Source organism: Argiope bruennichi, chromosome 8 (assembly GCF_947563725.1).
Source record: "Argiope bruennichi chromosome 8, qqArgBrue1.1, whole genome shotgun sequence".
Classification (NCBI taxonomy): domain Eukaryota; kingdom Metazoa; phylum Arthropoda; class Arachnida; order Araneae; family Araneidae; genus Argiope; species Argiope bruennichi.
In genome coordinates, this window is record NC_079158.1 from 133,018,925 (window position 1) to 133,087,041 (window position 68,117).

The 68,117-nt window shown below is 28.6% G+C and overlaps 1 long non-coding RNA gene and 1 other non-coding gene across 2 annotated transcripts; both read left to right on the forward strand.

Annotated features, from left to right (window-relative positions):
• Positions 1–20,524: 20,524 nt before the first annotated feature.
• LOC129981779 (uncharacterized) lies at positions 20,525–36,005 on the forward strand. The gene is made up of 4 exons (XR_008785357.1): positions 20,525–20,833; positions 24,354–24,501; positions 26,803–26,891; positions 35,724–36,005. It is a non-coding gene; the product is annotated as an uncharacterized LOC129981779 (long non-coding RNA).
• Positions 36,006–62,733: 26,728 nt separating this feature from the next.
• Positions 62,734–62,926, forward strand: LOC129981998 (U2 spliceosomal RNA). The gene has a single exon (XR_008785406.1). It is a non-coding gene; the product is annotated as a U2 spliceosomal RNA (small nuclear RNA).
• Positions 62,927–68,117: the final 5,191 nt, after the last annotated feature.

Below are 68,117 nucleotides of genomic sequence, written 5' to 3' on the forward strand. Positions count from 1 at the left end.
AAAGAATGGGTTCAATCATTTCTCTCAATAGTTTTAGTACTTACAGATAATTCTAATAAAATGTCCCTAGATTTTATTTAATTTTTTATAAGTAAATTATTTATTTAAAAAAATATTAAATAAGCTTAAATGAGGAAGGAAACGAATAAAATTAAGGTGATTTTTTCAATTTATGAGACGTATTTGATATGACCTGGTGTTTCTGTGCAGCTGGGATGTTCCTAATTTCTGCCTGATTTTCGCAAAAAAGAGAATATCCTAAATTTTAATTAAATGACTCATTTGTACCATATTAAAAAGAAAAAATAAATATAGTTATTTTGAAAATAATGCTAGGATAAATTCTATTAATTAGCTTTTCTAAAAGTGGAATATAACCAACTTAATATGATAATGTGCATAAATTGGAAGAAAAAAATAAATTGTAAAATGCATATATTAGATTAAGTTTCTCCTGGTTTTCGAAATTTTTTAAACCATTAATTGAACGATTTCTTTCTTTTCTTTTGCTTTGTTTTATTTATTTATTGGATTTTGCCAATATCAACCATTCATCCGCTTAGCCAGGATTTCGTATCAGAATTCTGAAATGTTTCAATCTGAAAATTCATCTTCTCCTTGTAATAATTTTTACTTATATATATAAAAAAATAATATGAAAATAAAAAAAAGGGTTACAATTTTTTTTAAAAAAATTAAATCTAATTTCTATAGAATTCTTTTCTTAATATTTCACAATATGTATAATATGGTCACCTGTATTTAACAAAGAAAAGAGTAAAGCGACCGCAAACATTTCTCTAACATCCGGAATAAGTCAAAACTGTTTCGCATTCCTGAAGGTTATCAGCCATTTTTTTTTTATTTGTAAGTAACTAAAATTTTAAAAAAATGTTTAGCGAGATTCAATTAAAAAACTTGGTAGAAATGTTGTTTCGTTCAAAATAGAAATTATGATTACTTATATATAACCATGAATTGGAAGAAAAACAGTTGTAAAATATATTGCAACACAGATGCCAATAAACATTAAAAAACATTATTTCTTTGTCATATAAGAAAAAGTTTTTATGAAAGTAGTGATCAACTTAGTTTAAGATAATTTTTATAATCCAGATTTATGATTGATAAACTCATAAAACTCATAAAGTGTATATTGAACTTCAAATTCGACAGACATGCAACATTTACTACTAGTTTAAAAAACTTATACTGTTCCACATTTTGTGCAAGGCATCTTTCTAATTTTCAATAATCTCAACTAAAATGGGAACTTGAAAAACGAAAGTATTTAAAGTTCAACCAATGCAAAAATTTTCTCATTCAGCATTGTTTATGAGCATTACATATAATATTCTTATCTAATATTAATTAATTTCACTAACATTGATCCTTATACATCCAATAACTTATTACATTAAGGACATTTCCTTGTTCCATTAAACAATTATTTTCTCATTATCCAAATATAAGCAATGTAGATACATGAATAGGAGGAAAGATCGATAGTAAAATATATTGGTACAGAAATACTAATATAGATTAAAAAAAACAACAACATTACTTTGTTGTCATGTTGCTGTTGAAATTTTAATTTAATGATAACGATGCGTGAAAATTTCTCTGAAAGCTTTATTTAAGATTTCTAAAATAGCTCCCAAACCACTAATATAATTAGGAGTACTTGCATAGCTCGTAACTTGATAAATATTAGCAAAATCAGAACCAGAAACATAAAATAAAGCTATTAAATTATATTAATCGGTAACAAGAAAAAAAAAACAGTTTTACACGTTTATTTTTTTTTATTATTATTTTTTTTTATAAAGATATTGCTTAGTGAACAAATGTAATATACATACATACACATACATTTCCTTCTATGAGAAAAGATTATAGCGATTTTGATGAAAACGTATTCAGAAATATGAGAATATTCAAATATTAGTAAATACAAGAGGATATAGATTTTCTTATATCTTACCACCCTTTAAATGAATTTAATTATTGTAATTATTTTTCTGATGAAATCAATATTACTTTTCCATTTAGAATAAAATTTACTATCATTTATTACAAAATATATAAAACATTGATAAAAAAAACGCAGGCAAAATAGCAACGAATTATATACAAAAAAGTACAGTTATAAAAGTGACCAGAGAACAAAAAGCTTCAAAAACATTCTTATTGTGCTTTCTCCTTTTTTTTTCTTTTGGACCTCTATAATAGCAGAAGATCCCGAATTTTCATTGATCTCGGATACCTGGGATCAACAAGTTCTGGCAACAAACAGTCAAAATAAAAGTAGGTCAATTTTTTCTCAATTTTTTTGATGCCAAAATATTGGATCACGAATTATTTTCTCTGTTTTTTTACCCTTCTCTGTCCACATTGCAAATAAACAAAAGCATCTTTGTGTAATATGCAGCTGGCTCTGCACTTGAAAATAATACTTATGGTTTTTATTTACAATTGTTGTTCCATCTTTGTTTAATTTCCAGAATGGGAATTTTTTTGCTTTTATTGCCTCATCTGGAGAAATATTTTTGCAGGATGCTAAGTTTTGTCCCATTCGCTTTTTCCAATTTGCCGACGAGAACAATCTTGTCTTTTTACCTCTTCGATAATACATATTCAGTTAATTTCCCCTCAATATTTCAAACATGTGAGTAAGAAAAATAAACGATTTGCAAATTTACAGATAGATATAATCATATACTTGAAAATAGTCAACTAAATTTGTTTACAAGGATGCAGTAGCATTCGCAGAAACAAGTATGGGTTGTGAAGACCACAGCTGTGATGGTAAACAAAATAAAAAGAAAGAAAGAAAGGAGGAAAGAAGAGAATGCTGAGGAGGAGATTTTAAGACCTAGTGAAGACCAGATAATAAATCAGATTGTAAAGGGTGGGTTTATAGTGTATTCCTCCGCGAATGGGAGGGGTTAAAGGAGCATTGGAGGGGAGTGCAAATTATTTTTCCAATTTTAGGACTAAAATACTGCTTTTACACATTTTTTTTTTTAAATTAAATATGCATCGGAAAGAAGATACCAATAGTGATGTTGCTATTATGCTATTTTTATTTTATTTACGATAGAATTTTGTATAGAATTATTTAAATGTCCGAAATTGAAGTTTTGAGACTTTTAATAAATATTTAAAAATACTTTGAGAAGTCCGAGAAAAAATTCGTTTGGCTGAAACCTGTATTTTTATTCTTTCTACTGATTGCAGTTGACTTCATAAGAAAGAAACCGCAATAGCAAACTTAATAGTCTAAAAATATTTCTCCATAGGATAACATTACGTTTGAAAATTGTAGGTGGCGTGTATACGGCACCCTTAACAAGCAGCTGGCCCACCTCGTTTATTACATTTAAGGAGGAAAGCACTGATGACTTTCTATGGGTGGCGTGGCTACAGCGGACACATAAGATTTCGTGCGGAGCGGACTAGGGATTGCAATACCGGACCAAAATTTCAATACCGGTATTCGGTATTTTTTAAATCTTAATACCGGCATTAGAAATTTTAGAAAAAGAAAGAAAACATAGGTGTTTCTTTGTTTTATTTGCCAGTTTTGTTAGAGAGTGTAAACATCACAAAAAAAAGTTTGTAACTTATAAATTATAACAGTATATAATCACAAAAAAGTAAAGAAACATCTTATTTAAATCACAAAAAAAAAGTGTAAATATCACTATTCAGTCTGTGGTACTATTACAAATTTTTGAAATGTGATCTTAAAAAACATAATGCATCCATTGGACTGTCATTAAGCCTGAAAAGTAATTTTGTGTAAAAATGACCAGCTGTCGGAAACGCTCATTCGGCATCTTCGCTAGTTGGTGATACTGTTAGCAATGCGCGATATACTTTTTCAAATATTTACCTCTAAATCCCTCATCTTCAAATAAATCGATTTCTCGTCGAATGGTTTTGGATACAGCTGATTTCTGTATTGTATTTTGATTCGTTGAAATTTTTTTATTTATCACTAATTCTAATTTTTATTCAAGAGACAATTTCTTTTCACTATCGACAGTTGTGACATCATAATCTTCAATAATTGAACAGGATTCTTTTGAATGTGGATAAAAAATTTTAAGAAAATTTACTCTACACTTAATCAGATTTGAATTGGTTATTTTCTTTTCTTCTTTTTCATTTTTAAAATCATTATAATTATGTAAATACCATAAGACATTTTCTATTTCGGTATCTTCTTCAACAATTACATTGTCATTATCTTCATTGTCACTCTCACTCTCACTCTTACTCTTTTCAAAGTTGGAATCCGAAATTTCTATATCCACAGTATTTGGATTCTTCTGTTCTTTATTTTTTTGGCATAATACATCTATTACTCCTAATAGAATTCCATGTGCATAGCACAACTGCTGATTTGCACCAATCAACTTTCCAACTTTTCATAATTGTTGCTCCATCAGTTGCTATGGATACAATATTTTCTTTCAGGGATAATCCATGTTTCGCTAATTTAGATTTAAGCAATTAATGAAGCCATTAATTAGCTAATTAATTTCGCCCGTTTGGGAGACAAAAACAAAAACGTATACTATTGTGCTATGATCGCGATCCCTGAGCATATAGTGGAGACAATTTTAAAAATTTCTAGTAAATACCAAAAAACCGGTATTTAAACTTGTCAATACCGGTATTACAAAATTGTACAAATGGCTCAAATACCGGTATTCGGTATCCCGGTATTGCAATCCCTAGAGCGGACACTCCGAAACTCATCGTGGTTGGAGCGGACACATTTTCCCCCTATTATGAACAGATAAAGGGTGCAGATAAAGGATCAGAGCGGACAGTGGCTACAGCGGACACGTGAGAGGAGCTGGGTGGGCAGAGCGGACATTCTTACACATATTGTGTTGTTTCCCTAATCAGTCGGGAGTGCGAGAAATGCATACGAACATTTGCGTACAGGTCATAAAAGGCCAATAAATCTCGCGTAGCTCTTTGAAAAAAAGGGGGTAGGGAGTGATTCGTCTAGGTTTGTTAAAACATATGTTATCTGTTGGCAAGAGTATTTGGCGAGAAAATAATCTTAAAATATTGAAAAAGTCTTAACAAAGAGTGATAAGTTAAAAAAAGCAAAAAAGAAAAATACCCTCAGCTTTTGATAATTTTTAGAATAGAAAGGTATTTAGTTTTATACTTTCAGTTAATGACAGAGGACCCTGCAGTCAAATTTATTCAAGTCATAATCAAGTATTGATTAAATTAATTTTGCAACTTCATTCTAGTAATATTCCTAATTACCATTTACAAGTTATTCGTTATGCTATTTTATAATTCTAAAAAATTTGGAGCTTTACAGTTTAAAAAAAATATATTCCCTCCTTTTACAATATTGTTTAGAGTGTTATAGAAAGTTGTCTTTTGTTTTCGATATTTTGCTTAAAAATAATTTTACGTTTTGACTGTGCACTTTTTTTATTTGTACAACATTGAAATGGACTTTTTAGAAAGGGACTTGCGATTTCAGTTTTCAAAATTTACTATTAAAATTGCTGAAAAAAATTAAATTAAAATCAATAAAAAAAAATTTGGATAGAAAATGGGGTTTTGAGATTTGCAATATCTCAGAGCTCCTGGTAAGTTTAAAATGGCCATGAATTTTTCTGAAATTAGAAATAATTACATTGTTTAAAATATGGAAAAAACGCATAGCTAATCAGTAAACATTTCAATAAAGGTGTAGATGTATATTGTTGAAGAGTGTATTACCAGAACTTCATTCAACACTATTCTTAATGATTTATTATACATATAAGAACGATCTTCATTAAATTAAAGTTCCTGAAGAACATATATTGATGTAAAAATCATTTTTCTTAATTCTATTTTATTTTTTAACAGTAGATTTGGATTTTGGTTTAATAAAAGAGTCACAGGACAAATAATTCTGTTGAAGGGTGGAATTCCAAATGAAATGCAATCACTGGCGGAAATCAGCTTAATGTCCACTTATTAGTTAAAATATTAAAAGAAGAAACACAAAAAGTGTCTTTTAATTTGAAATCCAGAGAATTAGGCGACCCTGGAATAAAAAGGAAAAAAGCATATGTAAAATTGGATGAAAGAATTGAAAACATCCTAAAAGAATTCGAAACATCAAACAATTTAGAAAAATGTCTAAAATCTTTAAGTTTTGTAACTAGGTTGGACTAAATCCAATGGTAAAAGATATTTATGCCTTTATAATAAAGGTTAGTTAGTATTTATTTAATTGTATTTTTTTTTTTTTACTTGTATCTGTTTTATATATTTTACTTCTAGTATTTATTTTTACTTACATTATTGAAACTAATTAATTTTATGGCAATTGCACCTGTTCTAATATTTATTTGACTCTAAATTACAGTTTTCCACAAAATCCCTGAAATTCGTTCATACCCTTCATTATACAGTTACTTACTATTAATTTTTAATGTTTAAAATGCATTCGCACTATAATATAATATAAATAATGAAATTTGATTGGCAAAAACGTATTTATCCTTGTAATTTGATAATCGAGTGCAAAAAGCGAAAATTTGGGTAAAAAAAAAACCGTTATCCCACGTGAAAGAGATTTGCCACTTAAAATACTGTTTTAAATTATATTTGTGATTTTTAAAAGTATTTATTTACTTAATTATCTGCACCCTTTATTTGTTCTAAGATGTGGGGAAAATGTGTCCGCTCTAACCAGGATGAATTTCGGAGTGTCCGCTCTGACCACGAAATCTTATGTGTCCGCTCTGGCCACGCAACCTTTCTATGTCGCAGCCGGGTTTAAAGCAATTTACGGAGAGCAACTTCCTAAGTTCCAGAGGGTTTAAAGCAGTTTTCGAAAAGCAACTTCCCACGTTCCAGCCGGTTTTCGAGAGATTCGTTACAGCGACTTTCTACTTTCCAGCCAATTGAAGATAAGACAGAATATAAGTGACACAAATTCAATATTTCATAACAATAGTTTACATACTCACCAACTTATCATAATAAAGTCAAATACAAATATCTTCGCAATTGCATTTAAATTCCAAATCTCAATATAGGTTCGTAAAAAAAAATAATGAAATTAACAATACTATTCAAATTAATCATTCATCAATTTCGAGGTTGTATAACAATTGAACAGGCCTTTTAATGACAGATGTATTCGTTTTAACTTGACAAGATTTAACTTTACCATCTCTGTCAGGAAATACAGCTACTACTTTTCTTAATTTCCAAAAATGCCTAGGAAGTTTATCATCATTAATTAATATTATATCATCAACTTTAAATTCTCTAACTTTGCCCGTTGGTTTCACATGATGAGTAGATCTTAACATTAAAAGATATTCTTTAAGTAGTTTTTTCCAAAAAGGATTAGTTAACCTTTCACGAAAATTAAGCCTTTTAATTACCATTTTCCTTTTACTTAATCAATAGTAAGCCTGACAAGGGGTAACTATTATCTCTTCTTCCCAATAACAAATGAGCTGGCGTAAGAGGTACAGGTTCCTGAAAATCAGAAAACACATAAGTCAAAAGACGAGAACCAAGCACACCTTTAATTTCAATAATTAAAGCCTCTAATTCTTCTCGAGACAAAGTGCTTTTGCATAAAGTTTTTCGAAGGGCAAGTTTCACAGATACTTTACTGTCTTCATCTTTCTGTCTCAAATGACCCAGCTTGCCTTCATCAACTTCAGAATAAGATGTATCATCACTATGCTTATCTTTTTTTTGTCATCTTTAACTTCATTCCTTTCTTTTTGCCGATCAAATCGTGGCCCTCTTTCAACTTTAGATCGTCTATATTCTCTTTTACCACGATAAGCACTAACACCACTAGAAAGAGCAGCACCGGACTGTACATGAGAAAGTCCACATCCGTATGCTCCAGATCTATTGCCATCACCACGACCTCTAGAACTTGCATTACGTGCACTGCCTCCACTTATAACAGCAGGTTGGTCAATATTATTAACAAAGGAGTTTCCTCCTCTTGATCGTGAATTGACACCTCTTTCTCTTCTATCCCGCCTGCGTTCTCTATTCTGTTCACTTCGTGTGGAATGTTCATGTTTTTCATGTTCACTACGCTGTTTGTCTTTATCATCTATTACAGAAAATCTGTCCTTTTTAGGAACCTTTGAAGAATCTAGTTCACTTTTTTTAGAACTTTCTTTACTAAATGATTTTGGTTTTTCAAAATGAATCTGTTTATATTTTCCAGGTGTCTTTCAATATCTTTAGCAGCACTTTCACTCCTTAGTTTTTCATTCTTTCCTTCTTTTACATCTTTTTCTATTTTCAAACTAGAATCCAATTCGGCCTTTTTACTGGAAGCATCTTCTTTAACAGATTCCAACAGATTTTGTAGGAAGGTGTAGAAGACGAGGTAACAGCAGCATTAAATCGCCTCAAAGGTGTGAGATTTTTCTTTGGGGGCCTGACACTTTCAAACTGCTTAGGAGTTATAGATGGTGGGCGATGATACCATTCACGTCTTTTAGGTTCTACAGGAATGCAGTCTCTCCCGGATCCTGGACTTTTCTTTCTTTTCTTCTCTAGAATTAAGGCCTTTTCTATCACGTTCTGGTTGAGAACTAATTTCCGTTCTGTCCATAGTGTGCCTGTCATCCTTAGTGGATTCTCTACTTGCTCTTTAATCCCAGCTATCTGGCCGTGGAGGTTTATCCTTTTCCCACTTTTCTTTCACCCATCTTGTCTTTCATATCGACCATTCCTATCCTTTCCAGATTTTTCTCTAGGAGTTTCATGGGGCTCATCAATAAGATCTGATGGCATTCTATCTTCATAATCTCGAGAATTAGACCATGAACTTCATTCTGTCTATATTGTTGCTCTTGTCTTTTAAAATTCACGACTATGACATTTAATGGTTGCAGCAAACACAAATGAACCAGATGTTGCACGGAATGGTACGCGTGTCATTCTCAGAATTTTACGAGACATCCACCTGGTCATCTGGGAAATGGAAATTTTCAAATAATTTCTATGCTCCTTAGCTATTCCATTTGTTAAAAATGCTCCTTGTATATCACTACAAAATGCATACTCAAATTCGCGAAATCTCAATAGCACATCAAGGATTCTAGGATTCAAAGGCGGACCAGGTGTAAGACAATCATTTAAAGATTTATAAGACTTTATCTTTCGAAGTCAAAAACCATTCTAACTTTCGTCGTTTCTTTGTCGAATTTTACAACTGAGGAATGATGCATATAATATGTGTTTTCTTCATTTTTCGAATAGCATTCCTCAACAATATTCAGATTTAATTGATCTGCAATAATATTCTTATATTCATTTAAAAGCCAATTATTTTCTTTCATTCCCATACATAAATTTTCAAATCTGCGCTTAGCTATCTCAAAGTTATTATGCAAGTCGTCGGGATGTTTATCCCAAAAAAGCTTAGTTTATTATCTTCCATTTTTGAATTTTAAGTTGTTTTCAAGGTGAGCAATTGAATCCTCGTCGCTATCAGAGATTTTTTTTTTTTCCCCTATCTATTATTCCCATCGAATCCAATTCCCAAAACATTTTTAAATTTTCATTTAAAGCTGAGCAACATTCTATTTTTAAAATAGAAACGTTCTTGTCGCAATTTAAATCTACTGGTGAGATTCGACCTTGCACAACTTTACCGAAAATTGTATTCATTACAAATAATGTTTTAGTTAAATGCTCCCTTTTGCCTGAATGAATTTCCCAAAAGTATTGCGCTCCAATTAAGAGAGAAAATTCCAAAGACTCACAAGCATTTGAAAGCTGTATATTTTTTTTTACTAAGCATCTTTTCTAGTTTATTAGACTATACTTTAAAAGGAGAACTAGAAATGACATTGCAAAGTAAGGCTTCCATTTCAATACTTTTCTCAGGGGCACGAGAATTGCAAAGAGTAAACTTTAATTCATATGTTTTTATGTTATATGTTCATATGTTTTTTTATATCGGCTCCCTCGAACCAAATGTATAAACTAACAGTTTTTAGGTTTTCAATATAGGCAATTTTAACGCGTCGGCTATTTCTTTTTTCAAAAAGCATCGCTGAGAAGCGTTGTCTAGCTGAATATTTACCATTTTTCCTTTTTTTCTCAACTTCAATAAAGCCGAACAAGTCTCTGAAAGGGTAGTGGGACAGATGCGTACAGGCATTTGCGTACGGATCATAAAAGACCAATAAATCATGCGTAGCTCTTTGAAAAAAGGGGGTACGGAGTGATGAGTCTAGGTTTTCTAAAATACAGTACACTCCCGATTATCCGCGGAATTGGGTGGCGCGGCCGCCGCGGATAACAAAAATCGCGGATAATCCGAAAAAAAGCTAAAAATGGGTATAGCAAAAAAGAAAACAGTCATTCCAACTTTCAAAAATCGTTTTATGTACAATAAAACGTAAAATAAACAGCAGGAAATGTTTAACTAACGCTTAATATTTTAGTATATCACTCAAAACGAACCTAAAATGCATTTTATTAATGAAAACAGAAAAGTGCTTTGTATTTACGAGAGGCGTCAATGATACAAAGAAAAATTAATACATATGTATTGTTTTAATACTGTAATGTATTATGCAATTACAAAAGCATAACTGTAAAACTGCACCTTTTTGAAAAAATCAGTCAAAAAAAAAAAAAAAAAAAAAAACTTAGTGTGGCAGGCGCGGATAATCCGCACCGCGGATAACCCGCCAGCGGATAATCGGGAGTCTACTGTATATGCTTTCTGTTGACAAGAGTATTTGGCGAGAAAATGTATTGGTATTTTAACCTCTAGCTTACGGCTGGTGCAACAGTTGTACCAGATTTTTTTTTACCTTTCCTTACGGCGCGGTACAACAGTTGTACCAGTAATGAGTTTGAATTTCGTTCCCCCTCTTGAACTTTCCAGCTGAACCCTAATTGCCTCGTAAAATCGCTTCCCTTTTGTGTCGCACCCCTTAGGGTCAGGAGATTTCGTCCAGCTATTGTTATTATCATTTGTTGGCGCTAATGAGTCTTGTGAATCCTGCTTTGGCAGCATTTTTTTAAAGTAACATTCCTAAAGCCGCGGTCCAACGGCCAGATGATCTTCACAGATGTGGTCATAAAACTGTCACCCTTCCTTCGTGGTTCCACCCCCACCTGTGGCAGCGGACCCACGACCAGAGAAATCTTCAGACGGCACGCGTTCCCCTTTCGACCGCTCAAAACCCTCAGTTTCTTTGACTCCCCCCCCCCATAGCCCAAACAAATTTTCCGGTTCTTTGATGTTTATCCATCTACCGACATTTTGCGGGAAACTACAGGCGTACCACGGGCGACGGGGGAGTGTGGTCCCCCAGTGGGTTGGATGTCAGATTTATGACCAAATCCGTGAGGTGGCAGGTAGTTGGACCGCCGCTTAAGAGGTATGGAATGAGTTTGCATAATTTCATTTGTGGGAAATACTCGTTGAAAACTTTCGTCTTTTCCCCTGTTTCTTAATTTTTTAACTTTATAAATTCCTTAATATTTTAACTTAATATAATTTTGTAACTTTATAATGATATATGGTTATAGTCGGCACATCTATTTGTCTAAATATTTGAACCAAGAATTTACGTGAAAGAATTCACTAATCATTTGAACAAAAAGAATTTCTGACGGAATAGTATTATAAAGGTAATCGGCACCCTAGACAAATTGTTACTTCTTGCTCCCATTCGTCACAAATGATGCAGAAAATCTAAATGGAACCTCTGTGTGTGTGTGTGTGTGTTTTCACTCTGTTATTATATTTTACATTGAAAAGTGACAAAACACTTTGTTTTGTCTTCATGCTTACCCCTTCCCTTTTTACTGGAGGTAATGGGCATATATACTTCCCAGTCACTATGTATTGGTCTAACACAGTATTATTTATTAGTAAATTTTTCTGCAGAAAAATAATTTTTTGTTATAATTCAGGTATTTATTGTCTGCAAAATTGAGCATAGTTTTCAAAAATACTACACTGTAATGAGTAATTGAAATTAGGAAAAAAAAAAAAAATCACTATAAATTGTAAGAATCAACAATAGAATAGGCAAACGTTACTAGTAATTATATTAAAAACCATTCAAAAGAATAAAAATTATGCATGGAAAATATGTTAGGAATAAAAATTATATTCGATTTCTATGGGAGCAATATAATATTATAAAATCCTTTAAAGCTTTTAATTTACAATACAGCAGATAATTGTTATCTGTGTGACGCACGAAGAGATGTGAATACTTTTAAAAAGAAGATATAAACAATTAGGATCTTTAACACATTATATATAAATCGTTACATTTTATTAAAATTGATGAGTTAAAATTATAAAAATAAAATAAAATTCACAATGCTGTGTTCAAGAGTTGTCAGCTAAATTCACAGCTTCAGTAATGCTTGAGAAATTGATTCAATTTTAAATATAATTGAAAAATTTTAAAATTATTGTTTAATGTACTAAACTATTCCGCAGATATCGTATTTGCAATTTATTTACTATTGCAATTTCTCCTACAAAATTGCTGGAATAATTTTCAGGGAAAAAAATAGAATAAAACTGAGATTAAAAGTCTTCTCTAGGGTTCGGACTAGAAGAACCACAAAAAAAAAAAAAAAAAAAAGCAATCCACTTACTACGGAAGGGACAGATGACCCATTAACTCTACGGGGGGGGGGGGTTGAAATCGAAGAGGTTATTTTCAACAAACGCCTTTAAAAGAAGGGGAAAGCATCTTCTAGTTTCTCTCACTGAATGCCCGCATTCAAAGTAACATTTTCGAGTTGGGGTTGCCGATGCTTAAACATAAGGAAAAAAACTTTTGTCTCTATGTGTATATGCTGGTTCTGTAAACACCAGTCCGTTTGCCTATCAAATTTGGCAAATACATACTTTAGTGGGTATGAAAGTGATTTTTTGAATTTTTAATTAGAATTTTAATTAATCAAAAATTAAGAGAAATATTGACTTTTTTCCGTGAGAACTTTCTAAAAATTTACAGTAAAAAATAGTTTTTATTTGCAAATCATATCAATTCTCTGCATTATTCATTGTCAAAGTATGCTAAATATAGTTCTCAAATGAAAATCATAATAGCAGTCAAGTCAATATCTGTGAAATTTAAAGTATATGCTTCCGTGTTAAAAGTCAATTTTCCCATCCCCCCCCTCTCTCCTTTGTGTGTGTGTGTGCGTATGTTATCAGGTAGTTTGTTATTTAAGTTCCTAAAACAGTCCTTATTTTATTTTATGAATTAAAAATAAAATTCGGGATATTTTAATGGAACATGACAACTGAAAATGGAAGGCATTTTCCGAAACATCTTTTACTATTTTTTAAATTTATCCCGCATTTACTATTTATTTGATTTTTATAATATTGCAATGTATTTAATATTATTTTAAAATATTCTCAGTGTGATTTTTTTTTGTCTTTTGTGACATTGTTACAAATTTAGGTAATTTTGAAAAGCTGTATTCTCTTATTTTTCTATTGATGATGTAAATTTTGAAACTAGAATACATAAGAAGCTTATAAAGAATACATATGATAAATATTAATCGCAAAATGCATATGCAGGTAAGTTAAGCTAATATTCTAGTTGGATGAAGAAGTATTTAAATATGACGAGTCTGATTAAATGACAAATCTTAACAAAGAGTGATAAGTTAAAAAAAGCAAAAAAGAAAAATACCCGCAGCTCTTGATAATTTTTAGAATAGAAAGACATTTAGTTTTATACATTCAGTTAATGACAGAGGGCCCTGCAGTCAAATTTATTCAAGTCATAATTAAGTATTGATTAAATTAATTTTGGAACTTTACTCTAGTAATATTCCTAATTACCATTTACAAGTTATTCGGTTTTTTGGGTTCGGTTATATATATATATATATATATATATATATATATATATATATATATATATATATATATATATATATATATATATATATATATATATATATATATATATGTGTGTGTGTGTGTGTGTGTGTGTGTGTGTAATGATATTTTAAACTCTAATTTAAATTTAATTAATTTCCAATATTTTATCTTAATTTAGCCCATAGTAACTTCATTCTAAAAATATTCTCTTATTTCGTGATCCAATTCCACTTTCTCTACTTAATTAATTCAAGAGAAGCTGTATAAAATTGCTTAATCAGCTAAACGCCAACACTTTCACGCGCTCGGCGTGAAGGGGTAAAAAAAATGTCCAGTAAGCACATTCTTTCTTAAAAGATCCCTGAGTTTCCCTTACATGTGATTGACATGCGTCAGAAATCCCTATCAAAATCTAAGATTATAAAAGGCGAGGGATAATTTATTTCGGCCCTTCTTCCCCACTTCGGCTTTTGTACTGCGCTGTGGCGGACGTCTTGTCCGCGTCTCTGCTTGTAAATAATTATGCTTTCCCGATGGATATTAAAAAGAATTTTAAAAAAAGTCTCTTCAACGTCTTCAAACTGCATTCTGCTTCATAACAAATAATGTTACATATTAAAGAGCCGACAGGATTCGAATATATATATATATATATATATATATATATATATAATTCTAAAAAATTTGGAGCTTTACAGTTTAAAATATATATTCCCTTCTTTTATAATATTATTTAGAGTGTTATAGAAAGTTGTCTTTTGTTTTCGACATTTTGCTTAAAAATAATTTTACGTTTTGACTGTGCACTTTTTTTATTTGTACAATATTGAAATGGACTTTTTAGAAAGGGACTTGCGACTTTAGTTTTCAAAATTTACTACTTAAATTTGCTGAATAAAAATTAAATTAAAATCAGTAAAAAATTTGGAGAGAAAAAGGGGCTTTGAGATTTAAATTAGCTCAGAGCCCCTGGAAGGTTTAAAACGGCCATGAATTCTTTTGAAATTAGAAATAAGTACATTGTTTAAAATATGGAAAAAACGCATAGCTAATCAGTAAACATTTCAATAAAGGTGTAGATGTATATTGTTGAAGAGTGTATTACCAGAACTTCATTCAACACTGTTCTTAATGATTTATTATACATATAAGAACGATCTTCATTAAATTAATGTTTCTGAAGAACATATACTACATATATTAATGTAAAAATCCTTTTTCTTAATTCTGTTTTATTTTTTTTTACAATAGATTTGGATTATGGTTTAATAAATAGTGGAACTACAAGGAAATTAAATTTGAATTCAGCTAATATCTCCTACAAATTTTCGCAGATACAAATAATCAGTTAGCAAAATATTAATATACTTCTGATTTAGTAAGCTGCTTATTTTATGCACCGTGTACTTACAATATTTCATATACAAAATGCAAAGTTATATAATGAACAAATAATTTATCTTATCAGAGTACAGATTTTAAAAAAAATGAACTACATTTAAATTAAATCTACGACGATAAACAGAAAAGTTTAAATTTGTAATAGCGTTCTACTCTGGAAACTGATTTTTTTTTTTTTTTTAAAGTGATATAGCATGGAAACTTAACATCCGTAGTTGGAAGCTTTTCTTGCTACTTACGGCATTTCAAGAATTGCTTTTGCAACTTTTCCCTCCTTACAAATAATCATTTCAACACCACTAACCTCATTTAGTTGTACTTTAAATTTAAGAAATAACTTTTTTTAAGTGCCTATATTTAAATAACATATATTTTAATGTTCGAACTTATTGAATTAAATAAACGAATCAAGAAGAAATAAAGCAAAAACCAATGAAACGTAAACTCTTTCCGTTTAATGCAAAACGTTATATTTATGTAAAGTAATGCATTTATATCTATAATCTAGAAGAAATGGTTATTATTTCGAAGTGGATACACTATTTATATGAGAAGAAATATCATTCCTCAATAATTTTTATCACACATTTTCGAATAAATACATTGAAAAGCAATTTATCTTTCATAAAAAGCGAAGTGGAAATTATTCATGTAGTATTAAAACGCATGAAATTGTATTAATGAACGTATCGTTAAGTATTCGGAATTGTGTCAAGCATCATGCTAATTCTTGTCAAATATGACACTTTTAGATAACGTTTAAAATGTTGTTACCTCTTCTAGAACTGACCCTTATCAATAAAACGGCGTTCCTACAACCTATCCAGACGGCCGGCGGGCCATGCGTCCCCCCTTAAGCCCCTCTTGCGGTTTTCTGGGGTGCTTTGACGCCTGTCTAGTTTACCGACAAATTGTCGGTAAACTGGACAAACTTTGCAGAAATTTAAAATCTCTGAGTCAAGTTTCTTTAGTTGATCATCTTTGTCTAATAATTTCGCTAACAGTTCGTCGATTATGTCTAAAGATCTTTCATCCGTTTTATTTATTTCCTGTTCTAGCTGTTTAAAATGTTCTGCTGCCGCCTTTTTGACAAGGGTTCTAACCTTTTTTAAACATTCCAGATCCATTTTAGTTTCGCATCTAAAGGTATCTCAGGTCGAATTGGGCGTTTCCCGGGTTTCGGCACCAAAAATGATTAGACTTCAATTCGAATTCAGGTTCAATTTGATTAGCCAATAGAATAATTCAAAAAGTTCTTACCTGTCAGAAAGGAACTGAAAGCAACTAGTGGATTTTTCACATTTTATTCAGACACTTTTAGCATATTTACAGGAAAGCGTACAAAGACAAAGCAACACAACTAGACATCACAACGTACACAACAAGACTGACCCAATATAAACAAACCCATAGGGGGACACAGCACCCTTGGGCGGAAAACCTTGGAGCTCAAGAGGTGTAAATAAAGTTTTAACAGCATTCTTGCCAGCAGTTTATATGTCTTTAGCAAACCTAGACTAATCACTCCCTAGTTCCTTTGTTCAATGAACTAAGAATGATTTATTGGACGTTTGACCTGTACGGAAATGTCTGATCCCAATACTCTTCCCTTGCCATCCCTCTTTTTCCCACTAAATAGACAAAGTAGTTTTAAATTTTATGTTACAAACACACAACACCTTCCGTAAAAAGACTACTAGGATTCTTTTATGTTTGTTAAGGTCCATGGCAAGGCGGAAGGAAAATTAACCCTTTATGCAGGGAATATGAAAGAGACCTCATGAGTGTCGCCCTATTAGGAAGCAATCGACTAAAGATTGATCCTGCTTAATTCCTGGTCTTATACTCAAGAATGTGTTTGATATTATCGATATTAAACACCATTTTTATTTACTCTATCGTTGTTGTATTTAAGAGAAAAGAATAATATAAAGATAGATAAAAACGAAATCTCAAATTTTATTAAACTACGATATTTCGAATTAAACATTCGAATCATCTTAGTATTTATTTTTTGTATAATTTCTGTGATAAATTTGAAAAGAGTATATAAGTAGTCTATAGAAAATATAAGGATCTCTTTGATCTGCCGCCAAAAACATTTTGTTTCCTAATCTGTTTTCCCCTAGCAGATAACAAGTGGTCAAAACCAATTACATGGTGTCATTGATACCAGAGAAGGTTAATGGATTAATCATTGGAAGGAGTAATAGGATTTGATTGAACGAAATTAAAACACAATGCCTGAGAATTTGCCATTATAGGGTATCCCTTTCCGAAAACTAAAAGAACTGCTTTACTTCGGGCTCCTTCGTGTGTTTATTCTGTCACTTTTCCTGATAGGTTTTCTAATATCCTTCTAATGACGGCGCCTGAAACAGTTGTAACAATAGTTTTTGATGCAAATTGTATTGAATTTTTTATTTCTTATCGAAGACGAATTGGAAGAATTTACAAATTTTTGATAAAATTATTTATTGTAAATCACCCTATGGATTTGAACGAATTTATACATTCCAGCTTATTTTCATCAAATATCTAACAGCAAGCTCATTACATATTCATAGAACAAATGTAGATTATTCAAAGAATAGTAGTTGATTAGGAAAGATATGTAGAAATTTATAGAACAATTAACGGTCTATACTACACATTCAACATAAATATAACAATATAGATGCATACCCGGAAGCTGAACATAAATGCTAATTAGAGAATCAGTCAATAAATATTAATTTTGGATTTTAAGCAGAGTCGGAGCATAATTAAGCAGGTACTCCATATATGACATGGCTAGAGCCCAAGAAGGAACACGGGCTCTAATGTCAGTGAAAACTATTTAATATATTAACATTGCGTTCCCTACTAAAATATTCTGTTTTACTTCACATTGAAAACATATTTACGTTATAAGGATGATTATCGTTAGACGTATACTTTGAAAATGAAGTCGAAATAATTAGGGATGTACCAGCCGCTTTCGGTGACCAGTTGATCTGTCCTTCATACATTTAGTATTACTTTAATTATGTCAATTAATTATAAAGTATTTACAATAAATTAAATTTTTGTTAAATTAATGCATGAATTGCAAGAAAAGAACAGAATATATATAGTAAATTATTATGAGAAATACTATTTAGTTTTTTATGAGAATTACTGTTTAAGCAAACTAAATATATAAATAATGAACATAAACTTCGAAAAGAATTATCTTGCAGTTGTTGGAAGAATTATTTAATGATTGAGCTTAGAAGATAATTTATTAAAAGTAATAAAAAGTTAGTTTTAAAAATTAATTTTTATTCAATGCTTAAAAAAAGCCATAAAAAACTGGTAAAATAAAGGAAATCAACTGTATATTATTGGGGAGGAAATGATGCTCCAGTTATGTTTAATACCTAATTTTTAATTTTATGTTAAAATAAAATAAAGAAAATAAAATAAATAATAGAACTGAAATAATAAAGTAGATTTGAATCTTCATCCAAAACTTTAGAGGAATAAAATGTTGCAGATTTAATTGTTTAGTTTTATATTATCTTTACAAAATTAAAATAACAATAATATTACATAAAAATGAATATAATAGCACTGAAATGTGCTCATATAGAAGTATAGTTTTCTAAACCAATCGAAAAATATTATATATATATTATATAAATTATATAAATATTTGAACAATATTCTTAAAAGCATTTTTAAAAATATTAAGATCAAAGAAGAAAAAATGGAATTAAAAACGATATCACTGAAAAATTATTTTTTTTAAATTTAAAATGGTGCAAACTTGTTTTTCTTCAGTGATATGATTCGAAGTTATTAAAGAAAATGTTGGAATTTTGTTAATTTTTTATTAAAATTTTAATTTAATTTTTGAAACACCATTTCTTAACATTGTTATCCAAGAAATAGCGAACTGTCAGCCAAATTTGGAAGCTCTAAGTCCAACAACAAAACGCAATTCATCAAAAGCATGCCAATCTATAAATTTTATTATATTAAAAGTATGAATAATTTATTTCATATCTTTTAACAAGAGAAAATCGTTCGGCTTTGAATGAACAATGAAAATTACTTGTCTTTCATTAAAACGATATTGCTGATAAGTAATATTTGAAAATTTGTTAAAATGAAGAAGGAATATCATGAATAAGATTTTATAATTAAAAAGATATAATACATAAATATACTTTTATTTTAAAGATGAATTAAAATCTTTTTAATAAGGAAACATTTTTGGAAGTAATTTCAGAAAAATGTCAAACTTTTTCGCTATTTTTAAGTAATAAAAATTTAAAAATTGTACTACCAAATTGTACACTTTCCCACCCTCGAAAGCATATTTATTCTCCTCTGCAGACACACACACACTTTTTCTTTTATTAGAAAAGAATTTGTATATAGTAAAAAATTTCTACATATATTTTATGGAGAGTCATTGCAGCCAAATGTTATTTCAAATCTCAACAGAATAAAAATATTTATTTATTCAAATTTTGCATCAAAATATATTTATTATTTTCAACGGTTGGAGACGTTTTCATTCAAATAAAAAATAATTATACAATAATAAAATATATAAAAAAATAATAAATAAATAAATTTATATTTTTAATAAATTATTTAATAAATAATAATTTTTAGCAAATGACTTAAAAAAATTTTAATAAATAAATACATTTTTATAATAATAAAAAATTTATTTACATCAAATTAAATTTCAAATAAAAAAAATTATCAGATGAATTTCTGAAAGAGTGTAAAAGAAGCAAGTAATAAAAGAAACGAGTAAAGTTTCAGAAAGAGTAAAAGAAACAAACAGTTTGATGATTCAAAGTTTTAGCGATATAAAATGAAAAACAACGTAGCGTAATAGGAAATGAAAAAGATTGGAATAATTCGCCACAAATATACTTATTTACCAAATCTTATAACCTCTATTATAGCTAGTCCTGAAATTGGGATAGTTCTTGTTAGCGCCTATAGACGGTTGCAGACTGTTAGCGCTGTCTACAGGCACTAATTGGAACCTGGCTTGATCCTCCAATGCGTCCTTCGGTTAACGCTACCGGCAATCACATGCACGACCTTCGTAAAACAGGTCGTGAAGTAAAACAGGTCGTGCACGAGTACATTACGCATATACGTAGCGGGAACTTGCACGAGCTGGGATTGGTCAATCAGAAGATGCTTTCCTCTAAACTTTTTCATTCTATCTTCGACAGAGCGCAAGCTTTACGAAAGTTACAATTGAAAATATAATGTGAAAACATAGTCTGTGGTATCCTTAATAAGCTCGGGTTTCCAAATTCCTTCTGATAATTCTAATAATTATTTTACATTATATTCAATATATTTTCTTCGAGCAAAATTCATCATAAATTTTGAACATTGTACTTGATTTTCGCATTGCGAAAGAGATGGCAACAGTGAGAAAGCCTTCCCGAGTTGTAAAAATAATATAAGCGACTCTGTTTTTATTGTTTGTAAGCTATCTGAATATAGGTAAGATACCTTTGCAATTAAAAGTCCGAAACACGAGTTATTTGTAATCCATTAATAGTATGGTAATAATTTAGAGAATAATCGTCTGTTTCGCTCTATATCCCATAATTCGATCATTCAACTCAAAATAGGTATATCATTTTCAGTAAAAAAATGCAATTTTCAATTGCCATCACCATAAACTCTGTTTTCAGAAGTTTTAATGCTTATGAATAATAATGCTTCAGTGGGGCAGAATTATTTAAATATACCTTTAAGAAGTGTAATTTATTCGGTTTTTGGTTGTTGTTTTAAATATTAAATGGTGATTCTGTAAGCTATATGAAATTTGGTTTTTATTTAATAGCTAAAATTTTCAGCCAATTTTATGAAATAATTGTCAAACTTTGGCATTTACAAACAATTCATGCTTCATTTAAAAATTAAGGTATTTAAATTTTCCATTTGTTGCTAAATAAAAACAGCAAAAATTATCTGATAATGTGAACTATTTGCAATGTAATTAAATCCTGTCTACAGTAAACCTTCAAATTAATGATCTCTGAATTTATCTGACAGAGAATTACTAGTATATGAATATTTGTAAGGGAAAAGAAATTATTTAAGTTATATTGAAATCATTTCATCCATTTAATAAATGGTTGTAAGGGACTTTTTGCTATTGATATGATGTGTGCAATAAATATTTCATGTATACAATATGCAGTGTAACTGTAAGTATCATATTCTACTTTAATTTAAATTTAGAAATTTATTTTGCAAATTTCCATTTTGATTATTACTATTCATCTCAATTTAACCAATAAATGACAAGTTTAATGCATTTATTTTACTGCTAAGCAATTCCATTATATATGAATGACTTCTTGCTTTGCAAATAATTAATTTTGAATAATACTTCCTTTAAAATTTTCTCCTTGCTGAATAGTCTCTTTGATAGTCTTTAAAGACGTACTGTAGCCTTTTGTTTCTTATGTTGAAATATTTAAATCAAACATTCCCATTCAGCCACATCTCTATCTCTTCAAATAATAAATTTTCTTCTATGTGTGTCTGGCATCCTGCAGACAAACTGCTAAATCTAGGGTTATCAAATATTTGGCACAGATATTCTTTGGAAGATGGGAATATTCATCTCAAAGGCTTAGTTTCATAAATAAGTGTTGAGGAAATTTTTTTACAGTGTGTATTTTAAAACTTTATCTCTAATGTAGTAATGATTGGATGTTTAAAAATATATCATTGTTATTATTGCTTGAAAATTACTTTCTTATTGAAGTGCCCTTAATTTTATATTGATTTGGGAAAAAATTTTAGTGAACAATGTGCTGAATTAGTTCATAAATTATAAAAAATATACTGTAACAATCATCAGTTGAATGATTCTTCTGACTGTTTTTTGTATTTTATATAAAATTTCAGTTTCACAAAAAGGTTTTTATATTAGTAGATGTTTAACTACTTTCATTTTTTAAAAATTGAAATTCACATTTGAAGAACAGAACAGTGTGAAGCTTTTAAAATAGTACTTGTTATATGTCTCACCAGATTTGAAGTTTGAAAATATTTTGCTGAGAAGCTATTATGAGGAAACTACATGAAATATTTAATTGAAAATTTTTACAACTGTTTATCTCAGAGAACCATTGGCAAGCTAGTTTTGAATTAACTCCCACATTTTGCTATTATATAAGCAATAATAAATGTTTTAACAATGAATGTTTTCACTGATGATATGTAATTATCAGTGATAGGAAACTTTGTTCTGAAAGAATTGTTTTTTCTTTCAGCATTTACACCCAACAATTCCTTTTCTCATACTGATTGATTATTCCTGGATCTATTATTTTCCAAAATCACATATTTTGTTTATTGCATACTCATTAATTAACTGGGAGGAGGTTCATCTTCTTAAAAGAACTGTAAAAAGGAAATCTCAATTATTGCTTCAGGGTAGAATAGCTTCAATTTCGACACTTTTTTTTAATATGAAAATCAACATCTTTTGTTCTGTGCAATGGGTTTGAAAGCTGGAATCACTTTTGACTTGATGTTGGAAACTCTTCATTAACATTGGCATATAAATTGAATCTTACCCTGAGAACCTTCCTGAATGCTCTTCCTTAGCTCATAACAGCTATTCAGACTTTCTAATGATTGAAGAGGAACATAAATTGTGTATTGTTTATTTAGATTAGGTCGTGATTACTTGACCTCAAAATGATGAATTTAAGCTCTGGACAATTATTAATTTTGTTCAAAAAATAAGGTTATTTTTATTTTATTTATTAGTAGAGCTCAGCAATGATCATTTCATGTCTGATAGCCACAATTAACTAGCTTTAGCTACAGATAGTATTTGGGAGAGTGACCATCTGGAAACTTTGTTTGCTTATGGTATTTTTTTTAGTTAGATTACTTATACTAGATCTAAGAAATTAATTAAAACATTTATTATACTGACAAATAAAATTTTATTTTTGTTAAAGAATAATAATAAAGTTGCCATGGTTTCTTTTTGCTTATTTCAATAATTTTTTAAAGAGTCTATTGTAGTGTTCTTTATTGTTATGCTTAAATACAAAGTTTTCCTATTGTTTTTGCAGGCATTTAATGGTTTTTAATAAATGCATTAATCATATGCATTTGACAAACATATCTTGCAAATTAAATTATTTGTCTGGGAATTATCACTCAAAACAATATTTTTTTTAAAAAAAAGGCATCTTATTTTGTGGCAAAAATGCCTGTAGAAAAAAAGGAAATTACTTTAAAAAATGGGTCATTTAAAATATCCTATAGCAAATAATAATTTAGTTAAAACACATGCTTTTAGAAATGAAGGAAATTGTTTTAAAAAATGAAACATGTTTAGAATATCCTATAACAAATAAAAATTTAGAACAAAATGTTGTAATTTGTTACAAATATTTTGTTAACAGCTACCAGCAATTGGAAACATAAAAAAGTGGAAAGGTTAAGGCAAGTAGAATACAATTAATGGGGAATGTTATAACAATGCAATCCTGAATTAATTAGTAATGGCAAGTAAGATTCAAAATTCTGTGATTTCTCTGAATCACTTTTTTTTTTTGATGCAAAGAAAGCTAAAAAAAAAAGTTAAATCTACCAAAATTAGATTTTAGACATGTTAATAGTAACATCAAGGGTTGTCCACCATTTTGGGACCAATACTTGGTGAGGAAATGTAGACATTGGGCTTAAAATAATGTCATTGTCTTGTTCTAGAAACTGTAAGTGGATCCAGAGCTCAAGAACTTTTAGAAGATTTTCTGTTAAAGACTGAATTGTTTAAAAACATGATGTGAGAAAAATGAAGTTTTTATAAAAGTATATGTTAGGGAGATTAAAATTGATAATCTCTGTTCAAAAACACAGAAAAAGTTACAATGATATGCCTTTAAGTTATAAAATCATATCTAAAAGCATTGGAGATACTGAGAATGACTACTGACAAATGTGCTTCAATATTTTATTGTATGGTTGATTCTTGTTTCAGAAATAATAAGCTGAAAGCATAGAATCAAAGTAAATCCTCGACAGTCTCAGTTCATACTAAAGAACAATTGGGGAATCTGAAAGAGAAGAAAAAATGAGTCTTGTCATGTCCAAGTTTGGATTGGATTCAAAGGAAAACTGTCCATCTTGTAAGAAAAAAAAGGGAAGATTTTTTTTTTTTTTTTTTTTTTTTTACAAGAAAAGTATCTTTAATTGCCAATTTATTAACTACAGTTTCAAAGGTTGTAAGGAAAATATGTGTTTTCTGTCCAGTTATATTTACTAAAATATTCTTGAAACATTAATGTTTTAAATAAAAAGAAAGATCTATTCTTTTCCAACTAACACTGAATACATTATGAAAGTTTAAGTAGTGTGATTTTTTTATTCCACTGTATTGATAGTCTGAAAAAATATGCATTGCCCAGTGCCCAGAATTCACCCAAGGCCAAATTATAGAATTGATTATCCTAAAGTATTGATATTTAAAATTTCATAATTCAGTCAAATTTGGTCATAGAAGCTAAATCATTTCTTTATTTTAAAATTTGCAGTATCAAGAATATTTCAATGAATAACATCCCTTATGACTAGATTATTTCAGTTCAAACTATATAATTTTTTCAGAAATACATTTATTGATTAAAACACAATAAAATATTATTATTTATGTTTAAATCATTTTGAAAGTAAAACTAAAAATTGAATGTACGATGGATCAGGGAAATTTCTATGGAGTAAATCTTTAAAATATTACTATATATATATTATGTTTAAATCATTTTGAATGTAAAACTAAAAATTGAATGTATGATGAATCAGGGAAATTTTTATGGAGTAAATCTTTAAAATATTACTATATATATATATATATAACATACACTAAAATGAATGTTTGGTTTCAATAAAAAAGTTTTCATTTTAATTGAAGGTTAAAGTTCATATTTTATGGGAGCTGAAAAATAATTAAGAGAAATATAAAATTTTAAAATGCCTATTAGGCTTCTATAATAGTATTAATGACTATCAGAATTTAATACTAAAAATCTTGTCAAGCAGCTGGTTGCAAAAGTGCTAGTTAAAAATATAATGAAAAATCTTTTTTTTTTTTTTTTTTTTTTTTTTCGGAATGAAATGAGTGCCATTTTATTGCATTAGTAACTCAAAATTGATATTTGTATTTTAGAGCAATATAAAAACAGACTTTTATTAATGTCTACTAATCAAAGGCATTAAAATTTAAAGCATGTAAAGTAGCAAAAATATTGTAATCTTTATATACAATAAGAATCGTGTGTGGCGGGGGCCACTTTATAATCCAGAGCATTTGATCTAAAAATACAAAATATGGCACATATATATTTTGGAGGATAAAAATATTCATCTTGGGAAGATAACTAAGAATTTTTTTTTTTTTTTTTTTTTTTTTTCTTCAAATTGTAATTAAAAAAATTAATAACATTTTAGCTTTTTTCCTAAATAACTTCTAAAAAATATTACAACACAAAATTGATTTTTACATCTTTTACAGTTCAAAAGATCATCTTTTCAATTATATCATTTTTTTAAATAAATATTTTTAAAAAATTTATGCATATTTTCCAACAAAAATCATAAGAATTCTAAGCAAATATTAAATGTAAAAAAAAAAAAAAAAAAAAAATGACAACATTTTTTATTAAAGTTTTTTTTTTTTTTTTTTTTTTTTTTTTCTGTTTTGGAATTCCAATTACTTACTATCCTGAATTATTAATGGCAAAGAAAAGATCAGAAAATGAAGCAATATGTTTACTTAATTCTGAGAAGAATCTGTAAAAAAATTATAATTTTCATTTATTATTTACATGAAGAAAAATGTCAACTTTTATATTGTTTTACATTAACAATTGCATTATTAAAAGACTAAAAACATCCATATCCATTTATTGTGAATTTTCAAAATTTCAATAGAACAGAAAGAAAAGGCAGAATAAAATGAGAATGGCAAAAGGCTTCCTAGATAGTGAATTATATCCTTTTGAAAATTTATTTTACTGAAGAAATCTTTAAAACCTAGTTACAGGAAGTATTTAATTTAAAAAATTTATGATTATTAGTCTTGGTAAACTTGCTGGTTGCCTGAAATGACTAATTAAAAAAATAATTAGTGTTTTTTCTGATAAATTTTTAGTGTTTTTTCATGGAAATGAAAAATTATGATGCCATAATTTTGTAGAATTTGTTTAGAAGTGAATTATATTCTATAATTTTTTTCTGATATTAGTTAGTGAAGAATCAGTTACTTTTTTTTCTATATTTTTTATATAAAATCATTTATTTGTATATTTTACCTGTTTGATTCTGATGTTTCTTTTTTATTATTTTGTTTTAAGGTTTTGTAAATTTTTTTATATGTGTGTTTTTAGTTTGTGCGTTCTACCCTTTTTAATTTTGCATTTTGTGTGTTTCAGAGCTGACATTCCTTACTACATTATAACAATTGTTTATCCATGGTTGAAGCACATTATACTATACTTTACCTAATCTTACAATATATCAGGTATATATATATGCATTTTTATTGGTGGTGGTAATTTTTCTTTTAAAATATTTTAATCATTATTTTATTTCCATTTATTTGTTAAATGATATTTTTTGTTTTTTAAAGCATTTAGAATTAGTTTTATTCTATTGCTTTTATAGTAATTTTTTTTTCATTATATTTATGTATATTTAATTGTAACACATTATATGATAAATGTTACATAATAAATGATGATTTATAAATGAATTATTGTATTATACCAATATATATTTAGATATTACCTGTCCAATAATTTCTCAACTTCAAAATAACGCTTTGAGTTGTTGCATTTTATATAATGCTGGTAGAATCTGCAAAGTATTGCCCATGGCATAATGAATGTGAAACTAATCAATACTACAATAAGTTCTTTCTTTTTTCTGTTTTCTCAGTATTTGTGTAACATCTTTTATCTTATGGAATAGAGTAATAAATCTCCCATTCAACCCAGTTTTCCCATGAAATTGACTGATATCTATTATTATTTGTAAAGAATAAAATAAACTAAATCCCTTGTGATTCAAAACTGAATAACAGGAAAAAGGAAGCATTTTTTTTTTTATGAGTACTACTCACAATTGAAATTATACTTACTCTTTATGATACTTCTGATAATTTTTAAACATTCACCGCACAGGATTCATATTTCATTTATTCTTTAAATTTTAAAATCAAATAACTTAATATAAATACTGTGCACAAAAAAGTAAATATATTTTAATGCATGACATGTAAGTGATATAAACATAAGTAGCATTTTTTATTATGTTGATAATGTTATTTATTTTGAATGTTTTTTGTTCATTAAAAAATTTGAATTGTTTATGGACAAGCTTGTGACGTTATGGATATTAGAAAATTCAAAATCACAACATGAAATAAAATTGTAAAAACACTGTAAAAAAATTATTGATTATTCATGTTTTTTCTTTCTGGCAATGATATCATACATTGATAAAATTAAAAGAATGATTGTCATTGAAGATATGTTTAAAATTTTACAGTGCTGATAATTTCCAAATCAAGATTTACTATCTTAAGATGAATCATTCATAATATGAAGGCTGAGTCTTATAATAATTTCCTATTGCATTTGAGTTTTGTGCCTACTGAATCTATCAGTATCATGATTCATATTGTATGCTTTTAAAACTAGATGCTTACCCAACAAAATCAAATGGATCTTGTGTGTGTGTGTGTGTGTGTGCACGTGTGTGACAGAAATTAGTATGCATTTTTCCGTTGGATTCCTCATTTGGCTTCTTGCCAAATTATTGTGTGAAGGTATTTTGATCAATTTTGTTTTAAATTTGACAGAAATATTTAAATAATGATCTCAAAAAATATGTGGAAAATAAGGAGATTTTGATATCAGAGACTTGAAAATTAGAATTAGAAATGTGATATTAATTTTTAATTAATTTCACATTCAATTTTAATTAATTTTGTAAATTTCGGTAAAAATATAAAACAAATTTCTTTAGAATAAAAGTTATTTACTCTTTTCAGTAATGCACAAAATTTTTAATAGATTCATTATAATCATTACACATGTAAATGCATACAAAAAAATGTCATCCCCTCTAAAAAAACATTGAATAAAATTTTTTTCTACATTAAATGCATACAAAAAAATGGCATGCCCCCCCCTAAAAAAACATTGAATAAAATTTTTTTCTACATTAAATGCATACAAAAAAATGGCATGCCCCCCCCCCTAAAAAAACATTGAATAAAATTTTTTCTACATTAAATTTTAAAATTCAGTGTTCAAATTACATTGATTCACTGTCAAGATTACCTTTTCAAATTTCATAGCTGGAATTGTGAGAGATTTGCAGGGATGTCATGGATTTATACATAAAATAGATTAATTTATTGGATGTAATCTATTATGTAATGAACTGGAGTTGGTTTGATTTGAATAGTATCTTAAATGTGCTCACATATAATTTAATTTTGAGTACAAAATTTTGGTTGGTACATTATTACATAATTAGAGTCATTTTGCTTGATTTATTTTTGTTTACTTTTATATCAAAAGCAAGAAACTCCATTCTAGTGATTTAGTGCTCCAAAACTTTTATATATGCCTTTCAACATATACAGCAGTTATTATGTTAGTATTGCTAATATATCACATAATCTTCTTAATGGCTTATTTTATTAAATATTTTTACATAGATCTTTTAGCATAGATATGTGAAATAGCGAATCTCAATTTTGTATTAAATATTATATGGTTGATTTGTAAAAATGTTTTTGTAAACATTTTTTTTTTTTTTTTTTTAATCTTTTCAAAAAAGATGCTGTATATCTTTCGGCATTATTGTTGTGTAAAGAGTAATTTTTTAAACACATTGATGGAAAAATATTAATCATATGTTTAATCAAAAACATTTGTTACTTACTTACTTATTGTTAATAAAAATTCTTTTTTAAAAACTATAAATATTCCACCCATCATCAAATTAGAAATATTAAAAATTGCTATAAAATAAAAAAGTTTAAAGATGAGAAATTTACTTATTGATTTTTTAAAAATATAGATGTTTATTTTAATTCATGATGATCTTGTCAAATTTTTCATAAACTATTGACAGTCACTTCAGTTACATTTTTAAAATTGTTGCTTTTCCAAAACTATTCATTCATAATTTGTGATTTTGTGGCTTGGTTCAAAGTCCATATTTTCAATAATATCTTATTTGTATTCAGTATAGGAGAAGAAATTTTATTAATCCTCTTTTTAATAAATTTCTTGTTAATACAGTGAGAAGATCTAGAATATACCATCCTTCTTTTGGTTGGATTTGTCATCAATTCCTTATTTGTCAGAATTTCATTACAATTCTGATTAGAATTTGATTGTCCATATTGAAATAAATTTGAAGTCTTATTCTGTGTATCTTTGATTTTAGAGACATGTATTTCCTTTCAAGTCTTACAGAAAGCAGTAATTTCATCACATTCCATATAATGTATGCAAAATCTTAATATATATATATATATATATATATATTGTCTCTTGTATAAATGGCTCGAGTGTCACCCAAGGAGAAAAAGATAAATCCTTTTGCATTACCTTTTAAATCCCAATATAGTGAAACTCTATAATATTTGGGCACCGTTTATACTTGCATCTTTGCTTATGATTGCAAAGCATGAAAATTTGTTATATCCTAACACAACTTACCCTCATTGTATCACTAATTGTTTGTTCACAAATGTAATGCAATGATTTTTGTGAAGGGATAATATAATAGCTATTATAAAAATGAAGAAAAAAAATTAAAATGTAAAACATGCATTGAAATTTGATCCCAGTTTGATTATATTTAATGTAAGTTATGGCATTACAATATATTTTACTGGAATACTGACAGTTTTTAATTTTATCACTGTTTCAGTGTCAAGTTATGTTTTTAGAATTACCATATTTTGGCGGTTGAAAATTTTTAAGAGTGTAGTTGTCTTCTTTAAAATCTAAAGATAAATTAAAAATGCAACCTGCAATGCTGAAATTAATATAATTATTAAAATGAAAAGTTGTTTGAATGCAATTGGGAAAAACAAATGATAATGATTTTTTTTAGATGTCATCTTTGAGTATATATTTCTTTATTTATTATGTGTGACATTGATAGTATTAAGTAATAATATTGTATATTAAAATAAATTTATGCAATAAAATTGAATTTGGATTTATGCCTAAAAGAAGATAATTTTTTGTTTCCCCTTAAGATTATATAAATTAAATATTAATTTATATTATCTGGTTAGAATATGCCCATTTTAAATAAGTTTTCAAATTTTTAATCAAATAGTGCTAAGTTATATCCAAAACTCTTTGATGCCAAAAATGCCCAAAATTGAAGATTCTATATCCAAACCATATCAGATTGGATTTTTTATTAAAATTGCTGTCATATGATCCAAATCCTCCAAGTGGATCCATTCTTTTAATCCTTTTTTATGACATGTTTATTCTATTGGTTATCATTTAGAAAGTGAATGATCCAAATTTAGAATTCTAATTTAAATGAAATATGAGAACATTCTTAAATTAAAAGATCTATCTTTTTAATTCATTTCAAATATTGTTAATTATTTTTCCGCCTCTTAACTTGTCATTTTTAGGCTTAATCTGGATTAGTATCATTGAAAGGCCTTAAAAGCTGTTTATTTTTATGGTGATTATATTAGAGCCTTAAAAGTGCTTATTTTTTATCCACATGATTATATTTTTCTTCTGGTGGGGAGAAAAAAATCACCACACTGCTTGATTATAGGCATGGTTTTTTGGGGGGTGTTGGATCTTTCAATGTTTAACAAATTTAATGAATCCAGAGGTCAGTAAAAAAGGTTTAATTGCAGTTTAAAGAAATGCTTATAGAGTAGGGAAAATATAGTCTTTTTATTCACTTGAATCTTTCATTTTCATGAAATGAAGAATAATATAACCTTTTCATTCCTTGCCTCTTCTTTCATTCCTTTTAAAAAAATAGATAGAGAAAAAAAATCCTTTCTTTTTAGATAATTTTGTGTATTCATGTGAAATTGTGAGTGTTGTTTTCTAACAATTTCAGTTCATAATTGTTTTTCTACACATGATTACTTATTTGTAAAGCATTTGTTAGTTATATTTCAACATCATTTAATGATTCACCATTAGTAAATTATTTAAGTATTTTTACTTCAAGCAAAACTTTTTAACACTATGCCAGAGAATTTGTATTTCATTCAATTCTATGATTACACTAAATAATTTAAGGCTTGCTATAGAATATTTTAAAGCAAAAACTTATTCATTATGTTTCTCTTTCTACTGAATTTGTTCACATTCATGGCATACATCAATTGTTTTACAAAATGTTAGTTTTCATTCAACTGATAACAAACAATTTCTACTCTATATCAGAACATATTCTATGTACAATTTAATCATAATATGTGGTTTCCAGCTAGAAACAAAAAAGTTCACTTTGATTTTTTTTTTACTTTTACAAAAAGTATATTTTTTTTCTGTTAAATATTTGATAATGTGTATAAGTTTTCTTCAACTTCATCAAAAAAATCATCATCAAACCTTTCTTTAAATACTGCTAGATTATTTTTTTCAGTATCATACAATCCATAAGTATTGGAAATAAATACATCTATCAAGCGTATAACTAATATTAAAGTATTTGCTTGAAATTTTGTAGATGTATCCTGTACTTGCATAGCTATAAAATAGAAAACAAGAAATTGCTATTTTTATTCTGTTAGACAGTCATATTTCCATCCAATAATTTAACTCATGATTAAAGTGAGTGAAAGCAGAACCATTTTTGTTAAATGTTTACAGAAAAGTAATTCAGAATTCTTATTTAGTACTAATAAGTATGAGACAATAGTTATGGCATAAAACTATTTTTAGAGTTATTGGAGCGAAGATAAGCTCAATAAAATATCAAGTAGGAACTAAAACTTTTTAATTAATGAGTCATTACACTTGCTATTGTTAGATTTTCTTACTTACTAACTTACTTACTTAGATATGTAATTTATATGTATGTATGTATTAGAAGCTGTTAGATATGTAATGCTGCTAAATTGTTCTGCAATTTATAGTACATTAAAAATATTATTTTAGGCAGGCATTTAAAGATTTCAATTTCCAATTGTTTAAAAAAAGAAATTTTTTATAAAATGCTTTTAGATGCAATATAGAGTTTTAAGGTGAAAGAAAATGATTGAAACTATTTGCTGCATATTTGAAATTATCTATTTAAATGTTAAAATAATTTTTTATAGTTACTTTGTTCTCATAAGATGAAATGTCTAAAGCACAACTGGCTGATTTTGTTAGATATTAATTACTCAAAAGAATTGTGAAGTTTAATTTTGCATGGATTTCAAATGAATAGATCATTTTACTGAAATCTATCATCACATTTAATAAATGAAGCTTTAATTTTCAAATTTAATATCTTTGTATCAAAAATTAATTTATAAAAATTAGAAGAGTTTTTTTAGCTGGAAAGAGCAGTGAAAATTTACCTTCAATATTTAATAGTTGTAATAAATGGTGGAAAATAAATAAACTAATTTCATTAAAAAAGAATTAATTTGCAAATGATTATTTTAATTGGTAAATAGTTAATAATAAATAAGCACTTTTCAGAAGCTGTAAATTTATTTCTGAAATCTAAAAACTTATTTTGCTATCCGCATCTCATGCATTCCAATCTAATAAACAAGAGACAATTTTTATGGTTGAAATATGTTAGTGATCTACTAATAATAAAGGAAAATAAAAGCATCTCTGTGTACAACAGGACAGGTTAAATCTAGAGTTACCAAATTTAGAACAGGTGTACTTTGGACGCAGGAAAGCATACCTTGGAATGATTTTTTAAAATTTTATCTAATTAAAATGTTTGCAGAATTTTTGGCATTCTTCCAACATAATTGCCAAAATTATAGTGAATTTTACACCATCCTAAATTTAGAACATTATCTTTTTTTTTATGCTAAATTTGTTGCTCTACAATTTTTTGTCCTTTTAATTAATTTTTAAAACCATTTTTAAGATTATTTTACATTAATAAATTTCACTGTTGTGATGAAATGCATATGATTTTATTTGTTGCTACAAATATTTTTGAATTCTGAATTTTCCTTTTAAGTTTGCTGAGGAAAGTATGAAGATATTTTCATATTTTTAATATTTTTATTGGTATTTAGTGGCATAAATATTTTCCATGAAATCTTCATATTGATTTACATTCATTTGATATTCATAAAATGAGAGTATCTAGAATTTGCTTCCAACTTCCAGATGCTTTGTTATTTATTTCTAGGCAGTTAAAATGCGATTTTCAATTTTTCAGAAGGTAATATGTCAAAATCTGTAACAGACTTTTAATTTCTCTATTTGAATTATTAAATGCACCATTTGTCATGATTTAGTAATTTCATCCATTTAATATTTTTTAAATCTAAAATGTTTATTCATTTTTTAAATCAGTTAAATATTTCAGAAAGAAAATCGTAGTAAATTTGTTTGAATTCAAGATCCATTTTAATACTACCACTACATCTAAATTTTGATGAAGTTTTTTTTTCACAATTAATTTTTTAAAAATTAATATTTAGCCTTATAGGCATAATTGAATTTTGACTGTAAGAGCTGTATATCAGAATTACTAAAGCTCAAAGAATTTTTATTCCATTTTCTACTTCTGATTTTTAGTAAACTCATTTTTTGTCAAATGATCAAAGTAGAAAGAGAAATAAGCATAATCTGTGTCCATTTTGATTCCATGATTTAAAAAAAACATGTAATGGTGTAGTGCAAAATAATTTAGGACATTTACATGCATATTTGGACCTAGCAAATATCTAGCTGTTGTGAGTTGTTTATCAAAATTTTATGTTTTAAAAATGTCCCAATTTTAAAATATTACTACTTCTTCCTGTGATGTAATTGGATATATAAAGATGTTGATAAAAAAATTAGGGAAATACAAAGCTCAACGAACAGATCAGTGTAAGAATATTGAAATAATGTGTTATATGGAATGTGTGTTTACTGAGGAAACATTTGAAATTTATAGCTATCTGCAACACAAGTGATCATCAAAGTCAGGCAGATAGTATAATATAGTCAAGCTTGGCATAATGAAAATCTCCCATAATAAGTTATTTGCATAGCTAGCAAAACAGAATATTTTAAAAATGACTTGTGTAATGTGCAATGTTTCGCTGAAGCCACCATGCCATCAAATGCTGGGTGAACCTGTAGTTGTCTTGTTTGAAGAAAATCATTATATCTACATGAAAAAGATTTTGACCAGATAGTGTTGCTGAGCGTGACACCAAGGGATTTGTGCAAATGCCTACGGAGCCTAAATCGATGACACTATGTCTCTGGCAAAGTTTACAGGGCCAAAAATAGATTCGTAGAAATTCAAAAATAGACAACATTCATGAGCAGGTGGAAGAAAATACAAAATATATACTATGATTTTTTTCGTGTAAAACTACAAAAAAAAAATCATAGAGTAAAAAACAGTAGCTTTTTCTGTGTCGCAGCAAAAAGCTGCAAAGAAGGAAATAATAAACTCAACAGGTCAGTAAATTTACAAAGAAATAAAATAGATGCTGAAAGCATTGAAAAGCATCCTCTTAATAAGGCAGTAGCTATGCATCCTTAAAATTTATTTAACAATACTGCTGTTCACATTTTCCCAGAATTTTAAACAGAACCAAAAACAAATGTCCTTAGATAACTTTCTTGTTGAAAAAAATGAGCATTATTATAAATTTGTTTATTTATTTATTTTGGAATGGAACACATTGTTTTATTTTCAATGCATTCCTATGAAAAATATTGTTTAGCTTAATGAGTGTTTCACATTACAAGTAGGGATTGGGAATGAATGATGCTTTTTAATCAAGGTTCTATTGTAACTGAATTAAATACAAACTGCAGTTATATGTTAAACAATTCTGATTTCCATGGAACAAATGTTTTTAAATGCAATAAGTAATTAAATGCATTTATTAATTATGCATTTAAATGTATTTATTAATATGCATGGTGTAATTTGTTTAATATGGATGAATACCCTTTTAGTAGAAGTAATTAGAACATCTAATTACAATGTTCTCAGGATGTTAATAATAATATGTTGTTTTATGGGTAATTCTGCTCTCCTAAGCAGATTAAAAATATTATATATCTTTTGTTTTATATTCTTACTATAACTATTTTGTGTATTTGTTGCATTGTTTAATTTTGTGCTTTCTCATCAACAGCTGTTTTTCAATACACATTGAATAAAATGCCAATTTGTAGTTGGTCAGCACCAATAAGAAGAGGACAGTGTTGGTCATGACTGTGTCTGAGCTGAAATTGCAGATGATATGCAAGTCTTTCTCTTTATTTTCATTTTCTGAATTAAAATAGCTGCTTTGATGTAATGTCCTCCTTCCCTTAATCTATTGAGCCAGATTCCAAGAATTAAGTTTATTACTGTAGACGAAGTATGAAAAACTAAGCATTATTCTTATTCTTTAGTTTTTTGTGATGACCATAAATAATTAATTAAATATTTATAGAAACAGCATTTTGATTTTTGTTCAATAATGAAGAGCATCAATGCTATTAAATATGAAATTTTTTTTAAGTATATTAAATTTTGATTTTTGAAATGATGTAAAATAATTTTTTGATATTTTTTCATTATGTTACAGAGAGAAAAAAGTTAATAATTTTTAATTTATTATAATTCTATATAAAGTTTTCTAAAAATTGCTTTTTTGCTTATTCCAGAGTATGTTTGTTGTAAATTTTGTTGTTCTGAATTCATTATTCTGCTTTGTAGACATGTATTTTCTTTGATTATTATTTGAGACTAGCTAGTTACTTACTAGCAATATACTGCATCATAATCATAAAATTAATTTAATATCAATATACATTCATTTTATTATGTGAATTGCCTTGTTTTCAGTTGATTGAAAACATTAATTGTTCCAAAAGATACCAAAAAAAAAAATCATTCAGTGTTTATAAATTTTATTGTTAGAACAAAATTAAGATATTGAATGTTTCACATGTATGGTAGTTTGTGATTTCAATCCTTGCATTCAACTCTTAAAAAAGTGTTAGCCAGAATAACATCCTAATTGTTGCTGTGATGATTGCTTTTATTATTAATAAAATAATTATAAAATGTAGTTTATTGTTGACTGATAATAACTGAAAGATGAAAAGAAACTGTGTAAATATGCTTAAAGCTGTAAAAACGTGTGAGGAAAAAAGAATGAAATTCCTAGCTTAAAAAAAAAATTGTGATTGAGGTTTAGAAATATGTTTTTTTTTTTTTTTTTTTTTTTTTTTTCACAATTAAACCTTTACATAATTCTAAGGTCCTTATACTGATAGAATGGGGAAAATATATCCTTTTCATTCCCTGTACCCTTCTTTCACCGCCTTTTACTTGTTTATATAAGGGGGAAATACTTTCCCTTTAGAATTAATTTTATGTACTCATGTTATGTTTAAAACTTCAGCTCATCATTTCTGCACATGATTAATTATTTGTAGAGCATTTTTTCATTTATATTTCAATGTCTTTTAGTGATTTTCCATTAATGAATTATTTAAAATATTTTTATTTCAATTAATTTTTGGGAACAAGTTTAGAACTTCTTAACAGTGAATATACTGAATGATTCAAGGCTTCCAAAAATAAAAATAAAACAAAATCTTTATAATGCTCAAAACTTATTTGTCGGTTATTTGTTACTCTTTCAAAAAAGACTCCAGATGCTTTTTCCAAAGTTCAATCTAAACAGTAATAAATAATTATATCCATAAGTTTTCAAATTTGCCTTTGACTAATTAACAAAATTCAAAATTAATGCAAATTTTCTGTTTTATGAAATATTCTATTTTCCAAAGGAGGGGAAAAAATTTATATTCCACAAATTACATCCATATGGAATGTAACCAGTTATTTTTCAACGTTCATGGTTTCAAAGTTATGTTTTACTTTCTCAATATGATAACATACTCAATATAAAGAAATACTTTTAATACTTAGACATTTATTTCATCCCATGTGAATATGGATTGTTCAATGGTCATTTTTTGTAACCATTTGTTTTTGATACAAATGGTTATTTTTCTGTCAGAACTTTGTTTTTGATACAAATGGTTATTTTTAATTTATTATTTTATTTGTTTGTTAGACACTATTTCCATTAGATGATAGTTGGCTTGGGATGCGCTTTTTTTTAAATCTTTAATTAAATTAGTGTATTATTATGATTGTACTGTATCACAATTATAAATTCATTATTGAAAAAATATTTTCAAGCACAACATTTCTTACAAGTAAATGCAAATTGTTACTCCTGTATATTGCAAATAATACTTGTATGTAATAGCAAAATTATCCCCTCCATTTGACTTTCATGTTATTTTAAATATGTAAAATCTGAAAATTTAGGATTATTTATTAATCTAAACTTAATATTTTAAAATTTGAGCATTTGAGATAATGTTGAAAATATACCCACCCTTATGCCTTCTTGGCCTTCTTGCCGCATTTATAAAAAAAGGTATTAATAATTTAACTCAGATAAATCAGGTAGAAAATATCTGATTTGTAAATCTGAAAATTTATTTCTAAAAGCAAATTTATATATTCAAAATCATAAAATTTAAGACATTTATACAAATAAAATAAATTGATCCCACTAGAGTGATATTTATTCAGCTAAAATGCTTCATTTTATAAATGAATATATTGCGATCAAAGTAAAATTATTAATAAATCTGAAAGCAGAATAGGATTTTGTGTTGCAGTTATTCTTTTTTTTTTTTTTTTTTTTTTTCTCGGAGTCAATAATTGTTTGCTTTTTCTCTAATAGCAGTTCCCTAATAGCAAAATTAATTCATGAAACAAAATTTGGCATTTTTGTACTGAAATTTAAAAGTTATGTTTAAGAAACAAATTTTATATAAGATGGTGTCCTTAACATAATATTAAGTAATAAAAATTTCTGGTTAGATTTCACATAAATTTTGAACCATAGATTATAATTATTTGAAGTATAGAAGTAAGTATATATAATCTTCCTTTGAAAAATAAAACTAAATTAAAACCAAAGCAATAATTTCTGTTATATGAAAAGTGATCCATACCTTTCAATTTTCAAAATTTGTCTTTATTATATACCTGAAAGTGCTGTATGTTAAATTCACCCATCCGATTTTCTGTTAATGACACCTCATTTCTCTTTTGATATCTTCAATTACAAATCTTTTAAGACTAAATTTATTCATCATTTAACTCTTTGGAGAATGGCCTATGAGTTAAAATTTTAAATCTTCCTTTATTTTTAAATATGTTTAAATAAACCAAAGATATCAGTTTGTAATAAAATATATATCTTATCTTCATTATTTCTATAGCTACTTTGAATATAATATAATTTTTTTAACTATCTTAATATTTAATAAACTTTAAATGTTTTAAAAATATTGTCTTAACCAAACAGTTATTACAGATTTTATTTGCAATATTATGCAAACTTTTTTTTTAACATAAAGATAGACTCAGAGCATGAGCTTTTAATGCGTTATAGAATATTCCTCATATAACAATGGAACAAGAAAAACCTTCTCATAATTTTAGTTCAATAATTTAAATTTGTTATTAACTTATAAATCATATTGACCTTTCTGTTAATCAGTGAAGATTATGAGAAAAAAACCTGTCCATTCTTTTCCATTTTTCACATATGAAATCTGTACCAGATTTGCATGGCAGTTGATAATTAGTGTCATTAGCAATTCGGTCTGAAATATATTTTTTGTTGCACTCTTGCCTTTTTTCACAAAATTTTGGTTTGCCATGGAAAAATGATGATAATATATATATGTTGAAACTCTATATTATGTGAAAGCTATAATCTATAGAGTCATCAACTTGAAGCATTGTAATTTCTTTTCTTGTTGTCACTTCATGAAAAGTCATGTTTTATTATTAATATTACTATATTATGTTTTCTTTTAGTTATTTAAAGAGTTAAATTATTTCAACTTTTATTGTTGAGTTGATAAGAATTTAATGTTTTCAGTTGAACATATTATTGCATAGCTATGCCATTAGTTATATTTACATGTAAGTTAACCTGCTAAAAACCTGCAGTATTTACAAAGGCATTTTTTATTTGTGCCGATTGCTGTTTGGTAGGATTTTAACATAATGAGAAAGCATATTCAAAATGTAATACAAATTCCAACATTTGTCAGAATGAGTACATTTGACTATGTAATTGTTTTTATATTTTTTAGGCATTGAATTTTTGTTTTGTTTTTATGCAGAAAAATCTTTGAAAAAAATGTAAAACATTATTACATTTCTCTATTTAAAAATTATCTTATCATGGGCTTTTTTGTTTATCTCAATGTTTTTTTTTCCCACGATCTTAAAAATATAATAATGTTTTAGTTATAATTTTGTATCATAATTCTGAATTCAATAATTCAGATTTTTTCTGATGTTCTTTGAATTGAATTTAATGTATACTACAATTGCACACTTGAGTTGCTGTAAACAATCAGTCAGGTATATAAACTACTTTTCTGATATGGCTAACATTTTAATTACATTTAGTAAAAAAGCAATTGATTTTAACCCTGTACATCATATTATATTTATTAATGGAACCCTCAAGGTTAAATTTTATTTTGTTAGGTCATTGCTTAGTATGGCTTTAGGTTTTCTTTCTTTTTTTGCAAAGTTAATGATTCATAAAGTGTAAATAATATTAATTAATATTGCAATTTCCATTGATAATTCTTAGATTCATTAAGCATTTATTTTGATTTCTCAACTGCACATAATATATGCTTTTTCTTGCTTTCTCTGATTGTTTCTTCTGACGATATAATAATATAAAACTGAATTTTGACTTCCAAATTTATAATAATGCCTTTAAGCTCAACATAATGAGAAATGATCAATGAATTCTCTTCCTTTATCCACAGATATTACTTTTTGTAAAATGAAATGAGACTGAATGACTTAGACTCTGAAATGAGACTTCAGAATTACTAGAACTCTGCTGTTATACTATACAAGATTTTATTTAGGTTTATATATATATATATATATATATATATATATATATATATATATATATATATATATATATATATATATATATATATATATATATATATATATATATATATATATATATATATATATATCTGTAGCAGATTTGCATGGCAGTTAATAATTAGTGTCATTAGCAATTCGGTCTGAAATATATTTTTTGTTGCACTCTTGCCTTTTTTCACAAAATTTTGGTGATATATATATATATATAAAACTAACAATTTAAAATTTTTAATTTTGTAGCATGAGTAGAATGAAAGAAAGGGATTTTAACTTCCATTGTTTCGGAAATTTAAGTTTGGTCTACTTAAATATTCTACCCATATAGGCGATTTATTATACATGATAATTAATCTGTTTTATATTGCATTTTTTTTTCATTAGAAACTTCTTATTCTGTTAATTTACAACTTCTTACATTTTTATTGAAAATACCATTTCTGTCCTTACCTATTTGCTAGGAATTTTAGGTATGTTATAAATGTATCACATTCTTCAAGTAAAGAAATCATATCATGAAATGATCTTTAAATGTAGTCAAATATTGTCATTTTTTTAAGTTGGATACATTTGTTTGAATTGACACTTATAAATTTTACACTTCATTTTTTTACTGTTAACATAAGACGAGTGCTTAAAAGCATGTCTTCAACATCTGTAATTAAAAAAAGATTTTACTGATAGTATGCACAGTACAGTCTTCAATTCTTTTTATTTATTTTTCTTGCGTACGATATTTGCAGTTATATTTTCTTAACAATTATTGTAACTCCTAAGAAAAGTCCCAGTATCAAACTGAACTTCCCTTTTTTTACATATTTTAATGCTCTACTTCAGATGAATCAGTCATCTCAAATAATCTTGAAAGGCCATTTTCATTAGCATTAGTAAATAACATTTTCATTAGTAGATTTTCTAGATCTGTGAAGTTTTAGAAATAATGATTATACTTTTTGAAAATATTTCAAATTATTTTGGGTCATATTCTGAATTAAATATATCATTCAAAAATCCATTTTATCTATTTATTTTATGGAATTGGAATTCAGCAATTAATAGTTTTCTCATTACTTGATATCTGGAGTATAAGCTTCTTAATAATCATTTATAACTTCTGCAAACATTTTGTTGTTGTTTTAATTTCTATGTTGTAATTTGTTGACTCAAAATCATCATTATAATTACTATAATAGTCATCACCCTTAATAATTTGTATTCTATGAAGTTTCTTGCTTTGTGTGAATTTTTGTTACCATAATGGTGCTTTTTCATTTACTACTGTTAATATATCAAGTTGTCACCTTTTTATAGGCGATTTTACCTAGAAGATAATTTTCTCATTTTTTTTTATTTCTTAATTTATGGTTTATTTATTTATTTGTATGTCTGTGTTTTTCTTATGTATGTTTGTTTCCTTGAACTTGCTAGTATATTTTTTTCATTTTACTATCTAATTAGATCCTAGTAAAAAAAAAAGTTATATATTTTTTTTAGGGGGATTTTCCTTTTTATTCTGTTATCTTCCCACAATCTATCACTTTTTGGGCTGTGTTCTAATTAATGTTTGATATGGATTTGAATTTATGTCATGATTTTATAATCACTTATATAGTGAAATTTTTTAAATGCCTTCTTATTGTTGACATCTCATCCTTCTCCCCTCTGCTTCTCTGAAAAAGGTTTTTAATTTTCCAGAAGCCGGGCTTCTTTGTGAAAAGTCAATGGTGTAAAGCTAATTAGGCATTCTCTCTCTCATATTCTTGATTGCTTGGACTTTAACCAAAAACAACATTTTAAAGGAAATTTTATTAATCGACTTGTTGGAGGTTTTTGGATTTTGCCTCCAACTAAATAAGACTAAACTGGAATAGAACTAAAATCTTATTATACTTTTTGTTAATTTACAAAATTAATTTGCAAAAGATGAAGGATTGCTTTAGTCTGCAAACTGTTCATTTAAAATAAAATCAAAGTGCAATCCTGGAATAAGGTTACAAATGATCATATTTTGTATTTTTTATCCTTACTGTATCCTTCTTTCTTTTATTTTTACTGATTTCAAACGCTACATTATTCTATTCATACTTTAAATTTTTGTCAATAACTTAGTAATTATCATGTGAAAAATCCATTCCACCTCATTTATTTCTTATTCTCACTCACCTTTAAGGTCAGTACATTGATTGTTCACGTGAATGTCACTTAACGCCAAACTTGGCAATCTCAAATTATGGCAACCCCTTTACCCGCCCTTCTGGTTGAGTCTTTCAGGGGTTCATTAGAACGTGGACCCGCATCGGCTCCCCAGCCCCCTCAGAAGCTGTAAATAACTTCAGTTTGTAAGGCCTAACAAAGCCAATTGCAATCAGCCATGTATTATATGATCTACTCACCGCAAAAGGAGTGTATATAGTGTAAATAAAGAAGTTTAAGCAAAAGTACAGTCCTCTGCTCACTTTGAATCACCATTGGTAATGACTTGAAAATTTCTTAATTTCATTTTTTTAAAAATTTTTCATCGAATTAATATTTTTTACAAAAGTGCTTTGAAAAAGTTTTTTCTACAATATATATATATATATGTGTGTGTGTGTGTGTGTGTGTGTGTGTGTCAACCCTTTGTTAAGCAATATTAATCTAAAAAAAGGTATTAGGAAGATTCTAACCACTGTATATACAGTTTTTTCTGTTTTTCTATATGTTGGTAAGAAAAGGTAAAACACAAATACTTCTAAGGCAAACAATTTTCATATTTTATTTCTCAAAAACTGCAATTGAATGAACTGGAATTCTTTATTCCAATTCGATTAAAAAGCATTTTTTGTCACAAATTTATCATTTATATAATATAAGAGAATCTTGTAGCTTATGATATGTATTTGACCACTGGAGATAATATTGAGTTTCTAGATTAATTTTAGCTTTATTATTATTTTTTAATTATTTTATTTTAAAAAATTAACAGTGTCAAGATTAGGAAAGCTTAAAACTTTTTTATAGTAAAAAGAGAATTCATATATGGGATCATGTCATATATGTGTCAAAGCGATTGACACATATATGAAATTGGTTTAATATTTCTACAACATAAAGAAGAGGGAGAAAAAAAAATGGTGATGAAAATGGCACTTACTTTAAAATTCAACAATCTTTTAATGAAGTAATGTAGGTTGGCATAAGTCTTAAAATTTTTTCAATAAGACAAAACCCTAGAGGTTTAATTTTCTTGTCTCACACAAACTGATGTGTATTGATTATAGATATTAATTAATCAAATTATACAGATAAATGAGTTACTCTTTTTTAAGTCCATGGCAATTCTAAAAATATTTTAATATACCTTGACCAGGAAAAAAAATGGTCTTTTAAAGGGTTAATAATTCTTATTGCTAAAAGAAATATGTGTTAATGCATTGGAATCTAGCAAAGAATGCATTTTGTTATATATAGAGAGAGAGAGAGAAAGAAAGATTGTTAAATATTATTTTGAAAAAATACCTCAGCAACTACTTTAAGTAATTTGTTCTAATACTGTAATTGTTTTTACTACTTCTCTTACTTAACCTGTGTGCTCTAGCAAAGTGTCCAATTTTATGGTTATTAGTGGCTTTGTGATGAATTGTATTTCCACTTTTTTTTTTTTTTTTTGTCCATTAAAATGTTTGTATTTGTTTTTCTGAAATTGATAAAAATATTTGGTACCAGAATAAAAAAAATGATTTCCAGCTGTATTTCCCCTTTTTAGGTTTAAATCTCCCTCCTCCCCTTCATAATTTTGTGTCACAGAGTAATGTTTGTTCAATGTATGTTGTTGAAGAATAAAAATAAATAATAACTATGATTTGTTAGCTAATCTTAGCTTTTCATACTCCCCCCCCCCCCCAAGAATGTAATATTATTTTTCCTTCCCTTCTTGCAGTGAATAATTCATCTGATCCATTTCTTTACTCCTTTTCACAAGGTCGTTGAAAGTATCTGAAAGAATTATATACCACCGGATGTGAGGGGGAAGGGGTAATGATTAATTTCAGAACTGATCTGCTTGGATTTAGAACTCTCTTTCCTTTTTTAAGCTGAAAACCGTTGAAGACTATTTTTTTATCTTCTTTTTTGCCTTAAAGTTATTTAACCAATAGATTTAAATGTATGTTTTCTCTTCAAATTTATTGGTCGATTTTTATCATAACTGTAGAAATTAACTCTTGCGCATGTGTGCTTATAGGAGTTTTAGAGAATTTTAAGTCTTATGTTCTTATGTTTTCAGACCTGTGAGTGAAAAGTTCTTGTTTCTGTGCCTTGATAAAAAAAAATTTTTTTAAAGTTATTTGTGCAGTTCATTGCAAACATAGTAATTAATAATCGATGTTAATTTATTTAAGATTTTAAGAAATTGTTTTTGCTTTAGAATCTTTTAGTTCAAACTTAATATGTGTTCAAGTGTTTATTTCTTGATTAATTTAAATGTTCTTAGTTTTTTTTTAAATTTTTTTTTCAAATCCTGTTTCCCTTTAATTATTACTATTTTAATTATATTAATTTCTTTTAGTTAATAAAATTGTAAGTTCATCCTCATATTCTTTTATGGGCTATTAAAAGAAATATGTATCTTTTCTCTCCAACACACTCCTTTTCCTGGTTCTTTTAATTCTATTGTGATTTCTTTTTTTTACATTGTAGAAGTTATTTTTAGGTTATGAAATTCTAGTTTTAGTTAAAACTTTATTATCTTCCCTTCCTGTAGTATTTTTATGATGTAGAAAGATATCCTTTCTCTTTCTTCCCTTTTTTTGTTAATATTTGTGTTTTCATTCTGTCCTGTCCAAGAGTGGAACAAGCGGCATTGGCTTCCATTCAAAAGCCTCTAGCATAGCATTCCAGCTCCCTATTTCTCTGTTTTTCTTGGCTTAGGTTTTATTCTCCTCTCCTAGTTCTGTTAATCCTCTCCTGAATTTCTTTTCAATGTTGTAGATTCTTTTAGCATACATATTATTACATTACCTTTTTTAAATGTATATATAATATCACTAAAAATTTCATATACAAATTATAATAAAAACTTGTATAGGTCCTAATTTGTTTCAGATCATAAGGTAAATTATTACTATTTTATTTATATTAATTTCTTTTAGTTAATAAAATTATAAGTTCAACCTCGTATTCTTTTATGGGCTATTAAAAGAAATATGCATCTTTTCTCTCCAACACACTCCTTTTCCTGGTTCTTTTAATTCTATTATGATTTCTTTTTTGTACATTGTAGAAGTTATTTTTAGGTTATGAAATTCTAGTTTTAGTTAAAACTTTATTATCTTCCCTTCCTTTAGTATTTTTATGATGTAGAAAGATATCCTTTCTCTTTCTTCCCTTTTTTTGTTAATATTTGTTTTTTCGTTCTGTCCTGTCCAAGAGTGGAACAAGCGGCATTGGCTTCCATTCAAAAGCCTCTAGCATAGCATTCCGGCTCCCTATTTCTCTGTTTTTCTTGGCTTAGGCTTTATTCTCCTCTCCTAGTTCTGTTAATCCTCTCCTGAATTTCTTTTCAATGTTGTAGATTCTTTTAGCATAGATATTGTTACATAAGATTATTTTTAGAAAGTAGTAAGATTTAATTTGAAATCCTTTTTTAAATTTATATATAATATCACTAAAAATTTCATACACAAATTATAATAAAAATCTGTATATGCCCTAATTTGTTTCAGATCATAAGGTAAGTAAGTGTAGGTGACTATTTTTGCTTTAGGACTGTATTTTAAATAATATTCCATGTATTAGTATCTGAATGCGTATATTATGTCCAAATTTCATGTGGGTTTCTCTTCTGTGCTATGCTGTTTTTTTTATTTTTTTATTATTATTATAGCATTATTAGAGGTTACTTTTATGAATTTGATTTTTGGCATTTTATTCATCTGGTTTTTAATTGTATGATTTTTTAAAAATTTAGATGCATTTCAATTGTTTCTCTTTTAATCTAGGACGCTTTGTTCTGTTTGAATAAACTGAATTTTTAAAAAGAAATTATGAAATAAATTAGAAATATTTCTGTTGAAAGATTTGCTTATTCCGTATCATGAATTTTTTTTTTTTTTTTTCCCCCCTTTTCTTGTTCTTGCATTGTTTGGTTTTATAATTTAAATTTCTTAATTTATGATGTTTTTATAGATGTTTTTTTTTTTAAATATCTTAATATTCTATTCATAAGGAATAATTTTAGATATTAGTAATACCTATGAGTAAGTTTTAACTGATACTTAATTGTTTTCTGTATTCTTTTTGGAAATGCTTTCTGCTATGACTTAAATATAACAAATTCCTAAATTTATAGCCTTTTTTTTTTTATCAATTTTGAGAGATTGTCATGCTAGTAAAAAAACATTCTTGACATACCATTCTTTTCCATAATATAAGCTTTTTATTTTGCATAAGCTTAATTTTTTAAGGAAAGCACTTGATCCTAATGATCTAGATTTATTTCTGGAAACTTATTTTTTGTTCATAAAGCTGCTTTAATGCTGAGAAAATTGTCTCCATTTGCCATCATATACCCGATTCTCCTTTATGGCTTTTTTTTTTAAAACTCTAATTCATTATTTTCATAATATTTTTAAGTGTGGATTTCTGTTTGTTATAATTCATATAATGACTTACAGATTCATTTCTACGAAATTTATTTTTAGTTATATTATATGAATTTGAAATTATAATTTGTTTAGAGTGTGCATTAAGATTCCTGTGTCAGTGATTTGACTGTTAGACGACTTTAGCTGAATGTCACATTCTATTAAATGCTTTTTGAATCAAAAGTATTAATTTGCACTTTTGGTGTTACCGGTGTTGAGTTATTGCAATTCCATGGCATAATAATACCTGAATATTTGTACATTAAAATCTGTGCAGTTTTTCCCTTAATCTCTTCATGAGTTTCATGGGATTGATTGTTTGAGTGTGGTGTGTTTCTATAGAAACTGCCTTTACGTGGCAAATTTAATCTCAATTTGATGTGTTCTTATCTTAGTTGTTAATTTTATGATAGAACTGAAGTGAACTTTAACTAAATGTCACATTCTATAAAATGCTTTTTGACACAAAAGTATTAATTTGCAGTTTTCGTGTTTCAGGTGTTGAGTTAATTGCAATTCCTTGGCATAATATTTGAATATTTGTGCATTAAAATCTTTAGTTTTTCCCTTAATCTCTTCACGAGTTTCATGGGATTGATTGTTTGAGCGTGGTGTGTTTCTATAGAAACTGCCTTTGCGTGGCAAATTTAATCTCAATTTGATGTGTTCTTATCTTAGTTGTTAATTTTATGATAGAACTGAAGTGAACTTTAACTAAATGTCACATTCTATGAAATGCTTTTTGACACAAAAGTATTAATTTGCAGTTTTCGTGTTTCAGGTGTTGAGTTAATTGCAATTCCTTGGCATAATATTTGAATATTTGTGCATTAAAATCTTTAGTTTTTCCCTTAATCTCTTCACGAGTTTCATGGGATTGATTGTTTGAGTCTGGTGTGTTTCTGTAGAGACTGCCTTTACATGGCAAATTTAATTTCAATTTGATGTGTTCTTATCTTAGTTGTTAATTTTATGATAGAACTGAAGTGAACTTTAACTAAATGACACATTCTATAAAATGCTTTTTGACACAAAAGTATTAATTTGCAGTTTTCGTGTTTCAGGTGTTGAGTTAATTGCAATTCCTTGGCATAATATTTGAATGTTTGTGCATTAAAATCTTTAGTTTTTCCGTTAATCTCTTCACGAGTTTCATGGGATTGATTGTTTGAGCGTGGTGTGTTTCTGTAGAAACTGCCTTTACGTGGCAAATTTAATCTCAATTTGATGTGTTCTTATCTTAGTTGTTAATTTTATGATAGAACTGAAGTGAACTTTAACTAAATGTCACATTCTATGAAATGCTTTTTGACACAAAAGTATTAATTTGCAGTTTTCGTGTTTCAGGTGTTGAGTTAATTGCAATTCCTTGGCATAATATTTGAATATTTGTGCATTAAAATCTTTAGTTTTTCCCTTAATCTCTTCATGAGTTTCATGGGATTGATTGTTTGAGTGTGGTGTGTTTCTATAGAAACTGCCTTTACGTGGCAAATTTAATCTCCATTTGATGTGTTCTTATCTTAGTTGTTAATGTTATGATAGAACTGAAGTGAACTTTAACTAAATGACACATTCTATGAAATGTTTTTTGACACAAAAGTATTAATTTGAAGTTTTTGTGTTTCAAATGTTGAGTTAATTGCAATTCCTTGGCATAATATTTGCATATTTGTGCATTAAAATCTTTAGTTTTTCCCTTAATCTCTTCACGAGTTTCATGGGATTGATTGTTTGAGTCTGGTATGTTTCTGTAGAGACTGCCTTTACGTGGCAAATTTAATCTCAATTTGATGTGTTCTTATCTTAGTTGTTAATTTTATGATAGAACTGAAGTGAACTTTAACTAAATGTCACATTCTATGAAATGCTTTTTGACACAAAAGTATTAATTTGCAGTTTTCGTGTTTCAGGTGTTGAGTTAATTGCAATTCCTTGGCATAATATTTGAATATTTGTGCATTAAAATCTTTAGTTTTTCCCTTAATCTCTTCATGAGTTTCATGGGATTGATTGTTTGAGTGTGGTGTGTTTCTATAGAAACTGCCTTTACGTGGCAAATTTAATCTCAATTTGATGTGTTCTTATCTTAGTTGTTAATTTTATGATAGAACTGAAGTGAACTTTAACTAAATGACACATTCTATGAAATGTTTTTTGACACAAAAGTATTAATTTGAAGTTTTTGTGTTTCAAATGTTGAGTTAATTGCAATTCCTTGGCATAATATTTGCATATTTGTGCATTAAAATCTTTAGTTTTTCCCTTAATCTCTTCACGAGTTTCATGGGATTGATTGTTTGAGCGTGGTGTGTTTCTATAGAAACTGCCTTTACGTGGCAAATTTAATCTCAATTTGATGTGTTCTTATCTTAGTTGTTAATTTTATGATAGAACTGAAGTGAACTTTAATTAAATGTCACATTCTATGAAATGCTTTTTGAACACAAAAGTATTAATTTGAAGTTTTGGTGTTTCAAGTGTTGAGTTATTGCAATTCCTTGGCATAATAATATCTGAATATTTGTACATTAAAATCTGCAGTTTTTCCCTTAATCTATCTCTTCATGAGTTTCATGGTATTGATTGTTTGAGTGTGATGTGTTTCCGTTGAATCTGCCTTTATGTGGCAAATTTAATCACAACTTGCTGTGTTCTTATCTTAATTTTATGATAGCAATTTCATAGTCATTAATATGGTTTAACATTTCTTTCTTAGTTTTAATTTTTGGTAGTATTTTTATGTGAAATCTTGTAATTATAGTCTAATCCTTTTTCTTGATGTTAATATTTTATTTTAATTGTGTCAAATGTTTAATAATTTTATACATATTAGAATCTGTCAGATTGTGTGACTTTTTCTGGCATTTTCTCTTCGCCTGTTGCTTAATTTCTTTCTTGATAAATTTTCTATAGAAACTTCATCATAATTGTTGTTATTAATTAACAGTGGTCAATAGTTTATTGATTCAGACTGTATGAGAGGTATATTTTACACTCATTTCTTAAGAATGTTGTAGACTTTTGACATATTGAATGTTTAGTCTTTTTGTCATATTATGAGAAAATTATTGGAATGAAGTGTTTGCTTGAGTTGTATTGGTTTGTTTGTGATTTTTATAGATTAAGATCCTTTATATTTTTATACTTTGATTTCAGTCAACTCAATTTTTTAAAATAAATTTTTTCTTCATTTTTATGTTTATATTTATTATTTCCATATTAGTTTGGATACTTATGTTGTACCTTAGGTATTTTTAATTTATTAGTCAGAAATTTCATTTAGTTTTTAAATGTGATATTTATGATTTTAGTAGTACAATTAAAGACTATCAAAGGAATCTTTGAAAATTATTCTATCTGATTATTGAGGAAGAATTTTTTTAAAGTATGCATTTTAATTCCTTTGTCAATCATTTGACTGTTGAATGGAATTTGTTCGTTTTGAATATTGTAATAAGTTTAGTGGATTATATTCTGTCGAATCCTTTTTGAATTTAGATGGCTCCAAATTTTTGAAAAAAATTAGTTTTCATTTGCAGTATTAGTTTTTCAGAAAGTGATTAATTATTTTTCTTCTATTTGAATTGTTAAAATTCTAATTGATAATTTCTGAATATTTTTTTCATTTTATTATGTGCAGTTTTTCCTCAATCTCTTCATGAGTCTCATGAGATTCTTTAAATGTGGTGTGCTTATACAGAATGAATATTATTATCAGAAATCCTTCAATGGGAAAGGCTAACTTTAAGCAAGTTTGTTGCAACTTGTTTCCATAAAATCTATGTTTTAAGTTTTGATAAAAACTTCTTTTTCATTCCTATAACTTCATTCGTTCCACATTTTTTCCTTGCATCATTTCCTTGTTGAGTGTTTTTACATATTAAATGTTGACATGTTTTCAAACTGGTTTAATTTTTAACTGTAATCGTTTTTCTTAAAATCTTATGGTTTGCTGATTATTGGATATCGATGAAGCTGATTTGTTTTATTCTTAATCTTTTTCTTTGATCTGCAGTAAAATGCAATTCATAAAAGATTTTATATTCGTTATTGTAACTTTTGTTGAAAGATGTTTGAATAGTTTAATCATTAATTTTGTATGAGTTATCTCACTGATATGAACTGTGAATTTGTTTAAGGTAGTGTAGTATGTTGCATTATGAATTTCAATATTGAGTAACTTTCAATAAAAGTGTTCATAGAATTGAATTTTTAAAAAAAAAAAAAAAAATTAATATGAGCTCTGCATATCTGTTAAGGATGATTTTGAATTTTAAGTCATCATTGACATCTCCGTTTTTCGTGTCTTCTTTCTTTTTTAATCAAAACATTGGAATATGAAATGTGTCATACTGCACACTCAATCTTTTTGTGATTTATTCCTAAATTCCGTAATTCTATATTTATGGAGAATCTTCATTTCTGTGTAAGTTATTCTTTTATATGATTTTTTTGTGTATATTATATTTGTCAGAAAGAAGGATGTAGTTTCTGTATTTTTTCCATTGAATCCTTTTTATGTCTTTATGTTGTAATTTTGACAAAGTTTCATATTTACAAAATCGATTCATAGAATTGAATTTTGTTGTTTTGTTCAACTCTTGTTTTGTAGGATTTTTGAATTATGGTTGCATTTGTTTTCTTTTTGTTGTTTCTTTAGTTTTTGATGGATGACGAAAAAATTTTTCCTTCTTTTCAGTATTCATTTACTTTAATTAGATACTTATTTTAGACTCTAGGTATTGATGTTTTAAAGTGTTTTCTTGCATTATTTTGAAGCTGTTTTGTTTTATTGAATACAATTATTAATTTTAGTTTTCATTGATTGTTATCATATATTTCATAATGCCATGAATTATTTCTTATTTATAATTGAGATTATTATTATTATTATTGCTATTTATATATGAAATATTTCTTGAACTTTGTTAAAATAAATTTGTCCAATTTTATTCTTATCCTCCTCCTTCCCATTTTTTTAATGTTAAAATTAGGAAATTTTTTAATTAAGAGTTTAAAAAGGTCTAAATATTAATGAATTAGGGCATAATTTATATTTCTGATCAAAGAAATTTCTAATCAATTTGTTTTATATATCTTTGGTGTCCCCTCCCTACTCCACACTGTCATTTTATGTGCCATTTTCTGTGTTGTGTGTGTGTGTGTGTGTTGATTTAATATTGTGAATCTCTTTTCTATAATTATATGTTACTGAACAAAACAGTGTTCAGTAACATGTGTTACTGTTTTCATGCTATGTGTGAAATTGATTGCATTGAGGTATGATTTTTGTGGTTGAATTTCTTAATCATGGATTTCTTGTTTTTATATTGACAAGCACAATTCCTTCTTGTGTTGCAGTACTATTTTAAGTTTGCAGTACTATTTCTAAGTTTTACATATCTCTGTTCGTTATTGATGAGCTTATTTATTATATTGGATTTAATACAAATCTGTACCATCTGTATGAGTTTAAATGTGTTAATTACATTCCATTGTGATTTACTTCCATTTGTAAATATATTTTTTATTTGAAAGAAATTGATTTATCTATAATATGATAGCTTTTTTTTATCAATGAAAATTCTTTTTCATTGATAAAAAGTATGTTTTTTTTTCCAATATGAACTTGATAAAAAAAATAATGCATTTAAAAGATTGTTTGCAAAGGGGTGTTTGTTGCCTTCACAGGAAAATATTTTATTTTTCGGAATTTATTGTTAGTATGAGTTTTGTTATTTTGATTCATTTTTCCTCCTATATGACTGCATTTATTTTAGTTTTTGACTTAGCTTTTCATTTTGGCATGAGGTCAAAGTTTGTGCTATGGTTTTTGTATGTTGCAGTTTTTTTTTTATTTATATCATTTTGAATCATATACTTGTTTTTTGAAAATAGTATGGACTTTTTAGCTGCAGTGCATATGTATATTTTCACATCATTTAATGGTATAGTCTGGTTTCTTCCTCACTATAAGGTTGGTTCTGATGCTTTTCTTGTCTGCTGTATTAAAGCACAATATAATTATTGTGTGTGGAAGCTTTTGAATGAAAATTATGAAACTTATTTACATTTTGATTTATAATGTATACAGTTAATGCATATGTTTCATTTCCATGGAAATTTAGGTTTCACATTTTCAGAAATTTTTTTTTTTATTATTTGTGAGGTTGGTTTTTTTTTCTGTGTATGTGTGTAATGTAGTTATTCTACAATATTTTTTAAATAATTCCAATACTTTTTGTATATATTTATTTTTAATGAGTCATAACATATTTTACTTCTCAGTTTTTATATTTAGTACGTGTCATTATTTCATGTCTTTTATGAAGTTAATTTTATCCTCCATTCGTATTAACATATGTTTAAAAATTTGCTTTATATTGTAAAGGTCTGTGTGATTTTGGTCTTTGCTTTGCTTATTTATTCATTCTGTGCACTTTATTTTCTCATGTTTGTTTGTCATGAAATTTGATTTCATCTAGTGTTTTTTTTTTTTTTTTTTTTTTTTTTCTCATAGTGTTGTCATATATTGTACTTAGTGAATTTTTATGATTTGCTGTTTTCAAAAGAGCCCTTTATTTAATAAGTTTATTATTTGTAGAAAGCAAGTTAAAATTTTCCAGGCTAAAAAAAGAATACTAAGGAGAATAATAGAATTTATGTAAAAAGCACTTAAAATAGAATTATATATTGTGTTTGAACTTTATTTAGTTGGTATTCATTTCAAAAAGGTATGCTTTATTTTATTATTATGTTTATTAATTGCCATTGGAAGTCAGTAATTTTAGTTTTTCTGTAAATGTTTCGAACCTTAGTCTTTAAATTTTTGTATTATTTTGTCTAAAAGCTGAGTATGATGAAATAAATAATAATTTTGAGATTTGGGTGATGGTAGTTTTTTGTAAACATGTTTTCTTGCTTCTGATAAAAAGAAAATATGCTTCCAGGATAAAGCAGAGAGCACTGTGTGACTCTGCCAGTAAGCCATGAGTCTCACTGCTTGAGAATAGACATTTGATTCCATATTTTCCTAGAAGTGCAGCCATGGTACTTGGCGGCCTTATCTTAGACTATGACTGTTTGTCTGCATACTTGAATTGGCTGGGGCTTTGTGATTCTCCCGTATGGCCTCTGTGGAGACATCATCACATTTTGATGCTACTCCTCTTTACTCTTGCACTTATGTTTTTAAACTGTAAAGTTCCAAAATATTGGAAGGCTAGAGAAGATTTAATGGTGTTTTAATAAACTTGTTTTAGCCAATCTTCTAGGCATATGTAATAAATAAATTTATTTCTTGCTTCTTTTTTTCTTTATTTTATTCTTTGCGATGTAGGGCCAAATTGTGAATTTCATTGTAATCAGTTGTTCATACCAAATATGAAGTAGCGTTTTGTTGAACATTTTTTTTGGTGTTCATTTAACCTTTTTTGAATTATTGTCCCTAATTTCAATGCTTTCTTGGTTTTTCCAAATTATAGTTTTATTTAACTTGTTATTTGTGGAGTTGTACTTATATTTATTGCATATTTTTCCTTCTCTTTATTAGAATTTTTTTAAATTATTTTTTTTTAAATTTTTTATTTTATTGATTAAAAGAAAATTTTGTGTTCGAAGAACTAAGAATTTATGATTTGAAACCTGTTAATTTCACCCTTTATAAAAAATTTTTTGGCCTATCTATGAATTTTTGTTTTTCTTTTAGTTGCAAACTTTTTTATGTTTGCAATAACTGCTTTTTATTTTGAACTTAAGCATTCTATAACTTATAAATAGCACCCATTTATTTGCTTATTTTTATTGAATTACCCATTTATTTGAACTGTTTAGATTGCTTAGATTATATTTTGTTTCTTTATTAAAAGCATGAAGTGCTTATTCATGAATTTTTACATTTCACTTAGTATGCATTTTTTTAAACTTTGGTGACATGCCGTATCTGTAATATTTGAAAGTTTTTTTGTTTTTTTTAATTGTTTATGGTGATTGAATTTGAAAGGGAGAAAGACAGTGTTTAACTGAACTGTGATGCTTATAAATTCCTTTGAGATAGCAGAAGGTTTTTATATTTTACAACTTTGTTATATATTTCATTACACAATTTTTTAAATATTTTTTCATTAAAAGTACTGTACAAGCGTGAAGCTTTTAGTATTTATGTTTTTCTGAGAATGGGTAATTTGAATGTTATGTAAATAACTTCATGCCCATTGCAGGTGTATTTTTAATTTTTATAAGCATTGTTCAATGAGTTCTTTAATAAATTTTTGGAATGAAAATGAATTAACAATAATGTCATACCAATAAATCCGTTTATTATTGTTAATTTTGAAATCAAACTTAATTAAAAAGGAGTTTTTAAATTTATCTAGTAAGTGTATCTAATAAAATAATTGCATTGAATCCAATTATTTTTTAATATATTTGAAATGAATTAATGTTTAATTGAAGTTTATTACGTGATTAAAAGACATTATTAAACTTTTAATAATTTAGCAAAACTGATCTGTAAAGAAAGAAAAATTTACTTTTAAGGTTTTTTCCATTATTTCAGCTGAACATTTTTTCATTTGAAAAGATAATATGCTTTTAACACTTCATATACTAACTATTGAGATTATGGTTTAAACATGAAAGATGAAAATTTTGCACGAACATCTTCATTTTTTTTATTACATGCTAATAAGAAAACAAATAATGAAAATCTCCATGTAGTGTTTATTTTGTCTATTTCGAATGAAAAATGTTATCGTAATTTAGCTATTAATGTTGGCTGTAAGTGTCTTCTGTAATTAATAAATAAATTTCCCTTAAAGCTCATAAATATTGATGTTATATTAGAAGTTCTCATTCAGATAAGATTTTTCTCCGTTATTCATTGTGCGTAATTGCTAAAATTTGTTAGTACTAATTCTTTAAAGAGATTATTAATTTTTGAAAAAATTAGAGGGTATTTTTTTAATTAGAAAAATACTGATGGTAAAAATAGTGATTTTGAGCACGCGGGCATTTAATTGCAGGAGAGCGCCATCATTTTCATTGCGATTCTCTGGAGAGGCGAACAAGGTACGTGACTTTCTTTTTCTCTTCTACTAATAGCCCATTCGCGTACAGCCTCCTACATTGCCCACAGACGTATTAAAATAGAAACAGTGTATGAATAATTATTCCTAATAGCATCTAGAAAAATTTATGAAATTGTAATTATTTGTATTGTTCGTAGGAGGTTGTATGCGGGCCTATGAACACAAAGCTGTTTGCTTCGTTTCCTAAAGTTGCATGAGCGAATTAAATTGTATCATTGTGATGCAGACAGCTCTGTGGGCCCGGCAATGAAGTAGGGGGTTAGAGCAAACAGGTGTGTTGGATAGAAACCGTTTGCTCCGATCCCTTCCTTCTGTCAAGGCAGTACTGGCAGAGTACTATACTCCGTCCGTGCTTCCTTTTTGCCGGGGAGCCTTGCCGCGCGGCGCCCTCCCCCACTAAAATTTTCTTTTTTTCCTTCCGCCCGTTAGGGCGGAAAATTTTTTTCAATTTTTTTTCCTTTTCTTTATCTTTTTTTTTCTTTCTTTCTTTCCCTTTTTTTTTCTCTTCTTCCCCCCCCCCTCCTTTCCTTTTCTCGCCTCTCCCTATTCTTTCTCTCTTTCCCCCCCCTCAATTTCTAACTTTTCTTTCTCTTCCTTCCTTCCGTTCAGTCGATGCTTAGCACAGCGCCCTACGTTTCCCTCTTCCTTCTAGGGTGCGTATCGCGCGTCCTGCGTTTGTGCGGCCATGCGGGGGGGCCCCCACTTTTTTGGGCCCGCGGCTAAAGCCGCGGGCCCAAAAAAGGCGAAAAGGGGGCCGCCCAAACGCAGGACGCGCGATACGCACCCTAGAAGGAAGAGGGAAACGTAGGGCGCTGTGCTAAGCATCGACTTTATTCTTCGTTATATATATTTCTGCTTTTTCATGGCATCCTCCCCCCGTCTGGCTAGATGGCTCCGTGTCCGTCGCACACGAATCGAGAGTAATCAGTCTGCCTGCAGGCGAGCTTTCCCGTGGAGATCCGGTTCAGTTTTACCTCTAGCGATGCACTTGGCTTGGTCGCGTCATTGGATTGAAGTCGTGTTTTTCGTCGCTCCTGCATTTTGGTCCAGAAGTGCGGAAATAATGGTACCAGCATCGTAATTTTTATATGTGTGTGTGCAGCTAAGTGAGATCTACTGCTTCATATTATTTTTGTCTTGTTTCGTCAATTAGTTTCCATGTTTTTTGCGAAAAATGAGTGAACTTTGCCATTTTCGCGCCAAAAGTGAAGCCCCCGGAGTGGAAAAAAGTTGTTATCTGCTTGTTCTTCGAAGGAAAGAGCGGTTTTCTGGTGAAATATATACTCCGGAGTGATTTCTGCATCGATTGGTGTGTTACAAGCAAGTTTTGTGCAAAAACTGTGTGATTTATTAAATGTGTTCTTCTTCTTCTCCCCCTATGTTGTGCTACCATTGGGATGAAATTGGATTAATTTAAACCGGGATCCGCTCCGGGTGAGTACACATTGGTTTTATTTTCACAGAGATCTTGTAATTCCGATCATTTTGGTACTAATTTTGTGTGATTCGATGCGGTAGATAAGAAGTTATGTTAATTTTTGTGTTTTCGTATTGTCCGTTTGGAAACGATACTGTGTTAACTGTACAATTCTACCTATTTTTAATTTATTTATGCTTTAATTTAATGTTTAAAATTTATATGTGATATATACAGTATGCATATTGAATCGGGGAATCGATCTGTAGTATTCATTTTTGTTTTTGAATCGATTTAATGTGTTATTTCAGTAGTTTTTATGTGTTAATTTTAGCACGTGGTCTCGCCGATGCTCCGAGTATCGCGGTAAAATCGTATTGTTATTATCGCTAAAATTGATTATTCTTATGTGAATATCATTCACATAAGTCTATTATTTAATATAGTGTGGATATTTTTAATGGTTATTTTGTGGATTGATATGGATGGAGTCGGATTAAGATTAGTCATTCCCTTTCGGATGACACTTTGATCATAAATGCCGGCCCTGGCGGGAGAATTAAAATTGATTATTATTCTGTTTTCCTCTTCCCTAATAATTTTAAAAGTACTCTAATATTAATCTTGAACATTTAAAGTATGTTTTAAGTTCATTGGAGATGGATTCTCTAAGATTAATTGATTAAGATTGATATTTAATTCTCTCCGTGTTGACTTATGAACAATAATGGTGGTGGCGTCCTGTTCGGAAATTAAACGCTTTGATTTCTCTCTTATTTCAATTAATTGGGAGAAATTTATACCTGTAAATTATTGCGAGGGAGTTTTTTTAATGGATATGGAGTGGTTTTAGTGTACTGTAAATGCTATGTAATTAATTTAGTTTGAATTTCGTTTTCACCGTCTGCTGACCAAACAAGGCGCAGTTTGGGGCAGTGATTACTGATTAGAAAAACGATTCTCTTTGGGGCTTCGTGTGCCCCCCCCCCCCCTCCGCTTGTCGTTTTGTCGCATGGTCTCTGAATCTGACTAGTTTCGATTCCATTTGCTCTTGAAATCTAACATTATTCCCACTTCACATTCAATATTGTTATTCCGTTCCTTGCTGAATGTATGTTTTTATTTATGTGTTTTTATTAATAAATATTTCTTTTATTTGTGACATATTCAGATTATTTTTTCCACTGAACTAATTTTGTTTTGATCATTATGATTTTTTGATTCTTACCATTAAGGGATTTTATGTGCTTTTATTCTTTTAATGTTGATATCCCTTTTCAGGCGTTTATTTACCCATTTATTTATTTTATTTTATTTCATTATGCATTTGGTACCTTGATTTATGCATTTATTTTTCTCTTATGCCTATTTGTTTTTTGGATCTGTATATTGTCTGATCTTATATCTCAATTTTATTACGATTACCAATATTAACATTTTTAAATATTTTTTGAACATATATATTACTGTATATACCATGCATGTCATCACAACTGATCTCTGCATTGAATGTACTATTTCCCTGTCATTGTTATTTTTATTTATTATATTTTTCTTCATTTTGCCTTTGATCCCTTACTTTAATGTTTTGTTTATTAATCTGTTTTCACAATATGAAAATTCTTACTTATTGATTTCCTTGTTTCTTCTCAAGTTTCTTAAGTGTCCTTGTTAATTTTAAAATCTCTTGTTTTCTTGCTTTTCCCAAAAATGTATTTCTAACTGAAGCCTTGTTTTAACCTATTCCCCACTTATCACCAGTTGTGAATTAACTTTTTCAAGTCATAATTCTATTTTGTCTTTTTATTATTATTATTATTATTCTTTTTTGGTCATGTTTTGTCTCATCAATCTGCACACAAAGCAGTGAATTCTCTCCCCCCCCCCCAATTTATTTGGTGTTTTTCATTCTTTCATTTATTTTCTTTCTCTCTCTTGAATTTTGGTTCATTTGCCCCTGTCCCAATCATTTAAATTTTACTTCCATTTCATACTATTTACTAAAATTGTGTGTGGCAGTGGGTACTGATAAGAAAGGCGTTTCGTTTCAAAGCGATTTTGCTCCCCCCCCCCCCCATCGACTTGTTATGATACTGTCACGTGATCCCCCGAGCTGTCAGATTTCTAAATCTGATTACTAATAACCACTTTACATATAATTTATTTCTTCCGTTACCTTACTGAATATATGTGTTTAATGATTCTTTCTTATTATTTAATCTTGTTGATTTCACGTATTCGGTTTATTTTTCTCCGAAACTGATCCTGTTTTAGTAATAATGATTTCTGACTTTCATTTTTTTTCCCCCTCTGTTTGTTTGTGTGTTTTTATTTATTTTTTCATTCTTTTAATACTGATTTCCTTTTTCATGCTTTTTATCTATCTTTAAATTAATTTCGATTTATATATATTTGATATTTCCGTTTATGCATTTTTCCCCCTTTCATGACCATTTTATTTTGCGATTCTTTTTATTGAATATTTTTATATCTCAGGGTTTATTGTGATTTTATCATGATTACCAATGAGATCATTTCTACATACTTTTGATCATATACACTATTTATTGTATCTTCCATATATGTGCACACAACTGACCTTTGCATTGAAAACACTGTTTGCACTGTGGTCATGTCACTGGGCTGCGAACCACAAGGTCCTGGGTTCTATCCTAGCTCATCGCAATCCGCCACAATTTCAACAGTTTCCTGCTCGAAAGATTTCCAGGCAATGTAACAAGCTACTGGTGCCTCACAGTCCAACACGAAAACCTTGCTGCTGGCATGTTTTGAAATGAAATTGCGTGTCAGATTTTGGTTTTCTAGTGTCGGATATTCCCCACTTGAATAAGAAGTTTTGCGCTTCAGAGAGGGTTAAAAATGGCAGAGGGTGAGTATTTTGTTGTTTGTTTTAAGTTTTTAATCATTATCATAATACTTGAAAAATTTTCATTTCTAAATGTCACTTCTTTTTGTATTATTATTATTTTCCTACCTCTCATTTATTTGCGACATAATTACTTTCTTATTTCATGCATAATATTTGCCACATTGTTTATTACTCAAATCTTGTGGAAAAACTGATTGCCAGTGCTATCACTAAATTCCTTTGATTTTTTTTTTTTTTTTTTTTTTCTTTAGAGAAACCTTTTTTATATGTATCTCCTTGTGAGTATGCTTTCTGTGACTTTCATTTTAATTTCACTTTTATTTTTAATTAGCTTACATATGTGTCCTGTACATTATTTTGTGTGTGTGTGTGTGTTTTCATGTTTCATTTGAACTGTTACTTTATTTTTAATACTTTTTAATATGTCAATTCTTACTATTATTATCTATGCTCTGCAATGCCCTGTGTTCATCTTGAAATTCAGCATCTGTGTTCAGCATTTTTCTGAGCCTGTTTTGAGCAGGCTTGAAACTGGACTGTGATGGTAATATAAACATTTTTGATTTGAACTTGCGTATATATACTGTTCTGTATTTTTTAGGAATTAGAAATGTTATTTATGTGCACGTATATTATTTTCTGTAGCTTACTTTGTCGTCTTTTCTTACAAATGCATATTCATTCCACAATAGTATTACTTTTACAAATAGTAAGGCTAATTTTTCATGGCTGGTAATGTTGCTCATCTTGAAGATCCTCAATAACTGAGTTATTTTTTCTGTATTCAGTATTGCTGCATAAATTATTTTGGCCTGTGATTTCATAGAATTTTTATTGTTATTTATATGCCTCCTTCTTTTTTATTTATTTATTTATTCTCCCACTTTCCTAAATTCTTTGATGTGCTTCTTAAGTAATTTTCAAGCAAATATGGTTCATAAGTTGAATTGAAGTCAGTTGATAAGTAGTTTTCCGTTGTTGACACTTTAATTAGTTTTATGTTAGAGTAGAATAATCTCATGTGAGCTCATTTCTAAGTGTATTTATTTCAGTTCAAAGAAAGTTTAATCAAATTTTTGTTTGTTTCTTTGTAGCTTTCCTAATTTCTTGGACAATGCAATCATGCTATTTAATGCTGAATGGTGAGATAGAGATTTGATTGACTGATTCACTGTGAATTTCAAAGGGCATTTTTGGATTATCTTGGTATGATTGTTTTCCTAATTTTATTTTAGTTGTTTTTCTTTTCCTGACTGTACAAATGGCTTTAGTGAATTCAGTTATTCTAAATGTATAAGTGCTGTAGCAAATTTGTTATCCTTGCCTGTGAAAATGTGGCTTGATCAGCTTCTTTGCTACACTCGTAACCAGACAGGTTGTCAGTTCGAATCTTGTTGTCAGCGAATTGTCCAAACATTTGTTCCATGATGATTTCTTTTGTGTTGTCTCTGTTTTCTTACAAATTAGTTGTTCCAGTTATTATTATTGTTATCATGAAATGTAATTGCATCTTTCTAAACATGGGAAGTTCCAGGTGTTTTGTTAATTGTTATAATTATCTGAATTTGAGATGAGTGTTTTTTCTGTCTGCAATGAATTCCCGATAATTCATCTACATGACATGCATGTTTGCTTTATGTACTTAACGAAATCAAATTGCCATTTTAATGCACTTCTGTCCAAATGGCAATATTTACAAGGTATTCTATAGCTCCATTTGAACCCTCTTCTCAGAACACATGAAACATCTTTTAGAAACTGAGATAGAAATAAATAACTTTTGCAATTGTATTTGTGATACAGAAGCTCTCTTTTGTGTAGATTTCAAAGAAATTTTAATGTGACATATCAGATGAGATCATTTCCTTCACTGTGCCGTTGCCTGTTTCTCAGTGACATTTGTTTAAATGTTGGCAACGAGTTGTCATACCACGTGCTGCTTCTCCAAGTGAGCAGTTAGGCCAGATGCAGTGCGTGTCACCCACGGAGGAGGTTGTGTCTCTGCGAGATGGGTCCAGAAGCCTTCTGTGGGGGAGAGGAGGGCCGAATTATGTGGAAGAAAGCATTGGCCCCCCCTCAAATTTTTTTAAATTTTTAAATTCTTTATCGCTTCTCGGCCTTTTGGCTAAGATCAAAGTGTAGTATCTGTTCTTATCAGCTTAATATCTGATAGGGCCCCCATCGGGTGCCTATTGATGTTAAACTAATTTTTGGAACATGTACCAGTTTCGCAATTCATTGCAGCTGGTACGCGCGGTTATGTTGGCTTGCACTGTCCCAACGTTAGCCGCATTTAATGCAAAAAATTAGAATTCATCAGAAATTACCAGTAAAAAAGCCTTACCACCCACAGATGTCTCCTCACATGAATGTTTGCCGTCTCTTTCCTAACCATGGAAAAGCCCTGGCAAGTCGCTGAGTACAAGTCACCATGTGTGAATTTCAACATGTCGCCAAATGAAAATACTGCAACTGTATCTTCCTCAGGACACACAGAAATCCCTGTTTATTTAAAATCTTGTCATTCGTTTCGTCTTTTCCACCGTCACCTGCATTTCTCTGAAGCGAATCTCTGTTTCTGCTTGTTAAGTGTAAAATGATATGTTTGTAATTAAATTGTCTGTATTCATTCATGAATTGTGTTTATTTTGTAATAATGTGGCAAAGCTGACTGCATTTACTTTCTCTTTAGTTAAAATGGGTGACTTGAATGAACATTAGATTTTTATACAAATCACCCATTGATCAATAGTTAAAAGTGCAATGTTACATACAAAATGTGTTCATTTAACATATATCAAACAGGAAAGACTCATTGAAACACAACGAACAGACCAAAAGAAAGCAAGATTAGCTTTGTGTCTTTAAAAACATCAGAATTATTGATGTAATCTCTGTATTTCCTTTCACATGTAAATGCTATCCACTTTACATATACACTCTTGAAATGTGATATTACTTTTCATAAATGCTTAAGAAAGCATTAACTTAACTTCACCAGTCTTTGTAGTAATTATTCCTACTGTGATGTAGCCCCACTCTACCCTACGTTTCCCTCTTCCTTCTAGGGTGCGTATCGCGCGTCCTGCGTTTGTGCGGCCATGCGGGGGGGCCCCCACTTTTTTGGGCCCGCGGCTAAAGCCGCGGGCCCAAAAAAGGCGAAAAGGGGGCCGCCCAAACGCAGGACGCGCGATACGCACCCTAGAAGGAAGAGGGAAACGTAGGGCGCTGTGCTAAGCATCGACTTTATTCTTCGTTATATATATTTCTGCTTTTTCATGGCATCCTCCCCCCGTCTGGCTAGATGGCTCCGTGTCCGTCGCACACGAATCGAGAGTAATCAGTCTGCCTGCAGGCGAGCTTTCCCGTGGAGATCCGGTTCAGTTTTACCTCTAGCGATGCACTTGGCTTGGTCGCGTCATTGGATTGAAGTCGTGTTTTTCGTCGCTCCTGCATTTTGGTCCAGAAGTGCGGAAATAATGGTACCAGCATCGTAATTTTTATATGTGTGTGTGCAGCTAAGTGAGATCTACTGCTTCATATTATTTTTGTCTTGTTTCGTCAATTAGTTTCCATGTTTTTTGCGAAAAATGAGTGAACTTTGCCATTTTCGCGCCAAAAGTGAAGCCCCCGGAGTGGAAAAAAGTTGTTATCTGCTTGTTCTTCGAAGGAAAGAGCGGTTTTCTGGTGAAATATATACTCCGGAGTGATTTCTGCATCGATTGGTGTGTTACAAGCAAGTTTTGTGCAAAAACTGTGTGATTTATTAAATGTGTTCTTCTTCTTCTCCCCCTATGTTGTGCTACCATTGGGATGAAATTGGATTAATTTAAACCGGGATCCGCTCCGGGTGAGTACACATTGGTTTTATTTTCACAGAGATCTTGTAATTCCGATCATTTTGGTACTAATTTTGTGTGATTCGATGCGGTAGATAAGAAGTTATGTTAATTTTTGTGTTTTCGTATTGTCCGTTTGGAAACGATACTGTGTTAACTGTACAATTCTACCTATTTTTAATTTATTTATGCTTTAATTTAATGTTTAAAATTTATATGTGATATATACAGTATGCATATTGAATCGGGGAATCGATCTGTAGTATTCATTTTTGTTTTTGAATCGATTTAATGTGTTATTTCAGTAGTTTTTATGTGTTAATTTTAGCACGTGGTCTCGCCGATGCTCCGAGTATCGCGGTAAAATCGTATTGTTATTATCGCTAAAATTGATTATTCTTATGTGAATATCATTCACATAAGTCTATTATTTAATATAGTGTGGATATTTTTAATGGTTATTTTGTGGATTGATATGGATGGAGTCGGATTAAGATTAGTCATTCCCTTTCGGATGACACTTTGATCATAAATGCCGGCCCTGGCGGGAGAATTAAAATTGATTATTATTCTGTTTTCCTCTTCCCTAATAATTTTAAAAGTACTCTAATATTAATCTTGAACATTTAAAGTATGTTTTAAGTTCATTGGAGATGGATTCTCTAAGATTAATTGATTAAGATTGATATTTAATTCTCTCCGTGTTGACTTATGAACAATAATGGTGGTGGCGTCCTGTTCGGAAATTAAACGCTTTGATTTCTCTCTTATTTCAATTAATTGGGAGAAATTTATACCTGTAAATTATTGCGAGGGAGTTTTTTTAATGGATATGGAGTGGTTTTAGTGTACTGTAAATGCTATGTAATTAATTTAGTTTGAATTTCGTTTTCACCGTCTGCTGACCAAACAAGGCGCAGTTTGGGGCAGTGATTACTGATTAGAAAAACGATTCTCTTTGGGGCTTCGTGTGCCCCCCCCCCCCCTCCGCTTGTCGTTTTGTCGCATGGTCTCTGAATCTGACTAGTTTCGATTCCATTTGCTCTTGAAATCTAACATTATTCCCACTTCACATTCAATATTGTTATTCCGTTCCTTGCTGAATGTATGTTTTTATTTATGTGTTTTTATTAATAAATATTTCTTTTATTTGTGACATATTCAGATTATTTTTTCCACTGAACTAATTTTGTTTTGATCATTATGATTTTTTGATTCTTACCATTAAGGGATTTTATGTGCTTTTATTCTTTTAATGTTGATATCCCTTTTCAGGCGTTTATTTACCCATTTATTTATTTTATTTTATTTCATTATGCATTTGGTACCTTGATTTATGCATTTATTTTTCTCTTATGCCTATTTGTTTTTTGGATCTGTATATTGTCTGATCTTATATCTCAATTTTATTACGATTACCAATATTAACATTTTTAAATATTTTTTGAACATATATATTACTGTATATACCATGCATGTCATCACAACTGATCTCTGCATTGAATGTACTATTTCCCTGTCATTGTTATTTTTATTTATTATATTTTTCTTCATTTTGCCTTTGATCCCTTACTTTAATGTTTTGTTTATTAATCTGTTTTCACAATATGAAAATTCTTACTTATTGATTTCCTTGTTTCTTCTCAAGTTTCTTAAGTGTCCTTGTTAATTTTAAAATCTCTTGTTTTCTTGCTTTTCCCAAAAATGTATTTCTAACTGAAGCCTTGTTTTAACCTATTCCCCACTTATCACCAGTTGTGAATTAACTTTTTCAAGTCATAATTCTATTTTGTCTTTTTATTATTATTATTATTATTCTTTTTTGGTCATGTTTTGTCTCATCAATCTGCACACAAAGCAGTGAATTCTCTCCCCCCCCCCCAATTTATTTGGTGTTTTTCATTCTTTCATTTATTTTCTTTCTCTCTCTTGAATTTTGGTTCATTTGCCCCTGTCCCAATCATTTAAATTTTACTTCCATTTCATACTATTTACTAAAATTGTGTGTGGCAGTGGGTACTGATAAGAAAGGCGTTTCGTTTCAAAGCGATTTTGCTCCCCCCCCCCCCCATCGACTTGTTATGATACTGTCACGTGATCCCCCGAGCTGTCAGATTTCTAAATCTGATTACTAATAACCACTTTACATATAATTTATTTCTTCCGTTACCTTACTGAATATATGTGTTTAATGATTCTTTCTTATTATTTAATCTTGTTGATTTCACGTATTCGGTTTATTTTTCTCCGAAACTGATCCTGTTTTAGTAATAATGATTTCTGACTTTCATTTTTTTTCCCCCTCTGTTTGTTTGTGTGTTTTTATTTATTTTTTCATTCTTTTAATACTGATTTCCTTTTTCATGCTTTTTATCTATCTTTAAATTAATTTCGATTTATATATATTTGATATTTCCGTTTATGCATTTTTCCCCCTTTCATGACCATTTTATTTTGCGATTCTTTTTATTGAATATTTTTATATCTCAGGGTTTATTGTGATTTTATCATGATTACCAATGAGATCATTTCTACATACTTTTGATCATATACACTATTTATTGTATCTTCCATATATGTGCACACAACTGACCTTTGCATTGAAAACACTGTTTGCACTGTGGTCATGTCACTGGGCTGCGAACCACAAGGTCCTGGGTTCTATCCTAGCTCATCGCAATCCGCCACAATTTCAACAGTTTCCTGCTCGAAAGATTTCCAGGCAATGTAACAAGCTACTGGTGCCTCACAGTCCAACACGAAAACCTTGCTGCTGGCATGTTTTGAAATGAAATTGCGTGTCAGATTTTGGTTTTCTAGTGTCGGATATTCCCCACTTGAATAAGAAGTTTTGCGCTTCAGAGAGGGTTAAAAATGGCAGAGGGTGAGTATTTTGTTGTTTGTTTTAAGTTTTTAATCATTATCATAATACTTGAAAAATTTTCATTTCTAAATGTCACTTCTTTTTGTATTATTATTATTTTCCTACCTCTCATTTATTTGCGACATAATTACTTTCTTATTTCATGCATAATATTTGCCACATTGTTTATTACTCAAATCTTGTGGAAAAACTGATTGCCAGTGCTATCACTAAATTCCTTTGATTTTTTTTTTTTTTTTTTTTTTCTTTAGAGAAACCTTTTTTATATGTATCTCCTTGTGAGTATGCTTTCTGTGACTTTCATTTTAATTTCACTTTTATTTTTAATTAGCTTACATATGTGTCCTGTACATTATTTTGTGTGTGTGTGTGTGTTTTCATGTTTCATTTGAACTGTTACTTTATTTTTAATACTTTTTAATATGTCAATTCTTACTATTATTATCTATGCTCTGCAATGCCCTGTGTTCATCTTGAAATTCAGCATCTGTGTTCAGCATTTTTCTGAGCCTGTTTTGAGCAGGCTTGAAACTGGACTGTGATGGTAATATAAACATTTTTGATTTGAACTTGCGTATATATACTGTTCTGTATTTTTTAGGAATTAGAAATGTTATTTATGTGCACGTATATTATTTTCTGTAGCTTACTTTGTCGTCTTTTCTTACAAATGCATATTCATTCCACAATAGTATTACTTTTACAAATAGTAAGGCTAATTTTTCATGGCTGGTAATGTTGCTCATCTTGAAGATCCTCAATAACT